At 41.5% G+C, this 71,721-nt stretch overlaps 6 protein-coding genes and 2 long non-coding RNA genes across 9 annotated transcripts in view; 3 read left to right on the forward strand and 5 right to left on the reverse strand.

Moving 5' to 3' along the window:
* The first annotated feature begins 1,436 nt into the window (after window positions 1-1,436).
* Window positions 1,437-4,391, forward strand: LOC124290684. Its single transcript, XM_046727483.1, has 3 exons — window positions 1,437-2,044; window positions 2,486-2,801; window positions 3,199-4,391. Exons 1-3 carry the CDS (start codon window positions 1,559-1,561, stop codon window positions 3,417-3,419), a joined length of 1,023 nt encoding a protein of 340 aa, XP_046583439.1. The 5' UTR covers window positions 1,437-1,558; the 3' UTR covers window positions 3,420-4,391.
* A 181-nt stretch (window positions 4,392-4,572) lies between these two features.
* On the forward strand, window positions 4,573-6,949 carry LOC124290689 (ankyrin repeat, PH and SEC7 domain containing protein secG-like). The gene has a single exon (XM_046727489.1). The coding sequence runs from the start codon at window positions 4,631-4,633 to the stop codon at window positions 5,315-5,317; it is 687 nt and encodes a 228-aa protein (XP_046583445.1). The 5' UTR covers window positions 4,573-4,630; the 3' UTR covers window positions 5,318-6,949.
* Window positions 6,950-8,050: 1,101 nt separating this feature from the next.
* On the forward strand, window positions 8,051-8,566 carry LOC124290692. Its single transcript, XR_006902003.1, has 2 exons — window positions 8,051-8,450; window positions 8,507-8,566. It is a non-coding gene; the product is annotated as an uncharacterized LOC124290692 (long non-coding RNA).
* A 4,718-nt stretch (window positions 8,567-13,284) lies between these two features.
* Window positions 13,285-15,389, reverse strand: LOC124290693. The gene is made up of 2 exons (XR_006902004.1): window positions 14,952-15,389; window positions 13,285-14,032 (listed from the first exon to the last, which is right to left on the reverse strand). It is a non-coding gene; the product is annotated as an uncharacterized LOC124290693 (long non-coding RNA).
* Window positions 15,390-15,501: 112 nt separating this feature from the next.
* On the reverse strand, window positions 15,502-20,872 carry LOC124290700. The gene is made up of 5 exons (XM_046727501.1): window positions 19,869-20,872; window positions 19,266-19,394; window positions 17,223-17,318; window positions 15,641-15,736; window positions 15,502-15,519 (listed from the first exon to the last, which is right to left on the reverse strand). The coding sequence occupies exons 1-5, from the start codon at window positions 20,847-20,849 to the stop codon at window positions 15,502-15,504; spliced, it is 1,320 nt and encodes a 439-aa protein (XP_046583457.1). The 5' UTR covers window positions 20,850-20,872.
* A 12,327-nt stretch (window positions 20,873-33,199) lies between these two features.
* On the reverse strand, window positions 33,200-46,642 carry LOC124290688. The gene is made up of 5 exons (XM_046727488.1): window positions 46,334-46,642; window positions 40,347-40,658; window positions 36,592-36,924; window positions 35,774-35,827; window positions 33,200-33,444 (listed from the first exon to the last, which is right to left on the reverse strand). Exons 1-5 carry the CDS (start codon window positions 46,401-46,403, stop codon window positions 33,398-33,400), a joined length of 816 nt encoding a protein of 271 aa, XP_046583444.1. The 5' UTR covers window positions 46,404-46,642; the 3' UTR covers window positions 33,200-33,397.
* Window positions 46,643-49,862: 3,220 nt separating this feature from the next.
* LOC124290686 lies at window positions 49,863-57,695 on the reverse strand. The gene is made up of 5 exons (XM_046727484.1): window positions 57,325-57,695; window positions 55,779-56,072; window positions 53,566-53,952; window positions 53,011-53,055; window positions 49,863-50,187 (listed from the first exon to the last, which is right to left on the reverse strand). The coding sequence occupies exons 1-5, from the start codon at window positions 57,482-57,484 to the stop codon at window positions 50,066-50,068; spliced, it is 1,008 nt and encodes a 335-aa protein (XP_046583440.1). The 5' UTR covers window positions 57,485-57,695; the 3' UTR covers window positions 49,863-50,065.
* Window positions 57,696-62,020: 4,325 nt separating this feature from the next.
* The window catches only part of LOC124290687, a 9,757-nt gene continuing 56 nt past the window's right edge, over window positions 62,021-71,721 (reverse strand). The window contains exons 1-8 of one of the 2 annotated variants that reach the window (XM_046727485.1): window positions 71,659-71,721; window positions 68,124-68,435; window positions 66,812-67,165; window positions 66,056-66,147; window positions 65,294-65,608; window positions 63,638-63,991; window positions 62,645-62,743; window positions 62,021-62,475 (exon numbers count right to left, since the gene is read on the reverse strand). The exon at window positions 71,659-71,721 is cut by the window's right edge and continues 56 nt beyond it. In XM_046727485.1, coding sequence (XP_046583441.1) covers window positions 62,300-62,475; window positions 62,645-62,743; window positions 63,638-63,991; window positions 65,294-65,564 — 900 coding nt within the window. In that variant the 5' untranslated portion in view covers window positions 65,565-65,608; window positions 66,056-66,147; window positions 66,812-67,165; window positions 68,124-68,435; window positions 71,659-71,721 and the 3' untranslated portion in view covers window positions 62,021-62,299. Of the gene's footprint in view, window positions 62,476-62,644; window positions 62,744-63,637; window positions 63,992-65,293; window positions 65,609-66,055; window positions 66,148-66,811; window positions 67,166-68,123; window positions 68,436-71,357; window positions 71,376-71,658 lie in introns of those variants that run through there. The other variant, XM_046727486.1, reaches the window with a different exon arrangement.

Raw genomic sequence — 71,721 nt, forward strand, 5'->3', positions numbered from 1 at the left:
GTGTGGCGAGGTGTTCACAAACAGGGAAGTAGATCGCCTACCGAAACCAAGCTCTCAAATTAAACTGCCTAGCAATGATACAACCAACGGGTAACAGAAGAAAGAAAGGAATTTAATCATGAACATTACTTCTTGTGTGTAGGTCAGCAATTGGAGAATGCGGCATATATCACTTTCAACTACAGATTCAGGTCAAGATGCCTTGGCACAGAAAAACCTATTACGCTTGTGTCACGGATGGGATACACTACATGACACCTACGATGTCTATTTATATCTTTACAAATGGCGTCTGATCCACCTGAGCCTTACCTTACAGGAGAACATCAGTCCTTAAAAGTGGATGAGATTGTAAAGATTCTGAGGATTCCAGATGAGAGCAAGGCCATCCAGACAGCGCCCGCCACACCCCAGGGAGGGGAGGTATACCTCTACAAGATAACCTCGCGTATTAGAGAGGATGAGGCAGTTTTGTTCAGACTCAATGTTAAAATGAGGTAGGGATCGATGCATAGACACAACTTTAACTAGTCGACAGAAGGTGATATGACTTCTCATACCATCTGATATCAAGGCTCGTTAAACAGATATCATGAATATCCTTACACACAACACACATATGCACCAACATGCCATCAGGGGTCACCCTGACCTGGTTTCTATGTATTGATAAACCACTGTATTCATGACTAAAGACGCTATAGCACGGATTTAGGGCATTACCTGAAGTAAGGTTTCTTCGCTCTATATAAGGAGACATGATTGTTATTTGAAGTAGGGATATAATTCACAAGCTAATATAGTACAATTAGTATTTACACCTCTTTTGAAACGGTACATTAGTTCTTTTCACTGGCGCAGTCCCTTCAATGTACGCCATTGCCCATAACAGGAAAGCAATTGTTGGATTGAAATATAACCTAAACAAAAATGTACTTTTGTTTATCATCTCGAGGAAGGAGAAAGGGCAGTGAAGGGGTTTGAAATCGAATACCTAGGACATTATAGTCATTATAACAACCATCCATGCAAAATAAAAATGCTTGATACAAAATAGAATACCATCAAATAATTTTGACTTCTGTGAACTTCAGTTATGCCGAACAAAGCTGAGTTTTCATTGAGGTTTTTTGATTCTGAAGTCAGGTTGCAGTTTCTTAATATTCACATCCCTTTAGTTGAAACTAACACGCATAACGAACTATCCATCTTAAGGATGGCAACAATGCTTACTGTCTTTCATGTTATGTTGTCCTATTCTATTTTAGATATCTGGAAGGACGACAGATATCACTTCAGGAGTGATGGAACCCGGAAGCAGGCTGCCTCAAGTCCACTCATAGTGAAGCAGTACCACAAGGCTTACACCAAGGACAAGATGACAACAAGGGCTTTTTGTAAGGAAGCATCCTATCTGTACGACCAGCCCAGAAACACGTCCTTGTGCAGTACATCGGGGACCACACACAGGCACAAGCTGCTCCTCAACGTAAGGGGCGTGGTCGACAACCACGTCATTCCCATGGTTCCCGTAAATATATGAAAGCTGAGTCAACTAATGGAACTATGCAGTCGGATGTTTCGGGAAACACCGATGCCACCCTGGAGCTTGAAGGGCATTCACTACCAAAGGAACTTGAGGAAAAAAGGAAATTTAAATACGGTTTCAAGTGCTATATTGAATGATGCTAAGCCCAGAATACGAGCTGTGTCGCTGACATCTGTCCATGAAACAAGAAAGGATCATGACACAAACCAGAAACGCTGCAGGACTATAGATAACATAAGTGATGATGATGACATTGACTATTTGGGTTCAACATCAGGCTCCTTTGTTAAGAAACCACGTTTACAGTCTCGAGCAGGAAGTGATAACACAGTTGTAAGTTGTGACACTACCGTTGAATATACTTATCTGTACAGATTTCTGGAAAGAATAGAAAAGAAATCTACATCCGGGAAAATGAGCAAACCGTGGATGAAGAAACAGTACCTAGTGATAGACCAGGCTGATGGACACAATTGTGGGATCTTCGTCTTCATGGTAGGTTGGTTTGGAGATACATATGTAGGCCATGCGCTACCTAGTTCGACTGTGGGAATACAGAATCACTTGTACTATGGCTGCGGTCATGCCACAGATGCTCGATTTCCCATCAACCATCATCAATTCATGACCATCAGTTGAAACGGTAATACCAACATTGGCTGTATGTGCCCTATTTCAAATGACTGCCTAATGGCTGACCCACCTAAAGTGTCACTGCTCCAGACACTATTGACAAGGTAGCAGATGTCTCATATCAGGTTTGTGGGAGAGTTCATGGAAATCATCTTTGACACACTGTTCATTCATGTTGAGATCTCGCCAACAAAATGTGATCTTATGAAATCCTTATAGCATCTTGATGTGAAAACCTACGGATGTGTTTAATTACTACGTATATAAATAGCCTTTTACATTCTATAACCTTCATATCATCAGGCTGCTGATACCCTTTTGGCGGAGACGTTTCCAGGAATCATGAGGAACTACCACGCAGAGAAGTACAGGCTGTATGTACTACAGAGGATACTACAGTATGCCAAGGAGGATATACCGAGAGGGGGAAATCACACCTTGGCAGTGGATGGACACGGCGATATCACAGACAATACCCAACATTCGGAAACTCTGACGGAAGGAGATATAATGGAAAGAAGCTATACAAAGGCAACAAAAGAGGGTCAAGTCATTCATACAGTTGCACAAAATCATGACACTTTTGTCGAAACTGACGGTGCTATAGCCACCGATAAAGGTAGGTATAGTGAAGTTCTTGCGACCATCAGTAGGTATAAAATTGTAGACCCGTGAAAATCCGGGTTAGAATATTGGCCTTCAGTAACCCATGCTTGTCGTAAGAGGCGTCTGACGGGATCGGGAGGTCAGGCTCGCTGACTTGGTTGACATATCATCTGTTCCCATTTGCACAGATCGATGTTCATGCTGTTGATCACTGGATTGTCTGAACCAGACACGATTATTTACAGACCGCCGCCACTTAGCTGGAATAATGCTGAACGCGGCGTAAAACTAACTCACTGACTCTCTATAAAATTGTAGATAGCGATTCAATGTGATATTCTATTCTAAATATGTCTATGTATGCAGTATTGTATACACTCATCTCATACAACAGTAATGTATATTTTCAGATGCAGATGAATACCCATGTCTCCATGAACACCTGTCACAGAAGCAGTTAATGGCATGTTTGTTAATTGTTGCTTTGGCGGGGAATAACCTGAAGAAGAGGTTGCTATGGGCAGTTTCTGACACAGGAACTAGAGCGGAAAGAGAAACCTACAAGCGATATATTGCTTGGGTGTTCACGATTTTCGACATCAATGGAGAGAAACATACACAAAGAAGATGATACAAAATGATTTAGGAACAATTGTCAGGATGCTGTCTAGGGTCAGGAGACTGGATCATACAAACTAAGAAACCAAAAACGTACCAATAAGGCTGAGACATACTGCCCAGCGATCTGAGACAATTGATTGCAAAGATGGACCTGGAGTTAATATTTCGTTATGTGAGTTCAAGAGCTGAATCCACTGAGGTGGAAGAAGTAGATATCCCCTTCGAACTTGAATTGAAGCAAGTTGATGTACCTGTTGTAGCTCAACGTTTTGTGGCAGCCATTCAGGGCAAAGAGTTTGCTTTTGTGTGTATGCATTCCCTCTTTCAGGAACAGACATTTGTCGATATGGTCTTTGAGAATCTGGTGCAAAATCTGAACAAGGACAATTCTACTCTCTTGAAATTATTGTCCAGTTATAACACTGTGCATGGACAGTCCTTTCTGTTTTTGGACGAGCATTACAGACAACTCAAAGAATTTGTTAAGGAGAGGCATTGACCAGTAGTTCAGTACTTCGATTACTTGCTTTGAATGTAATTGTAAGCTGGATACGTTGTGTATGACATTGCGCAATCTTCCAAGACCTCTAATCATCAAACTGGAATTGGAAGTTGTAGATGATCTAGGGGTGAAGTTTGACAATAGTTCCTTGCTTGACATTGCCTGTATGAGTGGATTGTCTGCAGTGGCTTCCAGACTCTTGCAAGTAACGAAGGCAATAAGCAGGAATAGGCCAAGAAAGGCAACACATGTACATTATGCATCTATGTGCCAAAGGAGCAGTAATATTATCAATACAATTATAAAGATGGGACATTCTAACATAAAGATCATAGGACCGGGAGGATCAACACCTTTACATTACGCATGTGCAGTAGGAAATGTTGGGATTGTAAGCATTTTGTTGCAGGAAGCAGTGGATACTGGAAAGCGAAACATGAGGGGTGAAACTGGGTTTCATTTGGCATGTTTATATGGGAATATATAAGTTGTTAAACTGTTATTACAGAACAAGGGAAGAACAACTGAGACAGATAACAATGGCCTCACACCTCTACATGATGCAGTTTGACAGGGACATACAGAGGTTTTTAGATGTGTTATTGAAGAACAAGGCAAATGTGGATGAGAAACGCGATGATGGCCGCACACCTCTACATGTTACAGTTTGGCAGGGCCATACAGACATTGTAGAAGTGTTATTGAAAAACAAGGCAAATATGGACAAGAAACGTCTTAATGGCAGCAAACCTCTACATGATGCAACCTGGCAGGGACACACAGAGGTTGTAGAAGTGTTATTGAAGAACAAGGCAAATGTGGATGAAAAACGTCATGATGGCGACACACCTCTACATAGAGTATCCTGGAAGGGACATACAGATGTTGTAGAAATGTTATTGAAGAACAAGGCAATTGTGGATGAGAAACGTTCTGATGGCCTCACACCTCTACATGATGCAGCTTGGCAGGGACATACAGAGGTTGTAGAAGTGTTATTGAAAAACAAGGCAAATGTGGATGAGAAACGCGATGATGGTCGCACACCTCTACATAGAGCAGCCTATCAGGGACACACAAAGGTTGTAGAAGTGTTATTGAAGAACAAGGCAAATGTGGATGAGAAAAGTGATGATTGCGAAACACCTCTACATGATGCAGTCTGGCAGGGACACACAGAGGTTGTAGAGGTGTTATTGAAGAACAAGGCAAATGTGGACGAGAAACGAGATAATGGGTGCACACCTCTGCATGTTGCAGCTTTGCAGGGACACCGGGCTGTTGCTAATGTGCTGTTGAAGAACGGGGCTAATGTTCATGAGAAGGATATTAAAGAAGAAACTGCTTTACAGAAAGCAAAGGCCCATCATTGGACTTTAACCGAGGCAGCAAATAACATGACCTAACACCGAACCTTGGTTCAGTTCCACACGGAAGCTATACTTCCAGTGGTCTTCTTATACCGGCACAACCATCACCACACTGTCCTGTAAATCGCACACAAGTTGAGCTGCGGGGGTCTTAAGATCCGAGTCAAGACGGAAAAATATTTACCAAAGATTTGCAAAGTGGTTCGTACAAGAGAGGCATTACCCTGTAGTCAAGGCAACTCCATCCTGAAAACGCGAATCCTAACAGCCCACATCCAGAGGCTGCACAGCTAGACATATGTTCCTTCAGTCAAACACCAGGAACCATACAAGGAAACCCCAATCATGATCCGACCAGGAGTCATGTATTGATCCACTGTCGGGTTCAAATACCACCAGTGTTTCTGATTGTACCATCACTTACTACACAGAGAGTGGGGAGGACATACTGCTGCAACCGCTCTTAAGTAGGGACACAAACAGCTTTTATAGTAGCCAGCTTTACATGGCTATCCAACCTCACTCTTTCGAAGTAGACATGCAGAAAGCAGGGAGATTATGTGTGATATGTGTAGATTTAGCTTCAGTGTTTTGATAAGTATATCAGTTTCAGAAACAAACCTTGCACTATACGAATGCTGTTGCAATAGTATATTTGATGCTATTTATAGTTCATGGCACGCGGCATCTGGTCATCCACCGGATGGGTTGGTTCCTTTGAGTGCACTGTGAATGTACTGTATACTAGAGGTTGTTACAACACTGGTAACACTGAAATCACATTTAAACATTGTTGGTCTATAGGCTGATGAACAATCCGGTTTCTAGCGGGATACGATCTCAGCATATGTTAGCCTGGTTACTATAGAAAAATGATCATTTCATACGCTAGTGTTAATTGGTCCGTGACTTTATATCTTGTTATTACTTACATAACAAACTCTGCAATTGGAAACAATATTGCTCTCCTATCTTGTACATAGCTTTGAAATGTGTATGAAACTTTATTTAAGCAAGTACCTTTACTTTATCTGATCGTTAACAAGTGTAAATAGAAACCTTCACATTTGAATACTAAATAGCATGTTAATTACATGATGTCGTAAATTACGGTAAAGGGTTGTTTTGCTTAACAATGAAGTTGGACATATGTTTATTTTATACTTTAGATGGTCTTCTAGACTGTGTTGAAGGAATTGGAAGATGAATTTTGTAGTGTTTTGTAAAAGTAGAGCAAAACATGTCCAAACATTTTGTATTGAGTTGAATGACCACAACAGCAACACCACAGAAAAAAGTAATGCTTTTGCTGCTGGGAAAATGACTTTGTGTCAATGTATCATGTTATTACTTACATTGGATATCGTGTATATTCGTTTATACGTTCAGAAAACGTGTTTCGTGTTTTCTCAGGTGTTAGCTTTACACCAAACGGAAATTGTTTCTGCAGGTATTCAAGACTGGGCACTGACGTTCTATATTCTGAAAATTAATCAGTTTACCAAAGTGTTGATTTCAAAGAATTCGAAAAGACGTTCAAGATTTTACAAGAATTTAAGAATGGATCACGTTCCTCGTCCAGGACATTCAAGTGTGACAAATTTACACATTAATTTTATAGGGACTGTGAATGTAACCTCTGGGTTTCAATAAAATGCGTAAAAAATTCATTGAAATTAGTTCCTAATTTCACAGTTTAGTTTTAACTTATTTCTGGGTTAACATTCGCATTTCAATGCTGAAATCACCTCTTTTCTGTGCCGCTGTCAGATTCGTACTATATTTTCTACTATTTTTACGCGATTGCGTACAAATCTCGGTTGTCTTGTGAACAATGTATAACACGTATCGAACGCTGAATAGTAATTGCATCATGAGGGATAACAGGTTCAGAAATATGCTTATATTTCATCACATACATGTTGTTTACATCATATACTTAAATCAAACATCATATCGTTTATATTGTGCTATAAAACTATTATAATTGATATATAACTCCCAGCAAAACGTCGCCTGTGAGGTGTAGTGGATAGACCCTTTGCCTGGAGACCTTGTTGCCTTGAATAGCCATGCTTGCCTATTTCCGTTCTCAAATTAAGGTTTAATTTCAATTCCATGTAATCGAAAGTCATACTGAAGCATTACACAATCTGCCTGGGCATTACCGTGAATGAATGACTTTATTGCAGTAGAGGGGCCACAGGCCCATTATACAGTGCATTGTACAGTAGGTATACATGTTGATGTAGCGCCGCACAGTTGACAGGTGGTATAATAATAGTCATGGTTGAGTTGGTGACACAAACGATTTACGTTTTTCATGGCAAGGAATACGTACTTTCCTAGACATTCAATGGTCCATACATTATCTGATGTTAAAAGTAAATATAGCTTCTGTTCTTATGGAAATTTCCAATAATATCTTGGTAATAATGATTGTCTTATTTCGTTATAAAATAGGCACTGTAGAACAATATGTAATTCTCTTTCTACAGCTGGAACAATACATAGCGGACATAGGCGTTCCTCCCTTTTTAACCCCAGTGTCAGCCCCATTTCAATCATTCAGCAGTGATAAGAACATCTGAGGAAACAAAGTGCAGAGCGATAGATTTTCATTGACATACTAGATAGATTACTCTCAAAAACCACAGCAGTTTTAACTGACCGATATAAAGATAATTTAGAGCACTGATTTAAACCTTAGAACCACCGCTGGTTATTAATATCAACACACCTTTGCTTGAACGATTGAATAAAGGAAGGAATGCTGTTAACCCGTTGATCGGTCTACACCGACCCAAATCCATATTTAAAGAGGAGAGTTTTAACTCGAAAAGCCCACAATCAATACCTTTGTTCGCTATGTATTTTTCATACTGACAGACATTATGTAGTATAACATTATTTTCTTGATCGAGTAATGTAACCCAATACTTGATAATCTTGAAATAGTGATTGACAAATAATATCCTATTTTATGTCAAGGGTACCTCTAGACAAGAGACGATTTCGAATAACGCATGCGTCGCTTACGACAGCTGGTCAAAGGGAGGCAACTCTGTTGTCAGATACTTATTTCAGCCAACCAAAGGTTTACAAGTAATCATCACTTTGGTTAAAACTTGCAGCATAGATGCATAACCTGTACCCTTGCGAACGTGTGGTTACAATGACTAAGTTAAGCTGATCAATTATTGAGCGGGCTTTAAACGACTTTAGTGTATAATGTTGGCAAACCTTAGACTGGCCACTCAAACAAAAATAATAGACAGTAGTACCGATGTTTGAAAATATGTTTTATATAATTATTTGTTTTGCTTACCCTGCATTTATTAGAATTGAGATGGTAATTCCTGAAACGTTGATAGTTTGACGTGGTCAGCTCGAACCACCACCGCACATTGCAATTGCATCCGTACCGTGATTGTTGGAGAAAAGGAGAACTATTCACGGGCAAGGATAACTTTTCTACCGACATAAACAGGGCGACGTTTTGAAATAATGTATCATATGATGGATATTTACCACCGTATTTACAGCGGAAGATAATGTCTTAATTTATAAGTAACAAAATGCTAAGAACATTGAATTTCGTATCAATTTCTTAGCATGACTCATAACTCACGACATGAGTTACTGTTAACTCGTTGGTAAACAGTGAAAGCATAGCGGACAGGAGGAGATGGAAGACATTTGGGACCTCTGCCAGTTGGCATGTTTTATTGAAGTGAGTGAGTGAGTTAAAATTTAACGTCACCCCGGCAATATTTCAGCCATATAGTGACGAGAAGTGTAGATACACTTTAAATACAAGTAAGTAAATAACCAGTCATCGACGGACTGTAAAATAACTAAAGTATCACAAAAAGACTTAAAACTAGCTGGTATTATTTTTAAAAGTAGAACACTTTTTAGACATTACAATGTAAAAATGGGCTATAGATCGCTAACAACTGAAGGTAGATCACCATACTAAGGACCATGGGGACTTACAGTGCCTTTGCTACTTGCATGGAACCTAGCTCGAATTACATCATCCCTTCAGCCGCTGGCGTGTAGATATAATGTTAGAACATCTCTTGATCATCATCCGGGACAGATGGAACTACGACAGATGGACCTTAAATAAATACACAGAGACTAACATAGACATATCATACCCACGTTCAATGATGAAATAAACGAGAAAGGTTTAGTTGAAGCAATATTTATTCTTGAAACATAGGTAAGCATCAGACATGAATGCAATAATGAACATGATCACAGCAATTGAGCTATGAGACCACAGTGTTGCACTAGCCCAACTACATGTGACACACTAAGGCCATGGTGAGTGTAGAGTGTTTAGTATGCCCTCTATTTCAAACGTACATCACCTGTCCACTTAGTAAGCATGTAGAAGGTCCACATATAAAGTGAATGTGGGTGTGAATTTTTGTCTTTTTCGATCACCATGACATTGAGTCCAAGTTCGATTCCAGCCGACTCAAGCCAATCCCGACATGATTTGGCACCTGACTGCGATGTTTCTTTGACACTCTCCCAAACCACCGGTTGTATTATCGATTACTGGGTGCTGATCGTTGACTGATACACACCACATACGACTAAACAATTTCATACGCCTCACACACCAAAATGCAACACACATCACACACCAAAATAGAATAACATGCATGCAATCTAGCACAATACAATGGAATAACAAAATACAGCTACACAAAACAATGCATAACATGTAACACGAAAAATACAACAACACAGTAAGGACAGAATCGTAGCATAGGCTCAGTATAAATTCCAGAGACATGTGAAACATACATTTTATACTGAATGCATGCACGTACTTTATATGGGTTGAGCACTGAGTCCTGGTACAAATACGTGAGCATCACCAAGAGCACAAGCATTGAAAGCAGTGTTTAATTAAGTCGTGATTCCACGTTTGGGCATCATGTCCAGGAATGTGAGTAATTTTAAAGGGGATAGTTTCCTCTGAAAAAGATACCAAGTTGCTTGGCTACGAAGAATTAGACGTCTATTACTGAAGAATGTTGAGAATGTCCTCCCACTCTATCGTACATCTGCCATTGCATCTCCACAGTACTCTGACGAGGACCAGGCCAGTGGCGGATCTGCCGGTCTTCTCCTTCCATTTGGTCAGCATGTGAGTGAGTGAGTTTAGTTTTACGCCGCACTCAGCAATATCCCAGCTATATGACGGCGGTCTGTAAATAATCGAGTCAGGACCAGACAATCCAGTGATCAACAGCATGAGCATCGATCTGCGCAATTTGGAACCGATGATATGTGTCAACCAAGTCAGTGAAACTGACCACCCGATCCCGGTAGTCGCCTTTTACGACAAGCATAGTCGCCTTTTATGGCAAGCAGATGGGTTGCTGAAGACCTATTCTACCCCGGATCTTCACGGGTCTGGTCAGCATGTGTCCAACCTGCATATACAGTGAACATTGTGAACATAAAGTGCTTGAAGATCAGACTGTCGAAGAGAATACGATGGTGGAATGTATATAGAACACAATGTGAAAACAATATTCAGTGTCACACGTACTGCAACAGCCTGAAGAGGGGTATTCAGAGAAATGGGACTATGAATAACACCCTGTCGCACCAGAACAGAAGCTTGCAGGTGAAAAGCAATGATAGGAGTCGTACTGTCTTAAATCTAATGTGTCAGTTGTTTTGAGAAAAGTTTCTTGTAGAACAAAATGCTGATGGTTTGTAATTCTGGACTAATAGTCATTATAATTATTCCGAAGTCCTCTGCAATTTCATTGTAATAAACTGGCAGAGTAACTTATGTAGGTTGAATTGGGGAATGCGAACGAGGGGAGGGTTCTCTGCACTGCAATGTCAGCGATGGAGAGTCTCCCATATCCAGAGGTTCAAAGCTGTTATGAACCTCTAAAGGATTTGGTAAAGACACCTCAATATCCTTGAGGGCCTTTTTGCTTTTTCTTTTCTTTTCTTTCTGTTTTAGAAAGAACATCTCTTTTAGGTATAGTTTTTTCCAAGTGGTTATTTCTGGCAAAGATTCTGGTGTAGGGTCATCTTCAGACTGACAGATCAGTGTGTGTTTCTGTTGTTGGCAAAGTCATCTCGGAGAGAGGGTACAAAATAGTTTGCTGGTCCTTGACCCAACTAATTGCAGTCTGACATTCACTATCCACCTTTTGGATAGAAGAAGAGACAACGACAGAGTATGATTTGGGTAGAGTTTTTGCGACTGATCCACAACCAATACATGTTTTGGCACCTGACTGCGATGTTTCTTTGACACTCTCTCAAACTCTGCGTTGTATTATCGATTACTGGCTGCTGATCGTTGACTGGTACATACCACATACAACTAAAAAATCTCATACGCCTCTCACAGCAAAATGCAACAAATACCAACACACCAAAATACAATAATATGCATGAAATTCAGCACAATACAATGGAATACAAAATTAGAGCTACACAAAACAATGCATAACATGTAACACGAAAAATACAAGAAGACAGTAAGGACAGAATCGTAGATTAGGTTCAATATATATTCTAGTGACATGTGAAACATGCATTTTATACAGAATGCATACACTTACTTTACATGGGTTGAGCACTTAGTCACTGGTACAACTACGTGAGCGCCCCCAAAGGCAGAAGTAATGAAAACAGTGTTTAGTTAAGTCGTGATTCCACTTTTGGGCATCATGTCCAGTAATCTGAGTAAATTTCAAAGTGGATAGCTTCCTCTGGAAAAGATACCAAGTTGCTTGGCTACGAAGAATTAGACGTCTATTACTGAAGAATGTTGAGAATGTCCTCCCCACTCTATCGTACATCTGCCATTGCATCTCCACAGTACTCTGACGAGGACCAGGCCAGTGGCGGATCTGCCGGTCTCTCCTTCCATTTGGTCAGCATGTGAGTGAGTGAGTTTATTTTACGCCGCACTCAGCAATATCCCAGCTATATGACGGCGGTCTGTAAATAATCGAGTCAGGACCAGACAATCAAGTGATCAACAGCATGAGCATCGATCTGCGCAATTTGGAACCGATGATATGTGTCAACCAAGTCAGTGAAACTGACCACCCGATCCCGGTAGTCGCCTTTTACGACAAGCATAGTCGCCTTTTATGGCAAGCAGATGGGTTGCTGAAGACCTATTCTACCCCGGATCTTCACGGGTCTGGTCAGCATGTGTCCAACCTGCATATACAGTGAACATTGTGAACATAAAGTGCTTGAAGATCAGACTGTCGAAGAGAATACGATGGTGGAATGTATATAGAACACAATGTGAAAACAATATTCAATGTCACACGTACTGTAACAGCCTGATGAGGGGTATTCAGAGAAATGGGACTATGAATAACACCCTGTCGCACCAGAACAGAAGCTTGCAGGTGAAAAGCAATGATAGGAGTCGTACTGTCTTAAATCTAATGTGTCAGTTGTTTTGAGAAAAGTTTCTTGTAGAACAAAATGCTGATGGTTTGTAATTCTGGACTAATAGTCATTATAATTATTCCGAAGTCCTCTGCAATTTCATTGTAATAAACTGGCAGAGTAACTTATGTAGGTTGAATTGGGGAATGCGAACGAGGGGAGGGTTCTCTGCACTGCAATGTCAGCGATGGAGAGTCTCCCATATCCAGAGGTTCAAAGCTGTTATGAACCTCTAAAGGATTTGGTAAAGACACCTCAATATCCTTGAGGGCCTTTGCTTCTTTTCTTTTCTGTTTTCTTTCTGTTTTAGAAAGAACATCTCTTTTAGGTATAGTTTTTTCCAAGTGGTTATTTCTGGCAAAGATTCTGGTGTAGGGTCATCTTCAGACTGACAGATCAGTCTGTGTTTCTGTTGTTGGCAAAGTCATCTCGGAGAGAGGGTACAAAATAGTTTGCTGGTCCTTGACCCAACTAATTGCAGTCTGACATTCACTATCCACCTTTTGGATAGAAGAAGAGACAACGACAGAGTATGATTTGGGTAGAGTTTTTTGCGACTGATCCACAACCAATTTCTTGGCATCTGAGAAAGAAATATTGTTTGTATATTTGATTTTAGTAATTTTAGATTCTTTCTCATATACTGGACATGACCTGGAGTAAGACATATGCTCGCTATGGCAGTTTGCACATTTGATGGCATTTGTGCATTCAGTGTTCTCATGTTTGCCACTACAGCGAGAGCAAATTGGTGAGTTATTACAGGACTTAGCAACATGTCCAAAATGTTGACATCTAAAACAACGGAGGGATTAGGAATATATGTATCCACACGGATGTTAAAATATCCAGCTTTGATGGATGTCGGCAGTTTTGAAAGAGCAAAAGTAATAAGATAAGTACTGGTATTGATAACTCGGTCATTATCTTTTCTGGTGAATCGTTCCACGGAAGTCACCCCCTGAGATTTCAGTTCCATCGCAATCTCCTCTTCTGACATGTCAGAAAGGCATTTCGATCGATCTCGAACAATGCCTCTGCATGAATTAAGGGATTTGTGTGCTGATACAACTACCTCAGTATCAGCAAAATGGTGTGCGTTGAGCAGATTTTGAGATTGCTGTCTCTTGGCACATTCTATGAGGAGAGCCAGATCGAAGACGAGTGATATTGTTCACAGTGCCACATATTCCTTCCACAACTTTCGACACTAACGGAAAGGGTTGATCTTGAGTGGGAGACCGTCATCACTTTCAACAACCAGAAATCGTGGCCATGAATCTACAATTGAAACAAAACTTTCGTCATCAGAGGATGAAACAGTATCTGCATCAATATGCCGTCTTTTATTTTTGTAACGAGAACCAGTGGTTTTATGGGGAAGCCATGATGAAAGAAAACATATTCGACATCCCTGCTCCCAAACCACCATCGAGTGTCAACAAGGACAGTGTTACAGTGGAAACCGACTGCAGACACTAGGGCTACAGAGATGTTATACTCAAGCAACATCAACACAGGTAGCAAATGAGGACAAACGAAAGAAAGGTCATGTTGGTTCTGCCCTGTACAGTTATTTGATGACAATTTGAACCTGGGGGTCAATAATGCCAGATTGGCCAATGAGCCACTGCCTTCTGGCATAGGACTCTAGGCAGGATGAGTTCCAACATAATACATTCTCTCAGAACAGTTCATGGTGAAAAACAAGTCACAAGCAATGGTTGGAAGTAATATCAAAATAATTGCAGTAGTAATATTTTCCATGCGCAGGGCACGGCGTGACCAGCCGATTGATAGAACCGGGCCAGTTCTACCACCCGTCTAGGTAAAGTAAGGGGCAAAGTGGTGTGTTGGGCAAAAGGAACACGGTTCAAGGCCCCCAGTGCCCCCAAGCACCAGACTCCCGTCCTCCAGGAACACAGGGTGCAGCCCACGGCAACGGGTTGGTGGACCAAATATACCTCCGTGTCCACAACGGGGGGTCCACCGAGCCCTTAGCGTTACCCAACCCCCACCACGAGGAGGTGGCTCTTCACGGGCGCCAAAAGAAAAGTAGAGCAGGTAAGTAATATACTGGAATGTACAAAAAAAACATTTTGGAGTACACATAGAACGATTAGACCCGATAAAACATAAAAAAAACCACTAACAATCCGTTTTTTAATTTATTAGAAACCATTAATATGATTGAACTTACCCCTATGTGACAACTGGTGCTCACAGTGGGAGGCAATGTGGTTGAAAAGTTTCTGGAACCAAAACGTACACAATGAAATGTATTCCTTTGGGCATGGATAATCCAAATACAGGAGGTTAAAGAAAAGCTGTCACTTTGTTGGGCAATGTTGGGACACACACAAACACACCTGACCTACCTGATATTGGGTTCTTGACCAGCAAAAGAGTATATTACCCATGATGTTTTTGTGCTTGTCGAGGTGGAATGCACGTGTATCGTCCAGTCATCTAATGCAATGTGACACACTCGACTTTGCTTATATAGCTGAGTAAGGGGATTCCCCTCCTTTCGAGTCAAAATTTCAAAATTCAAAATTTCAAACTTTTGGAATTATTTTCTTCTAAGTGCAAGTGTATATGTATTTTTTATGTTGTCGATGTCGATACTGCGGAACCGCGTTTCGATATATGGGACAAAAGAAGCGCCGCTTGGTCGTGGTTTTTTTTGTCGCTGTCGCGGGTCGGTGTTTTTTTGTCGCTGTCGCTGGGTCGGTTTTTTGTCGCTGTCGCTATCGCGGTTTTTGTCGCTGTCGGTGGTCGGTTTTTGTCGCCGGGTGGTCGTGGTTTTGTCGCTTTCGTGGTCGTGGTTTTTTTGTCGCCATGGTCGTGGATGTTTTTTGTCGCTGTCGCTATCGTGTTTTTTGTCGCTGTCGCTATCGTGTTTTTTTTGTCGCCGCTGGTCGTGGTTTTTTTAAACGCCGTTGGTCGTGTTTTTTTGTCGCTTTTGCTGGTCGTGTTTTCCGGCTGGAATGCAAAAATCATGATTTTAGCAGCACAAAAGATGTCCGCCAGAATGCAAAAATAATGATTTTTAGCAGCACAAAAGATTTCAACCGAATGCCGGAGAAAAAAAATTCCGGATTTGCAGCAACACAAAAGATTTCCGTCCGAATGAATAAAAAAAATATTTCCGGATTTGCAGCAACACAAAAGATTTCCGGCCGGAATGCAAAAAAAATCATGATTTTTAGCAGCACAAAAGATGTCCGGCCAGAATGCAAAAAAATAATGATTTTTAGCAGCACAAAAGATTTCCGTCCGGAATGCCGAGAAAAAAAAAAAAATCCGGATTTGCAGCAACACAAAAGATTTCCGTCCGGAATGCCGAAAAAAAAAAATATTTCCGGATTTGCAGCAACACAAAAGATTTCCGGGCCGGAATGCCGAAAAAACAAAATATTTCCTGATTTGCAGTAACACAAAAGATTTCCGTCCGGAATGCCGGAAAAAAAAAATATTTCCGGATTTGCAGCAACACAAAAGATTTCCGGGCGGAATGCCCCCGAAAAAAACATATTTCCGGATTTGCAGCAACACAAAAGATTTCCGGGCCGGAATGCCGTAAGAAAAAAATATTTCCGGATTTGCAGCAACACAAAAGATTTCCGGGCTGGAATGTCCCCCCCAAAAAATATTTCAGGATTTGCAGCAACACAAAAGATTTCCGGGCCGGAATGCCGAAAAAAAAAAATAATTCAGGATTTGCAGCCACACAAAAGATTTCCGGGCCGGAATGCCGAAAAAAAAATATTTCAGGATTTGCAGCAACACAAAAGATTTCCGGGCCGGAATGCCGAAAAAAAAAAAAAATTCAGGATTTGCAGCAACACAAAAGATTTCCGGGCCGGAATGCACCCCCAAAAAAATATTTCAGGATTTGCAGCAACACAAAAGATTTCCGGGCCGGAATGCCGAAAAAAAAAATATTTCAGGATTTGCAGCAACACAAAAGATTTTCCGGCCGGAATGCCAAAAAAAATATTTCTGACTGACTGACTGAGTTTCCTTGCTAATTACTTGTTTAATGGATAGCTTGGTGAAATCACATGTTAGGTGTTCGTTATGATTCTTTGTCGCATGGATAAATGCACAAGAGTTAGTAAGTTGTGTAAGGCACTCACTGTGCTCTAAAGCCAAAAACTTTGACCACCCACCAAACCACCATGACTGACTTCTTTATTCATCATTAAGTATAATTAAAAATTGTATCATTTGCTATTATATAGTGAATATTTTATATTAAGAGACGTTGCTATAAACATACATTTCACTGTGGTTGTTTAATTTTGTCTGTGTATAGTATAAATTTTTCTTAAAAACTCCTAAACGACATATCACTAATCCGACATTTTCTACCGGCCCCGAGCGATGTCGGTTTAGAGGGAGTACACTGTATAGCAGAAATATTTAGATGCACACATAGAAATTGGGAATTATGGTGAGCTCGTACCTTTGATTGTAAATGAGATTGGGCGTACCTCTGTCTGTCTTGGTCATTGTCTAGGATCATATCAACACACATGATAAAAAATATCCCTTGGGGCCTCTGAAATCAAAATGTTGTAAACTTTCAGTTTTTAAAACAGAAACAACAGCTGTCACTACGCAACAGGTAGGGAAATCGTACATGTATACATAAATGCACAATGAAATCACAATGCGCTGAGATTCTAAGAGACGACACACTGGGCGAATATGAACATCCCTGCTGTCGGAATCTTGACTAACACGAACAATATTAGCCATGCTGTCTGGGTTTACCGATAAAGTGAGACGGTGGAACACACGTGAGGATCCCTGTCCGTTGTGACAGTCTGAGACAGTAGTATAGTCGCCACTACCTGTGGATATCGATAGGCATAGAATTCCAACAGTTCTTGCTGCTACGCAGCTAGTCCATGTAATGCATGGATATGTTCAGCTTTACAATGCAATAATAAACCTTTATGTCCTCCACAAACCAAATAGCCAGTTTTCATGTCCTACATGGCTCTGATGCAGTTGCAAATTTATTCTTACAAACCGTACGTACAGGCCCCGTGGACAAGTACCGTGCGCGTTAAACCGATCACGATAAGGGGACGTGTGTATTCAGAAAGCTCATTGAACTAATTATCCGGACAAGATCTAGTAACTTTACAGTACAAAGTTCGTGATTGTGGCTCTAGTCTGTCAACACCATTTCCATAGATACCACCACATGACTACGATACTCCTTGATATGATTAAAATACTTTTCAAAGCTTGTTATACAACTGTAAGACTGAACATCAATAACATGTTTTCCAAAGTGAAAAAGCTTGCGTCGTCATAACGTGATGTGGGGATTTCCCCAATGCGGAAGTGTTTGACTATATCTTGACACAGAAGATAGGATTGTATACCTTTTAGTCACGTGGTCGTGTATCGTCATGCTGTAAGTGCTACCCGTATACTGTGAGTATGCTAGTAAAAAAATATATATATATATATGTATATGTGTGTGGAATATGTTGTATGTATGTATACGTGTGTGTGTGTGTGTGTGTGAGAGAGATAGTCATGTGGTCGTGTATCGTTATGCTGTCTGTGCTACTGTGAGCATGTTAGTTAAAGGAATATGTTGTCTGTCTGTATGTGTGTCTGTCTGTAAGTATGTACGTACGTATGTCTGTGTGTGTGTGTGTCAGTGTGCGTGCGTGACTATGTGAGTGCGTGTGCGTGTGCGTGCCAGCCGAATGGTTACTACAGGGGTTCAGCATGCATGAAAAAGCAATCTTTCAGGAAGCGGTATTTCACCTGATATACATTGTATAAATACACCACACCACTAAGGTACAGAGTTGGTCTTGAGCAACTTCTTGTAAGAGGGAGCTAGAGGGATCAAGGTGGTCACGATCAGGCACGCTGACTTGTCATAGAATCCCATTTGATCAATGATCATGCTGTTTATCACTGGATTGTCTGGTTCAGACGCTTTAATTTATGGATCGCCGCCTTATAGCTGGAATATTGCTGAGCGCCACAAACACTTGTTTCACAGAATATTCCTCATATACAGATTACTCTGCACATAAGGGAACTGGTTATTGCCTCGTGTCTCACAAAGCATCTCATGTCATCAGAAGATGATCACATCTGGCCAAGCCCTAGCGCATGTGTGATTAGTGTGACTGAGAGGCGAAAACTACCATCATTGCCTGTTTTGTTATAATCGTCGATATTTTAGTAACTTGCCTCTGAATATGTACTTCTACACAAGATTGTCCTGCTATAGTTAAACCTTTGTATTGCTATGTGAACTGTCACATTTAGAATACAATTGTTAACCGTAGCAGATTTCTTTGGTGTTTGTTGGTGTCACACCTGGTTCTCTAAGGTGTGAATTCCGGTTAACTTTTAAGTTTCAACTCGAGAATCAACACATAACATCCTCTTTAGAGACAACAATGCGAGCAGATTCCTCACCCGTTCATACAAAGTGAGTATTATTATGTTCTCTGTTTGTACATACCTTACATGGATGCACACCATACTCTTCTTTTTCCCACCGATTGACCATGAACGAATCGATGACTGTACAGTGACGTATGTGTATTCTGTTCCATGAAGTCTTCAAAACCAGCATGTAGGCATTCATGACCTAAAATGAAGGCAAAAAGCTAATTACTTGACAGGACGCTTTCTTCACATACTATAATCAACCCATTACTGCATTATTGCATTATACATCCTGTTTCAAATGTTTTGTCAGCAGTTGAACACGTAATATGCTACTTTGGAAGAGATACAATTATCATTTTCGGGCTTTAGGGTGTTCGGTAGCATAGTGGTTAAATCATTCGCTCGTCACGCCGAAGACGCGGGTTCGATTCCCCTCATGGGCACAAAGCCCATTGCTGGTGTTCCCGGAAGTGATATTGCTGGAATATTGCTAAGAGCGACTCACTCACTCATTTTCGTCTTTAAATATGTGATTGGTAATGTGATAATTTGACATGACCTACCGACCTGAGAAAGATATGCTGGAGTCATTGTAAATAATGCCAGTTGTATTGTCATTATTTATTGATCTACGTCATTGAAAGCGACATAGACGAGAAACAGTACACATTACCTCATCGCCAAGCCATGCTGTGTGGTCAAGGAGATGCTTGCTCCGTATGTTGTGAGGCCCAACACTGCACATCTGAGGATCTGCCGGACCATTGTCCTCCGTCTCTGTGCAGTCAACCGTCACATGTGGTGGGTACAAATGAAGGGTCTCAACAAAATGGACAATGTCCGAGTTCATGTGATATGCACCTACTATGACAGCTGATACAAGTCTGCGATAGGTCTCCTTGCACTGGTCATTGCCAAGAGCCCCCGGACTAAGTCTTGACCACATCAATCGGTCACTGACTTCGTCCAGGTCATTTTTCCATTTATGGTCTATGTCAGCTATCAGTGATAAACACGGACTCTCTAATGCAGAAAGTCGCGTGTCTTTCCTCCAGTATTTTGTCAGTTTCAACACACACCTTGCGATGAGAATATGTGTACGTTTCTTAAACACATCTTCAGTAAATGATCTAAGACCGGTCGGTCTTTCATCATGCTGATAACGAACACATTCAGCGGGGATGTTGTCCGGCAATGTGCTTTCGATGACTCGTCCTTCGCCCACTGAACGTCTAGGACTTTTCACATGCACATTCTCCATAACATCAGGTTCGTGTGTCCTTTTCCTGGAACTAACTTCATCCAGGGAAGAAAAGACAAAAGGAGAGTTTGGTTGATCATGATCAAATTCCATATCGCATGTCTTTAATTCTCCACTCTCTTGTTGATCTCCAAAACTGGCTGTTCTGACGTCACTGTTCATCGTCTGAAAGCCATATGGGACCGGAGTATTCAAATGTTTCTCGTATTTAGGATCTGATGATGCTACCGTATGTTTTCCTATGTAGTGAACGAAGATATATTTCACGTCTCCCTCCAGCAAGTTGTATGCCTGTCGCTTAAAAGCCTTGGTTGTGGTGCCATCGCTTTTAAAAGCAACAAAGTACTGCTTTAAGAACCTTTGGCGCTGGTCCCAGTTGTTCCTGGGCACCATTATGCTTAAAGTGGTAGTTATCATTTTTCCATGAGTCTGTATAAGAGAAACAAATCAATTAGAACATGGCATTAATGTAATGATTGCACGATTTTAGTCAGTTAGCTCTACATCTCTAGGTATGTGAATTAGCTTTGTCCTGATTTTATTTGGGATCCACCGCAATGAAACATTTATCAAGCAAGCCTGCAGACGGTCCATCAGCAGATTTATCAATTACGAAATATGACCTGGATGACCTCATCACGATGGTAGAGGTATGATCTATTCTGGATGGTGTGAACGGGTTTAATCCAGTCTAAGTTGTGATCACATCAATCGGTCAGTGACTTCTTCCAGGTCATTTTTCCATTTACGGTCGATATCAGCTATCAGTGATAAACACGGACTCTCTAATGCAGAAATCCGTGTGTCTTTCTTTCAGTGTTTTGTCAGTTTCAACACACCTTGCGATGAGGATATGTGGACGTTTCTTAAGCACATCTTCAGTGAATGATCTCCAGAACTGCAAAGACAACATTTTATATATACAACCATACAGGTAAAGTCATATCTAGCTTCGAAATATTTTTCAAACAAACAATCTTTTAATGTGTTTCATGTCTTACAACATGTTTGTTTACCACACGTCATAAATCGACAATTGATATGGCACCATTTTCCCTATTATTCTTTAGTTTAAATATATTGTGATATTTGATAAAATAGCATCTGTAATGCCATGTGCTTTATATATCTGGTGTATGTTCAAAAACTCACTGTTCCGGGGCGGTGGGGGTAGCCTAGTGGTTAAAGCGTTGGTCGTCACGCAGAAGAGCCGGGTTCGATTCTCCACATGGGTACAATGTGTGAAGCCCATTTCTGGTGTCCCCTGTCATGATGTTGCTGAAATATTGCTAAAAGCGGCGTTATTCACTTACTCACTGTTGCGTCAGGTCATGCTAACAAAAGGGGCGGTGGGGTAGCATAGTGGTTAAAGAGTTCGCACGTCACGCCGAGGACCCACCTGGGCACTCATATAATATCCTCTATGTAATTCATATTCAGCATTACGACTACGTTTTATCAAAAATATTTCTACACTAGTCCATAATGAGTTTAGGTTTACGCTGCTTTAATGTTTGTATGTTTATTTCAGTATTTAATGAGGCCACAGGCCTATAGAACATTACCATACAAAATATACAATCAGACATAGTATAAAAATATATATCGAATTGTAAAAAGCTCAACCAGCTAGATTGCAGACTCATGTTGCATTGTATTTACTGACCGTCCGAATTCTAAAAACATAAGAGTGAGCTTTTGGTGGGGAGGGAGGAGAGAGAGATATTACCTTCAAGTCGAACAAAGGCCATTTTATGATTTTACAGGCACGAGGTTCATATAAAAAGTTGAAGTGGTAAAGAAATGAAATAAGCCTAAACTGGTATTTGACATGTCATGACAAAATTTGGTGTTACCACTATCAATCACAAGATAAAAACATTTCATATGAAATATCAATATATCAAATATTGCACAAAATATTACGAATTACAAATATATATCCTATCATATGTACATTTCAATTCTGACATAGTTAAGTAATTACTTTATCAATATCACTACATATTACACATGTTACATTATTTAAGCAAGCATCATTCCATGAGAGACCCTATCTAAGCAATACAACATATCAATGTTGCCAACCGCAAGTTTGTTTCAGGGTGGAGAGTTTTCTCTGGGGGGTCTTGATATTTCTTTGGGAGCAGTCTCTGGCCTGCGCTGTAGTGAAGCATTTTCAGTTAATTGAATTTTCGCTCCTCCAACAAGAATTTCAGCATTTCGAAAAGGTTGGGATGGGCCTTTCCAACAATCTTCTTTAACCTTCCATGCCAACCCTCCAAGCTGTTTTTTGTCCTGGGCCCGTCAGTGTCATTGTGGTTCCATTGTTGGATGTCAGCCTCAACCCAGTTTGCTGTCATGTAATCTGCGACTTGCAGACATCTGTTGTCCTGAGGCAAGTCTGCTAGAATTTCGAGCCAGACTTCTTCCACAGAAAATGAAAAAAAAAAAACATAAAATTTAGAAAATGTAAACTGGTTTCTAGGGTATGATATAATATTATATATAACATACGACTAAATACTTTTTTTATGAAACAGTAAATATACTTACATCTGCATTGGAAACTAAAGGCAGGCCAGAACAGCATCGTATGAACTGGGTGGCATCCTCGTTCTTGTAATCTGTCTGAGGCCGACGTTGTTTTCCTCCACACACACTGGGCAAAAATAAAGTAACATCCTTTCCAGGCGGCATCGGGAAACACAGACAAAGCTGCAGTCTGTGCTGCCGATTCAAAGTCCATCTGCAATGAAATGTATATAATAATAATAATAATAATGTACGATAACAGTTTTAAATATGTACATTATAACATTTTGCAATTGGATAATTAATTATGTATGATATCTATAAGTACCTGGATAGAATGTGGTGACAACTGTAAGCCATGGTCTGCTGCAGCGTCTTTAAGCCGACTGAAGGCACCCTGGTCTTGTTCGGCAATCTTCACATGGATGGTGTACACTTGCAAGAAGAGTGAGTGAGTGAGACATAGAAAGTACCATCTCCGTATATAACCTCGGCAGTGCAGAGATGCTCCAGATTGGTTCTGGTGGTGAAACCCAGTATCTTGTCCCTGCCTCCATCATCGATCACCAGGAACTGTTCTCCCGAGTCTGTCCTCCGATACACATCTGGGATGGTGATGCCCTCCCTCCATTTGGGAATAGTGGGGAAGATGGATCGTCTGGCCTTGTATATTTGGTTCTTCACCATGTGAAAAGTAGGCATGTATGCCAATGCCTGTATGTTTCTGCCGATAGATGCATCTGTGTATGTGTGTGTGTTTGGGGTAGTTTGAGCTTATATGGGTTTGGGTGAGGTTTGTTTTGGTGTGAATGCGTGTTTTAGGGAGATTTTGGCGTGTGCATGCAAGGGTGGTGTATGTGGTGAGCGGGGGTTTGTCGTGAATGTAGCTTGTTATGGGAGGTGTGTGCTGGGTGTTGTGTATGTAGCAGACTTGTGAGGTGAGTGAGTAAAAGGGCTTTGGTGGGGTTGTTTTAAAGTTTTAATGGGGATTTTGGGTGTTTGTGTATTTGGTTGTGATTAATTTGTAGATTGGGTTGTGTTGGGCCCCAGCCCAGTAATCGAGTGCAGTTTGGTTTATTCGTGTTTTGATTGAAGGGATGCCTGCGAGTAGGAGAAGAGTGTTGTGGGAGGTGCCAGTACTAGGGCTTGTTTAAGGGCGTTATATTGTATAGAGTTGAGTTTTTGTAGATTACATGGGGACAGGGAGTGGAGGGCCGGAGCAGCGGAGTCCAGTTTCGACTGTACGAGGGATTTATATATGTTAATAAGTCGTCGCCTGAAAACCAGAGTGTACTAAGTCACAAAAACCTATTTTCGAGAAATTTGATCTTGAAGTTTAGGACAACAATATCTTCTAAACTTTTCAATCATATTCTTTCAAATTTTGCGCATGCATGTGACATGTAAAACAGTATCAGAAAATATCAAATTATACGCTCAATCTATTGAAATAAATAAGAAATTCACTAAAAACGATTGGAGATAGAACACTCGACCTAAGAAAATCGTGATTTTTCTCAAAACCAAAGTGTTCTAAATGTAAAAAAACACAACTAAAACTCAGCTTTATTATATTTATATCGATATTTAATTGTTATTTATTTTTGCCCAGGTTGTATTTTTGTCGCTTTAACCTGTCTTACTTTCATAAGGACTATATTTAATTAAATAATGCAGAAATAAGAACAGTTAAAATGTTCCACTTCCATGATGACAATCACTTCAAAATTGGTAAATCTCAATGTCACGTGATCAAACCGTGCTTGCCCATTGGTCAGTTGACAACTTAGAACACTCGAAAATTAACAACTGATTTTTCATGGCGATAGAACAAAGTTTGTGTTTGAAAAAACACTTTCAAGGCTAGATAGCACTGTAAACAGTTGCTAGAGTAATAAATTATGCTCTAAAACCTACCCTGAGCATACTAACTCTAATTTTGTCAAAAGTTGACTTAGAACGCTCTGGTTTTCAGGCGACGAAGTGTTTGCTTGTTGGCACCCCAGTTAGTACCACTGATAGCTCTCATCAGGTTAAGATCGTTTTGACCGGAGTTGACCAAGTGTTTAATATTGGGTGTCCATGTCATGTGGTGGTGAAAGTACACCTTGGCATTTTGCTTCCTTTTCGAACTTGATTTCTTGGTGATTAGGGCGTAGTTTGGGTGTATAATTTTGCATTCTTTGATTTTTGAATAAAATGCCCAGGGGTCTTTCTTACATTAATATGGAACCCCCATTTAGGGCCCAGTTTTAGATATAATTTAGCAGTCTTTGGGATTTGATTGTGGTCGAGGATGTCAAAAATGAAATATCGTCAACAAATGTAGCAGTAGAAATTTCTAGCCACTTGTCCGGAAATATGTCATTTATCATAAAGTTGAATAATGTTTGGGATAATATGCTCCCTGGGTGTGCGTGTGCGTGTGTTCCATTTTCTAGGGGATAAGGGTCCGAGGCGGTGTGGGGAGATGATTTGATGATTATTTGTCCGTTAAGGAAAGCATGAATGAAATTTAGAATGCTTCCGTGAATGGCATTTTTCTGGAGTTTCGGGATGAGGCCATTGTGCCAAACCATATCGAAAGCTTTACTAAAGTCAATGAAAATAGCCAGCGTGTACTGCTTTTGTTGTGTGCCTGCGCTACCTTTATATCTTGCTCCAAATGTAAAATATGGTCTAATGTTTGTCGACTGGGAGTGAAGCCGCTCTGGTCCTGCTTGATTAGGTTATGGGTTAAAATTTGGTGTTTTAGCCTATTGTTTACTATAGACTCTAGGGTTTTACATAGGTGGGAGGTTAGGGAAATTGGCCGAAATGAATTAGGGGAGATTATGGGTTTCCCTAGCTTTAGGTTTGGCACCACCTTGGCTGTTCTCCAAGAAGAGGGCATGTTACCTGTGATTTACAGAATTGATTGAATAATTTGAATCAAAAGGTTAAACGAGGCTTACCTGTAAGGTAAGTTTGACCAGGATTCTGTCAGTCAATCACAGGTCGAAGGGATTAAGTGCCCTACCCTAAAGTCCCTCCCTATGCTTGACTATATACTATGTCTTTCACTCATGAACAATTACAAAGACTGACTGACGCGTGCGTACTGCAATCTTACATAATCACGAGTCACGGGGGGGTGTTAGTAGTGTTGGGGTTGTTTTGTGGTCGAGGTCCACGTATTGTAGGTATGGTGATTTTGATGGGTAGTAGTTACTGCCCCAGGTGTCTGGACCTCCAATATACAAGATTTAGTTAGTGTGGGTGTGGTGATTGATAAGTCGATCGCTGTCGGTAATTGGAAGTGAGAGAGGATATCGGGTGGGCTGGTTATCATTTAATGTGATTAGGTTGTCTAGACAGTTGGATAGAAGAATGCCGTTATTATAAGTGTACGGTTTGGTGCCCCATAATGGGTTATGGAGTTAAGATCCGAGGATAAAGGTGTTGGGCATGACAAATTTTGATAGGTTGTTCAAACCTTGAAAAATTAATTTGATGGATCGCCGCCTGTAGGCGTTAATAAAAGTTAGTTCATCATTGTTTTAATAGCCAGGACTTCTAAATTGGTAGTTGGAATGTCGATTTCTGAAAAGCTGAGTTAATCTAACATGTATATTCCAGGGCCCCCGGCAGGGGGTCCTCAGATATTTACTGGCAGAGATATGTCTTTCCAAATGTAATGGTAGCCTGGGATTTTGAAGGCGGATTTAAGGGATAATTTGGTTTCCTGTAGAAATATTAGCTGGGGAGAAATTGTTTTGGGCGATGAGAACCTTGAGCTCATGCCCGTTTGCTCGGAGGCATTTACAGTTCAATTGTATCAGAGCCATGACTGCAGCAATTTGGAAAGGTTTGTAAAAAGTCATGGGTGGGGCGGACATTTTGAATGAATGCATTTTGAGTTGAATGCTAGAGTAGCTTAGTGGTAGGTTGCTTTATGAGAGGGATTTGGTTGCAATGAGGAGGCTTGCTAGACTTTTGTGATATATTGTGTTTGTGTGTGCAATGTTGTGTAGTTTTTTGGCTGTGGGATTTTGCATGAGAACTGCTGCCAAGATGAATTCTATGATTAAGTTGAGATTGTGGTTGAATTTTTTGTGGAGTGAGAGTGGGATTGATTTGAGGCGGGTGTGGTGGGTTTTTTGGTTTAAAGTGAGCGAGGTTTGAGGGATGCAGAGAAGGAGGGGTGTGGGAGGATGTAGGGAGGGGTAGTTGTTTGGTGGGTTGGGACTTGGAATTGTTTGATTTAGGCCGGATTGGGGGAGGGCTTGGGTGTTTTGGGGTAGGAAGAGATGGAGGTGTTTGGGGTGGAGGATACGAGAGAGAGAGAGGGAGGCAGACAGAGACGAGACAGATTGCTGATGAGGTTCTATGCTGGTTTCGGTAAGTCGGTTTGAGGTGCTTGTTGAGTTTAAGTATTTGTGTCTGTTTGAAGGGGCATTTGTTTTGATTTGCTGAGTGTCCATGTAATTCACAGTGTATGCAGTGTGCAGTGTAGGTGCATTCTGTTATGTCGTGCATGTCCGGCCCACATTTGGGGCATAGTGGTAGTGTCACAAACAGAACAAACAGGTTTAGTTACAAAAATATATTAACCCAAACCCCCAGCTTTACATGACAAAAACACGCTATCAGACACACATTCATTCTATACAAAACATTGACATATGCAGTACTACTTGTGTCTCACATGTAACTTACACGCAGTGACCCCAGCTTTGCCTTCCTCATCTCAGTATACTCAAACCATGATGCACACTTTACTAACCTGCACACAGTCCCTCCATCACTAATCGAAACACCTTCACATCGGCAGTCATACGATCATAACTGATATCGGGTACAATCTATAGTGATACAACTGCAGGTTACTATGGCAACAAGTTAACAAGTAATTCGTGGTTAATATGGCAACAGAATAACTGTGTCCGTGTTTGGCGTCAATCCCTGACCCCTGTCAGTATTAACCCACAGTTCATATACACCATCCCAGGTCACTGGCGTTGTTAGCCGTCCTCAGTAGTTCCACTGTTCGACTCGTTAGCCTACAATAGCCAACTCCAACCTTGTCAATTTTTCCTGGTGATCTTCACGCCTGCCCTCTGGTCACAGCACATCACCGTCTTAGAGTATATCAAGTTCAACAGTCCGTCGTTGACAAAACCATAGGTCTTCATGACAGGCGCTCAGTAACACCACATCCTGGATACTTACATACAAACCACTTGTATTTACAAATATGTACTAGGTTTATATATTAATGCCATTTCAACACTTATTTTTACCTCTTACAATTTAATACCTGTACAACTATCCGCCAAATAATCAATTGTATAACACAACACCCGTCAAAATATCACCCGATAATACATTTCTTATTCAAATAGTGAACTCACATTTTCACAAAATGTCATTCGAAGTACAATACGAAAACAGTCAATATTCAAATAATTCACACACTTCCAAAAAAATAATATTCAAATTACAATACAAAAATACACTCACGCATTTCTGCCACCAACACCACTGAAATACTCGTCTGAAGCTTTCACCACGACATTCGCTGGGTATTTCCCTCTCATCCCAGACCGTCACGCTTTTTCACTCCCTGATCGTGCATGAAAGTCATGCACTCCTTCGCACAGCCGGTTGCGTTTCCGCGCCCCGTTCTCCCGCCGTAAACTCACAAAGGACCAGATTGTGGCAGGTAGGTTTTTGCAGGCGTCTGTAGTGTGGCTGAATGCGAAGCAGTTGTTTTTGCGCATGGGGTGTACTTTGTAGTTTAGAGCTCCGAATGTTATGTAATTGGGTAGTGTGGTGGATGTAAACGTGAGAAAGGTGATCTGAGTGTTTGGGTTGTTGGTGGTTGGCTGCTTGGTGTTGATTGTTTTGAAGTCTATAATTTTGGGTTGTGTGGAGATAGTGTTTGCAATGTGAATGTTCTCTTGTATGTCTGTTTGTCTTTCTCTACTGTCGATGTGTATAACTCCTTGTGCTTGTGTCTGCCACCTTGGTACTTCCCATCTGATTGTGTTTCCGTCAATGAGTGTGTGTTTGAGGGTGTTTTAGTAAGGTTTGGTCGGGGAATATTACCTTAAACCCCTCTCACAGAAGTTAATGTAGGGGTAGATAAAAGTGATGTTGAGAGTAATTGGGAGCACATATTAAGGGGTGGGCATGTAGGCTTTGAGTTTGGGGAGCAATGGGCTGGGGAGGGTTTGACTTTGGGGAGCGATGGGGTGGGAAGCATACAATAAATACAATGAGAAACAATATGTACATATAATGAGGAATGATGGTACATGGAATATTTACCAAAAATTGATGGTGAATGATTGGTATTTACAATTTGGCGATTTGATGGATGATGAAGTATATACAAGGGGACTTGGCCCGGGAAGCCGGGGGCTAGGTGCACTGGTCGGCAAGCGAGAAAAGTCTTTGATTGAGGTTGAGGTAGGAGGAGGTAAAATGGCGACGCCAGGGCCGGGTGTTGGTTTCCGTGGACGCAGCAAACGATTTATACTACCAGCTCCAAGGAAAGCCGATCAACGGATGTGAATGCCGCCACGTACATAAGGTAGTATACTGCCACAACTACATTCGAAGTGTTCCTCTTTTGCCAGTCGGGCACGTTGTTTATTTAAGGAGTAAGAGGATCACCAGACCATGTAAGTTAGCAAGTCAATGGTCGGGAGGAGATGACCAAGCCAGGAAAGTGGACAATCATTTGCATATCTAGGGGATACTACCATTTAGATAGTTCTGCGTAAATATACTGAGTCAAAAAAGAAACTTCACAAAATGTAATTTGAGAAATAATGAATAATTTTTCTCTGATGATACATCTATGTATCCAAAATCGGATCCCTATCTTTCGACTCTAGAAAAACGTTAGCAAAACCCACTCAAATCCATCCATTCGTCGTGCATATGACGTTAGTGCGAAATCAGGTTTTGCACGTGCAGTCGATCATGTGATCTTCGCATCGAAGTTTTCTTGATATGCACGTGTTTGCATTGGCCTCAAGTTCTAACGACACTTGAAATGCCACGATTGTCAAATGTGCAACGTGAACGTGCCTTTGGCATGTTGCAAGCGGGAAGATCGGTTATTGACGTCGCAAGAGCAATGGGATGCAGCCGTCGTACTGTGTATGACTTGCGAGGTCGTCAAACTGGCACCACCTCTGATCGCCCAATGTCGGGTCGTCCACGTGTGACATCACGAGCAGAAGACCGTCAAATCGTCCTACGTCACCTACGTGACAGATTTCGGCCGGCTACACGAACCAGGGCTGAGATGTTTAGTATATAGGGGTCGACTGTTCTCACAGACCATTCGAAATAGGTTGCAGGCTGCCAATCTCCATTCTCGACGTCCATATCGTGGGCCAATATTGACGTCGTCTCCAGACTCTATGCCTGCCGTCCGCGAATCTGAGGATAAACCTGGATTCATCGCTAAAGACGACTCGATTCCAGTCTCTCAGGGTCCATCGGACGTGATGTTGACGTTGCAGATTTGACAATCGTGGCATTTCAAGTACCGTTAGAACTGTGGTTTAAAAGTGTTTTTTTCAATTCTTGAGGCCAATGCAAACACGTGCATATCAAGAAAACTTCGATGCGAAGATCACGTAACTGACTGTACGTGCAAAACCTAACGTCACTAACGTCATTTGCACGGCGAATGGATGGGTTTGAGTGAGTTTTGCTAACGTTTTTCTAGAGTCGAAAGATAGGGATCCCATTTCGGATACATAGATGTATCATCAGAGAAAAAATTTTCATTATATTTCAAATTACATCTTGTGAAGTTTCTTTTTTGACTCAGTATATAAACAACACCAAATATTTTCAGAGTCTCTTTCGTGTCTTCAGGCTATTAAAAATCTTTCTTGTAAACATCCACTTTTATTAGAAATTACTGAATTATTGTATAATGAGCTTGCTACTGGCCAATGCGACATCATCGTCTTTTGTTGGTTACCCAGCCACGTTGGCATTTCTGGGAATACGATGGCTGATATTGCTGCTAAGGCTGCACTCAACAAATCTGTGACACCACTTCTGCTCCCCCATACTCTGATTACAAAGCTTGCATTAGATCTTACATCCGTGATCTGATGCAAAGAAGTGGGACACCAAAGTAGGTATCAATAAATTACATGCAATAAAACCCTATATCGGTTACACTTACTTGGGTTGTTCAGTCCAGATTTGAAGAGGTCATTATGCGGACGATGTCGCATTGGCCATACAAGATATGCCCATGAATATTTGCTTAAAGGTGAAGATCCTCCGTTTTGCATCCCTTGTGATGAAAGAATCACTGCTGGTTTTACATGCATTGTCAATTAGGTGTACATCTTGCTTGACTGCATTATTAATATTCCATCATCGAAGGGACTATTTCAAAGTAAAGACTATGAAGGATCTTTTAATAATGTTAGTTCTCATTTAATTATTGCATTTTAAGAGAATTAGATTTGTTAACTGATTTGTACATAGATACATATATTATTATTGGTAGTTTAGATTAGTAACTGAGATTGTTAGTGGCTGTACCCTCAAAGGGGGTTGAAGTAGCGTAAAATTATTGTCCCCCTGAGAGGGTACGTAAGTCCCAAAACTTTCAAAGTTAATTTTTTGCTTGCCCGATTAGTAAACGTAGTATATTTGTTCCTTTAAATTTTGGCTAAAGTTGTCCTACAATCGCCAGCGGCTGAAAGGATGGTGTAAATCCAACTAGGGTCCATGCAGGTAGCAAAGGCATTGTAAGTCCCCATGGTCCCTAGTATGGTGATCTACCTTCAGTTGTTGACGATCTATAGCCCAATTTTACATTGTATTGTCCAGAAATAATTTTCTACTTTTAAAGATATATGCTAGCTAGTTTTAACTCAATCTGTGATAATCTAGTGGTTTTACTGTCCTTCGTTGACAGGGTTTTATATATTATATGTATGTGTTATAAATTTAGAACTAGTTTTAGTCACGATATTGCCGATGTGACTTTAAATCTTAACTCACTCAATCACTCACTCACTTGATGAGACAATTGCGCAGATCGATGCTCATGCTGTTGATCACTGGATTGTCTGGTCCAGACTCGATTATTTACAGACCGCGGCCATCTAGCTGGAATATTGCTGAGTGCCGCGTAAAACTAAACTCACTCACTCACTCACTCACTTGATGAGATCACACGTCTCAAGCGAGTACAGCACGGTGCAGCTCGTCTTGTGATGAAGAGACGGAAGTACAATCATGTGACTCCCATGCTGCAGCATCTACATTGGCTGCCTATCATGCTTCGGTGCAAATACAAGATTGCAACACTTGTGTTTCGAATTTTGTGAATTTGAAGGTTCACTACTGCCATCCCTGTCCAGAGAGCTCTCTACTTACAAGGCTCCCCGCTCTTCCAGTGAGAAACTGTTAAAAATCCAAAAGTACAACTTAAGTCAGCAGGACAGCGCTCTTTCAAATACAGTGCGCCCTAAGTTTGGAATGCTCTCCAAAATTAACTCCTCAATTCTCTTTTTCTAAGTTCATTCAATACCGGTTTAAAAACATTCTTATTTAAACAAGCTTTCCTTTAATATGTCCATTCCGTCCCATTTTTGTGAAAGAAATGCCCAAAGAGTCCTTTCGGAGATTAGCGCTTTATAAATGCTATCCAATGTTACTAGTATTATATTTTACAGATTAAAAATGAAAATGCAGCAGAGAGGGTTCGGCTGATCCTGGCACAGTCAGGCTGCTAAGGCTCATCATCAGCTTGGGGCCCTCGCCCCCTCTACACGCAGCCCAGACAGCGAATGGGACTTCTGCCTATAGTTTGGCATGAAATGCATGTGGACCCGTTTTTTGGTAAATATCTCTTCATCCAGTGACCCAATCGATCTCAAACTGTGCAAGTGGATGTTTTTTCAGACAACCTAATCACATTGTAAATCACCGATTTTATGCATTTGTATTAAAGAATCTGTCTATGTAACTGTCAACAAAATAAACAGTAGAACGCAGAATGCTTTCAGAGGGAGGGAGCCAATGACCTGTAACAGCGGCAGTGTTACCGACATATAACTGTACTATTTCTGATTGTGGAAAAAAAACACAAGTACATTCTACTAAGCCCAATCCAAGAAGCATTGCAAGGCAAATCCTACATTTTTTCTTAAAAAAGAAACCACTAAAGTACATTTACATTCCGGGGTTTTATATTTATTATTTATCTACAATTTCACCTGGAGTACCCATAACAAACAATGATTACATACATGAAATTTTTCAAGGTCAAGGGACGCGGTGACGACAATCTTGCCACTGGAGAGAGTTCCTGCCGTTCCTGTTCTGTGAAGCACGTTAGTATAACAACGTCATTCCGTCTAGATCCAAGGTCACCCCCGTGACTGCGCCTTCACAGTTCCGGACAAACATTTGACACCTGGAATGGAGTTATGTAAACGTACACCGAGTAAAGGAAATGGCGCAAAATATGCAGCAGAGCAAATAACTAGCGTTCAGGTTAGTCAAGGTAGTAATGGACAACGATAGCCTTGACGGTTACAAGCAATACGATACTCTGAACCTGGAGAAACTGTGGCCAGAACTCGTCCAGTGACATACTGGATGGGATGGGAGAGGGATGAGGTTGGACCGCCTGAAGATCCGGATTAGAATTGGTCTTCAGACACCCATGCTTATGGAAAGGGGGCGACGAACGGGATCAGGTGGTCAGGTTCGCTGACTTGGTTGACACATGTCATCGTATCCCAACTACTCATGATGTTGGTCACTGGAATGTCTGGTCCAGAGTCGATATGGCTGGAATACTGCTGAGTGCGGCGTTAATACACAAACAGACAAACAATAAAATAGGGTCGATTTACCGTTACTTACAGGAGTCCAGTCAAGATACAGGTTAGAATTGGTCATATGAATCCCATGAATTTTGTTCCTCACTCACATTTGAGTAATTTAGAGCAGTAAATGACATTTATCTGCAGCGGCCACATCACGCAATCTGCCAAATTACATGTATTCGTATTTCACTGTTGATTCTGTGTGATAGGTTTAAAGGTCTAAGTCTATCGATATATGTACGTTAACTTCTCCAGGTTGAATTCAGTCCTTTGCTTCGCTTTCACTTTGACATTGATAATTTTCAGCTTGTTTACAAAAGAAGTAGATGTAAGCACAATATTTAAGGATAAAAGGTGTTGCAGCAAGATTGGACCAGAAGCGGCCATAAAATCATTACTACACCTACCCGCGCCATACTGACAGACACGCCGTATAAGTACCACATAGTGGTTGGTGGGTTTTGTTGTTTAACGTCACACTCAGCAATATTCAAGCTATCTGGCAACGGTCTGTATAATTGAATCTGGAACAGACAATCCAGTGATCAACATCATGAGCAGTTGGGATACGATGCACATAGTGACTGTCACTCCACTATTTCTTTTGTCTCCATTTCTTAACAGGCAGCAGTACAAGGTATTTTTCACCAATCGCATTATCTAAAGACCCTAGTAGCTAAGTTTGGATATTAGCCAATGTTTATATAGTCATTTGCACAATTAGCTTCAAACTAATAAAAATGAAAATGATCATCTCAAAAAGTATTGGAAGTTCGATTATTACACAAACTGTCTTGTGTTTCAAGAACTGAAATACATATGCTACATACCAGGATCGACCAGCACCTGACTATTTAATCCATCACTGAGATGGGGAAACGCGTTTGTGATAAACACCCTGAAATAACAATGCCACCGTGATACTGCTGGAACATTGCTAAAAGCAGCGTAAAACTAAACTCACTCACTGAATCAACTGTGTCCATCCTGGGAGTCTGTGTTAATTCTTTCTTTCTTTTTGAGACTGTGAGTAATAATTATATTCCACTGGCATTTAATATTTTCTGTGAATATTAAAATACCGCTTGTACTCTTGAGGAGAAAAACTAATAGAAGCCATTCTGATGACAGCACCAAATTTTGTAGGGGCATTTTGTGACATGTGTATTTGTCTCAGAATGCTGTTTAAATCTAAGGCATCGCTTATTGGTTGGCATATTTCAAATTCAAGAACATGTCTTGTGTCTGGGGTTGCCAAAGGTTTAGGAAAACATCAAGAACTACACTCTGTTGTTATACTAAGGGCATTTTACTGGCCGTTGACACAGGGTCATTTTAACGGTGTTTTTTTAAATCATGCGGATCCTGTTGAAACACATGATCGTATCATGCCTATTTCTTTCATGATGACCATCATTTGATCACTTCAGGGGCGTGGGGTAGCCTCGTGGTTAAAGTGGTGAAGTGTAGATAAGCAATTCTGGACTGGATGATCCTACAATTGATATTAGGAGCAACTATCTACACCGTCGGGGCAATTGATAAATCAGTGTTAAATTCGAACCCGACCAGATGCAGCGGGGTGGCCGAGTGGTTAAAGCGTTCGCTCGTCACGCCGAAGACTCGGGTTCGATTCCCACATGGGTACAATGTGTGAAACACATTTTTCTGGTGTCGTGATATTGCTGGAATATTGCTAAAAGCGGCGTAAAACCGAACTCACTCACTCATAATCACGTGATCAGTTCATGGCTACCCTTATGAACGCAGAAACAAAGTCTCAGTTCAACACGAACCAAATCACTGTCTGTGGCCATGGTTACACGATTGTGGAGATTAGTTCCCTCCTTGACGACAGCTACGCTACAGAGGAGACACAAACACTATATAATTTTATCAATATTTGTTCACCTCTCACAAGGTCACAAGCATGGCGGCGCGCGTCCGGGAAACTGTTTTTCAACCCTGAAGATACACAAAGCATTATGAACATATGCAAAGGTCACCTGCAATAGAATTCAGATAAACATATCATACAGGTAATATTAAGGCGTAGTGTCTGGAGTGAGTGAGTTAGTAAAGACTGACAGTCACATCGGCACTTTTTCAGCCATATCGTAACTAAGATTGATCCTTGATCTCCTAATGTTAAACTAAAGTTGAAAGAAAGAAAAATCATGACTTTCATTGATGTTAAGACAATACGTTCTTCGTACACAAACCTTTCTTTCTTCCTCAACCAACAAAACCAGATCTATTATTCCTTTAGGATACTTCCTCTCATGTAATACCTGAGTGCACCTTGTTTGGAGGTCAGCGTCGGTGGGGTAGCCTAGTGGTTAAAGCGTTCGATCGGGTTCGATTCCCAGCAATAGTACTATGTGTAAAGGCCATTTTAGGTGTCCCCCACTGTGATATTGCTGACATATTGCTAAACGCGGCGTAAAGCTAAACTCACTCACTCACCTACTGGATGTCACATCAGGTGAACTCTTTAACCAGTCATTCACTGTAGAAGCTTAACTCACTCACTCAGTCGGATGTAATCAATGATCACTTCACATAATTTCGACCACCATTTGGCCTTTCACGCTCGGTGGATAATCGAGACTGGTTATTTTCTGGCGTTTACGTAAACTATTGTACCTTTTAGTTGTCGTTTTGCCACTCACTCACACACTCACCCAACTCACTCACTCACTCACACACTCACCGACCTGCGTACTTACATACAAAACAAAGAAGAAAGCCCTTCCCAAGTCTTGACGTGGAGCCAACGCTAAACACTAACGTCACGTCGCCGCTCGGGAACTCGAAATTGTTGTTAATGTCGCTGCCGGTCACGTTGACCTGTGACGTTCCATTCATGAAAAATATTATGTCCGATGTAGTGTCAACTTCAGCAGCTAGAAAAGTGATCCGAAGCTTTTTACGTGGCTTTGCAATAAAGACCGTTTGTTGGTATGACTGTGTGGATGGGTAATCCCATGGGAAATTCTGATGCGATCTGATGACCCCATCCTTCTTCGTCAGTCTGCTCTGAGGAGATTGCAAGATTTTATCTGCAAAAGATCAAGTTAAAACGACTACGGCATCATTTTGTATCTGATCATGGGTCGGTTGGTCGACAAATCAAATAATAATAATAATAAAGACAAAAGTATCTGAATAATTTTCTTGAGTCTCATTTTTTGTAATTTTTATTACAATTTCTTGGACTTGTGGCAGTGACTGATTTTAAGATAAATATTTTATATGTTAAGGCCGTACGTTTTAGGCTGCAGTCGGCGGTGTTGGAATGAAAAAAAAGTTATTTTTTGTTGTGGGGTGGGGTGGTGGTGGGGGTGGTTCGGCAATTAAAATGAGAAGGGTCGGGCGATGAGAAACACAGAAAATAAACATGCTGCCTCTATTTGTGCTTTTTTTTAATTGTTTAGGATGCTACCTGACCATCACTGTGTCACAACCTTAGGCTAATTACTGAAAAGCCATGTTACAAAGAATGTTTAATTCAAGAGCTTCATTGTTCCGCCGGATATAGAACACTGCGAAGGATGTCTTGAATATTCCTGTTCTACTGCTGAAGGTGTTGTTTCACCTGCTACCTTTGTGTTTGTTATTGTAGCAACTACTACTGCTTCGTTCACGCCATCTACATCACATTCCACGGGCGCTGTTCACAGTGCAGACTTAGTGGAACCTGTTGTCGTTTGTGCGAATCGCGGTCCGATTATATCTATGTTCTACTACTTCACCAGACGCCAGTCATACTACTACTACTACTACTACTACTACTACTACTACTACTACTACTAGCTACTACTACTGTCCGTTCCCAATTGTGCTACTACTACTACTACTACTGTTTTCACTGGATTTACCACTGGTCCAGCCTCGATTACTACTAGACCGCCGTTACTACCACTACTACTACTACTACTACTACTACTACTACTACTACCACTACTGTGCTACTACTACTACTACTGTTACTACTACTACTACTACTACTACTACTACTACTACTACTACTACTACTGCTACTACTGTTACTACTACTGTTACTACTACTACTACTACTACTATTGCTACTACTACTACTATTGCTACTACTACCACTACTACTATTGCTACTACTACTACCACTACTGTTACTACTACTACTACTACTGCTACTACTACTGCTACTACTACTACTACTACTACTACTACTACTACTACTACTACTACTACTACTACTACTACTACTGTTACTACTACTACTGCTACTACTACCACTACTGTTACTACTACTACTACTACTACTACCACTACTACTACTACTACTACTACTACTACTACTACTACCACTGCTACTACTACCACTACTGGTACTACTACAATTACTACTACTACTACTACTACTACTACTGCTATTACTACTATTACTATTTATCATCCAAAACTGTGTGTTCCACAGGAGATATCGTTACTGTGAGATCAAACGATATCTCCTAGGAGATATCGCTGTTACTGACAGTAGATTTTGTACAATGCCCTGACTAATGCTATGACGTCATGTACTTGATGACGTCACAATGCCATGACATACCACTGCACTGCTACGTACTGTTGGCAGTACCATGTTCAGAGATGTACATTTTCATTGAAAATTAATGAAGAGTGATTTTGATGATAATAGACTGTTACTCTTCGTGTCTTCTGATATCAATATATCAACACTCGTTGATAAAGTAAAATATCCTCGGCAAGCTTCGGATATTTGTAACTTTATCAACTCGTGTTGATATAATTGATATCAGAACTACTACTGTTAAGTGAGATTCTCTATTTATCCATAAACAATCGGGCTATAACCGGTCTTCAGCAAGAGACGACCAACTTGATGGGGCCGCTGATTTGGTTGATGCATGTCATCGTATCCTATTTGAATAAATCGATGGTCCAGACCCGACCACTTACAGACCACCACAATATAGCTCTACATTCGCCGAGGGAGGCGTTAATCAAACTGCTACTACCTATACTGGTAGTATGTGGCCTGGTGCCTACAGCCGAAGTCACAAATCAATTGAAGTTAAGCAAAGTTGGTCACAAAGAGTCCTTGGATGGGTGACCGTGTTTGACAGCTTGACTCCTGAGAGCTCTAGGACTTCAGACCTGTGCCAAAATGACACCTGTTGACTCACATTAGGCAGGTGAGTTTGTTCACAATTGCTTCTCTTCACCCAGTTGAAAATGGGTACCCGGTGGAATAAGTCATTTGACTGTTAACTTTCAAGCGGCTCACGGGCAGCTTGGGTACTCCGGGATAATTATGTCCATTATCTTCCATGTGTTTAGCGCATTCCCTTCCAGCGTGGAGCTTAGCGCTTCATAAGTGGTCTTATTATTATACTGCTCCGACTTTAACAAATATCCGATGCTAAGGAACCAACTGCTCTGGTTAGATGGCGAGCACGCACGCACACAAAAACTGCGACATACACACGATTAATGTTTCCGCATCAAAGAGTTTCCGGAGATATAAATATTCATGTGAGGAACTGTCGACCAAAGTCGACTACAGAACAACGTACATTGACGTGACCACAGACATGTATATTACCGAAGGGTTACATGCAGGGGGGTCCCCCAAGGAACTTCTGTCACAGTGGTAACAAGGCTTACGGAGTTGTCTCCCTTATACAGTTAAAAGTAAAGTCTTAGTGAGAAAAATATACTTCCTTTTAAAAGTTCAGACTCACTAGTGTAAATATAGCCACTTACTTCAGGCAACGGTTCTAAACTATATTTTGCAAAACATTCCAAACTCTTTGAAGGCACTGTTTACACATGAACTGGTGTATTGTGAAACAAATTCATAACGTTCAACAAATGATAAGAAATCAGTGGCGAATTCCTAACAAAACTTTACATACAACGCAGCTGTTCACATGAACGATATTTGCACATACTTTTCAGCAATTTGATGCATGATTCTCGTGCAATGCATCTTCAAAAGGTTTGCAGTTGGTTGTCCCGAGTTAACGGAAAAATCAATCTTTGATGTAACCATACACACACACACACACACACACACATATATATATATATATATATATATATCCATAACATATAGTGAGTGTTTCAAGTGAGTCTAAACTTTTGAAAGAAAGTATACATAACCTATTACACAAGCTCAACCCTCATGATGACATGACAACCTGTATCGCTGTTCCCTAGCTCATGTATGCCAAAATATTATTGAAGAAATACTTTGAGTAGCAACCACCGCCGCCGCGAGGTGGCGCGACACACCCCTTTTCGCGAGAAACAAATTTCCTGACCTGGCACACGGTACCAACTTTATACGCTCTCCTGTGGAAAATCCCAATAACCTTCACCTTTAACTTATGCAAATTTCGGAGGTCAGGTCATTTGTGTTGTCTTTGAACCTCAAAGTTTGAGGTTCAACAAAATTTCAATATTCCTTGCAACTTACTTCTTCGCACACACAAGGCCCTGGCGTGGAGCACACGTGGTCGGACGTTTACACAGTTTCCATTGATGTTGAGTATATTTGGCTGATCCTTGTTGAGGGGGAACTTGCACTTAGGATTCCAGTAACACGATTCAGCTACTGCTCTCAGAACTTCCGGTTGCAGACCGGAGCACGTGACCACACCACCACAGTTTCCATTGGTCGTGTTTGAGCTCCTTACATCGACGTAAAACATAGAAGTCCTCCTCCTACACTTGAACTCGAATTGTTTCTCGTTGTTAGGATACTGACTGCAACGCCTCTCACAAAATGCTGAAACATATAGCGACAGATAATCAAAATTTGTATCAAAATCTGCGTATCTGTAAGGAAAATGGTGTATGTCAAGCATGAGTGTATCAGTCTGTTTCGTATATATGCTCTCAAAACAATAGATGAACCTGAACTTTCAGCTTGGATAGGAAGTTTAAGCGTTAATAAACTCTTACAAACTTATGAACGCACCACTATTACAAAAACTGCGATATACACACGATTAATGTTTCCGCATCAAAGGACCCGTGAAGATCCGGGATAGAATAGGTCTTCAGCAAACTCATGTGCTTGCCATAAAAGGCGACTATGCTTGTCGTAAGAGGCAACTAACGAAATCTGGTGTCCTAGTTGACACATGTCATCGTATCCCAACTGCGTAGATTGATGCTCATGCTGTTGATCACTGGATTGTCTGGTCCAGACTCGATTATTTACATAGGCCGTCATATAGCTGGACCTTTGCTGAGCGGGGTAAAACTAATTCACTTACTCACTGCAAAGTGAGAGAATACTGTTCAACGAATACTAAATCAAGGCAGATCAAGGCAAATCTGTGGTTAATAGAATGAGCAACGATACACTGATTCAGCCTATTCACGCTAAAGATTTTAACCATCCTGTCCACATTACCTTCAAGAAATGGACCGTATCCCAGAAGAGTGAGTTCCATTTGGAACCAATATGTAAAAGTGAGTGAGTGAGTTTAGATTTACGCCGCACTCAGCAATATTCCAGCTATATGGCGGTGGTTTGTAAATAATCGAGTCTGGACCAGACAATCCACTGATCAACAGCATGACCATCGATCTGCGCAATTGGGAACCAAGCCAGCGAGCCTGACCACCCGATCCCGTTAGTCGCCTCTTACGACAAGCATGGTTTACTAATGGTTCATTCTAACCTGGACCTTCACGCCAAACGAAACGTTACCCTCCTACCTTTATGAATTACTAAAAAACTATGAAAGATCTGTTAGAAGGTATTAATGAACAAGAATGCCTAAGAACACAGCTTTATGCAAATCACGAAAAAATAATTTTCAAATACATTCATATTTAGGTGAAATGCATCTTTTTCAGAAGAGTTAAATTGTCCTATTTTCGCCCAAGACGAAATAAACCAATAACAGTGTTGTAGGTGTCCAAAAGATAGGTTGAAATAAAATTCTGCTTTGAGACAAAGAAAAACCATTTAAAGTCATCATTTTTCAACTATTGAAACAAGAAACAACTGTTGTAGAGTGTGTAAAATTGTAAAGAAATCATTTCTGCTGATTTGCATTAGTGAAAGCAAGTACAACGTGTCTTTGATATTGTGAAAAAGTGTTTAGGAACATCTAAAATGTTCCTTGTTAACATTTTTGTTTGCAAAATAACATTTTTCCATTTTCTGTTTACACATAGCAATATCAATCGCCAAAACGCAGCAATATTCAAGCAGTATTCGCCTCCATTTCATGTGTAGAATGATTTTATAGGGTATAAAGAGCGCCTAGAATGCATGATATGACAAAAAGTACGAGAAATATGCCACGATTAACAGCTGAAGAGAGAGAAAGAGACACTGCGATGGTGCAGATGGGGGTCTACATACAATTATGTTGCCAACACCCTCGGATGCCACCGTATCACAATCATAAGACTTATTCAGCATTACAGACAGACTGGAGTCACCGTAGGCAGACCAGGAAGTGGACGTCCATGCATCACAACGCCATCTGAAGATAGGTACCTCCGTCATTAAGGAAGGAGGGTAACGTTTCTTTTCGCGTTTAGTGTATTACAGATCACGAGGGTAGAGTGTGAGATTAAATAAATAATTACTGAGAAAGACTTTGTTAATAATAAATGGTTTTATGTATAATGTCCCTGTCAGTCGGATACTTGATGCCTTTTTCAGACGTAAGAAATTATTGATATATCTTAGAGGACGCTCCATACCGATGAACGATCCTTTAGGACATCGTATTCATCAAATGTATGCCTGAAACCAGTGGTCTCGGTTCGAATCCCAGATTCTCCAGTTATCGTGTTGTCAGCACCATCCCCATCTATTCTGACTTCATCAATGTCATGAACCAGTTCAGTTTGTGTTCAGATCGCAAATTTAAATTCCGTTGTCCCGGAATTACTCGTCACTTCACGAAGGAGCCTACGAGAAGTGGGCTCAGGGGAGGCAACTCGTACAGCCGTGATTGTCGACTGACTGAGATTGAAGACTTGTCTGTTAACGTTAGGTTCTTATTATAATTCTTTTATAATGCAACAGGATTCATCGATATGTATGTATGTATGTATGTATGTATGTATGTATGTATGTATGTATGTATGTATGTGGGGGTATACATACATACAGTATACACACGCACGCACGCACGCACGCACGCACACATACATACATTTACGCGAAACACAAATTCTGTCTGCACAAGGAGAGAATACAATCACTTTGCTGCACTAAAGCACGCTCTGGCTAAACTGGGTGCTTGTCTCATATGCGTTGCGTCACTTTGCATATATATTGAGTGGCAAACGAATGTCAGTCCAAGGACTGACTCGAAACCTGAACGGTTGCAGTGGTATTGTCACGCACAATAACAGTTTATTTCATGAAAACATTTACTTGTGGTGGCTATGCGATTAATTCTTTTCAATTTCGGGATGCCGTTGTTCTCCTGACACATTTTGGGCTACTCTAATGCGGTTTTCTGACATGTCATAATTTTGTTCATTACTACTGAATGTCACCCTTTTTTTCATAATATACTCAGGAACTTTATTATTGTTCATCAATACAAATTTCAAGAATATGTGTAGCAAAAGGTGCGAGTATACATTTTGAATTCCATAATGCCATTTTAGAAAAAAGGATACTTTGTGATTATTGTTCCTATCCGGGATTCGAACCCGCACCCTCAGAGACAGGCACCTAATCGCCAGCACAAAGTCAGACGCCTAGACCGCTCAGCCACCGCGGTTCAGGCTCTCAGCATTGGTCGGGTAGGGAGTATATGACGGCGGGGTATGACGGCGTCTGACTTTGTGTGCTAGCGATTAGGTGCCTGACTCTGAGGGTGCGGGTTCAAATCCCGGATGGGACTCAACCCAAAATGCTTTACTAAGAAAGTGTAATCCCAAAATATGACATATGTTGTATACATTGCTGATAAATAAAATATATGTATACCATGCACATCGAATTTCAGCGGTTAACAATGGTCATTCTGGATCAATGGGAATAGAGGAAACAAGTTTTTGAGAATTTATCAAAAACATTATTTCTTTTGGATATAAATTTTTCAACCATGAATATGTCTTTTAAAATCTTTATAAAGTTTTCTAAGCTAGGAATTCAGGGTGCAAATATAGATGTGTCTTTCAGCAGAAAGTATTGTATGACAAAGTAGTGGGTTAGTACTTAGAGTACCAAACCAAACGTGAAATTTTGTCAATTGCAATTCCTGTATGTTTTGATCAATCCAAATTTACAGAACATTCGTAAAAAGGAACTTAACACTTTAAGAAATAGATTAGATTGAATAGGTGGGACGAGGTAGTTAATATGTGAGAATACCATAATGACCAGGTCTTTTCTGACACATCCCCCCATTCCCACTGTGGTGCACAACGCGGGGAACATGCAGCAAGCTGTATTGGGAAAATTCACCAACACGTGTGCAGAATTTGCTAGTGAAAAGCACATTAATTATTAAGAGATAAATAATTCTTACGCTATGCCTCACAAATGTGCCCCCGCCGTGATGTTGCACGGGTTATTGCTACAAGCGGCGTAAAACCACACTCACTCACTACAAACATGCAATTGGCATGCTCCAGGCTGGTCAGTCTACTGTGGCTGTTGCACGTGTCATAGGATGCTGACAATTCACAACCTGAGAACAATCAAATTTGTCCTGCAAACTGACCGACCGAGGTTCGGACGGACATGTGTGACGTCACCCGTGAAGGTCCGGGTTAGAATATTGATCTTCAGTAACCCATGCTTGTCGTAAGAGGCGACTAAAGGGATCGGGTGGTCAGGCTCGCTGACTTGGTTGACAAATGTCATCGTACCCCAATTGCGTAGATCGATGCTCACGCGGTTAATCACTGGATTGTCTGGCCAAGACTCGATTATTTACAGATCGCCGCCATAAAGCTGGAATATGGCTGAGTGCGGCGTAAAACTAAACTCACTCACTCACGTACCGAAGACAATCAAATTCGGCTATTTGCGTAATCATTTCACGACCGCAACGTCAACAAGTAACACACTGTTTAGGGGTCAAGTAACTGCCCAGACCATACGGGACCGCTTGCGGGCAGCCCATCTTTGTGCCCGACGTCCTATGTTGGGCCGATTCTGACACAGGTAAAGCAATTCGAACTTGCCAATGGGACACCACACACAACTGTGTGACACGAAATGTCCTGCAAAATGTGGGTATTGACGACATGGAGTGGCCATCGAGATCACATGACCTCACTCACATCGAACCTTGAGACGCCAACCCCAGTATGTTCAAGAGCCGGGCGCAATTCGGTACAGCAATGGCGCAGGTTGCCTAATACCTTGTTCACGGAAGTTAGGCAGTCAATGAGACAACGTTGCCTTGCTGTTGTGAATGCGAGAGGGGACCACACGTGGTACTGTACAAGCTCCAATACAGATGGCTCGGCCCTTTGAGTGAGTGAGTGAGTTTGGTTTTACGCCGCTTTTAGCAATATTCCAGCAATATCACGGCGGGGGACACTAGAAATGGGCTTCACACATTGTACCCATGTGGGGAATCGAACCCGGGTCTTCGGCGTGACGAGCGAACGCTTTAACCACTAGGCTACCCCACCGCCCCCTCGGCCCTTTGAAATGAATGGCGAATCCTGTTTTAGTGTACCTTCATTACGTCCATAAACCAGATTGATCTACCGGAAACTTTGTTCTAAAAACACCTGAGTAAAACACCTGAAGTTTCTTTTTATTGGTTAGTGTACATGTGATTTTCTAGCGAGAATAGCTGCAATATGGCTGATGCGGCTTAAGCACTTTTTTACTCACTCACTCAACACTGACATAACTGAAACCTTGTAGAAGTTAGTGAGTTTAGTTTTACGCTGCACTCAGCAATATTCCAGCTATATGGCGGCAGTCTGTAAATAATCGAGTCTGGACCAGACAACCCATTGATCAACAGCATGCGCATCGATCTACGCAATTGGGATACGATGACATATGTCAACCAAGTCAGCGGGCTTGACCACCTGATCCCGTTAGTCGTCTCTTACGACAATCATGGATTACTAATGGTTCATTCTAACCTGGACCTGGTAGGAACACAATTCACTTAGTTGTAGGACTGACTTTCAGAATAGATTGTTCAAACAGATATCACAGCACAATTGTACAACAATATTTTATCTTTTCTAAATTTTACGTTTGAAAAATACATCGATATCAGTTAAATTATCTCGTAAATAATCTATCCATCCATTCATATTATTTTGAAAAATACAAACTGTTATCGTCACACTTCGATGCCGGGGTGCACAAATATTTTCCTCTACAATCAAAGTAAATCATATCTTCCCTTGAACCCGGAAACTTGGGTGAGGAAGTTGACACCATTTATCCTCATACAAGTCACGATGAAGGATGGAATATTGAGGGCCACATACCTGTGATTAAGCAGAGATTGCAGCTCAATGTCAAAACCCATATAAGGGCATGTGTCTCCTCGCATCTCATGGTTTTCCTGTAGGTGCGAACGAGGCTGTACAACAAGTTTCCTCACTCCACATTTGTAAATAAATACTGCTTGTTTCCGCGTTTCGTTCGCTCACACCACATAAATGTAACCAAATACTTCTCACAAGACGTCACTGAGGTCATTAATGTCAGTCGTATCTTTGTACGTATATCGGGGATCCTGTTAAATCCCTTCCAATACATTTTTGTGCATGGCATTTTGTCAAATTTGTTTAAATATATTCTGCATATCTCATTGCCGGAGAGAAATGCGCTATATTGCTTAATGCATGCTGTTCGTGGTTGATATGAAGGTGTTTACTTTCCTTATCTCATCTCCGCTCTGGAATCCGTCTTGTCTGGATGGGCGGTATAGCCTAGTGGTTAAAGCGTTCGCTTGTCACGCCGAAAACCCGGTTCAGTTTCCTACAAGGGAACAACGTGTAAATCCCATATCTGATGTATCTGGACCTATTATTGCTGGAATAGTGATAAAAGCGTCGTAAATCCACACTCACTCACTCACTCACTCTTGTCAGGGTGATGTCCAGAAATTGAAACATTCTTTTGGTGCATGGTAAGATTGAGTAAACAAGCATTTGTGTTCCTTACAAAATGATTTTGTGTTGTTGTTATTGTTGTTGTTGTTGGCCAGTTTGCATGCGATCGAATCATACTCGCTTAAAATACCCAACACACTCTACTAAAATACATTACCCAAAGGGCCAGTCATACGAAACATATATTATTTCAGTCACAAGACATATTCCAATATTAAAAACAAAATGATTAAATTTAACATTACACGAGAATATTTAAAAAGATGCACAAATATTTGATTCAAATTAACACTTAACCTTTCATGTGTTGCCAAGGTAAAGAAAGGCACACGGTTAAGACAGTAGAGAATCAAAGACAGAAACGTTGCTTACCTGAGAGAAAATGCAGTTCGTATATTAGTCAATCACCGAGTGATGTGTGGCTAACTGCCCAGTAACTGGCGCCTCTTATTTAAACTAGTATACTACACCGATAATAGTATTGTCTGATTAAAAAGGCGATAATGTTGTTATTGTGAAATTTAGTGACGCTATCTCGGCAAATTACATAATTTAATATAACCACGGTATCGACGATAGAGGGGTTGATGTTATGGTGTGACCTCCATGCATAGTAATTCGGTGTTGTTAAATATAATGCATATGCATACCAAACACGTGTGACAGCTGTACAGTAATATCGTTTTAAAGTAACACTTGAACACATGTGAGCAACTAGTCAGATGGATGCTAGGCGCTATATAAATGAATTATTATTATTATGTTTTACAGATTAAAGATTGTATGCAGCAGAGAGGGTTCGGGTGATCCTGGCACAGTCAGGCTGGTAAGGCTCATCATCAGCTCAGGGCCCTTGCCCCCTCTACACGCAGCCCAGACAGCGAATGGGACTTCTCCCAGGAAACGCTGCCTAGTCGAACCCACCAAGAACCTTCCGGAGAATATGAAGGCTCCCCAACACTGCAATGCATTACCCAGAGTGTAGGGCTGTATTGGAGAATTATGCTCCTGATCTGTGCCAAAGATCAGGAGGTACCAAACCATTCCAGAACAATGGGGAGCCTGACGACAGTGTACCTGGGATGCAAGCGAGACATTTCAAAGGCGAGGTCCGCATATTTATCATGCTTTTCCTGAATCTTGCCAATCACATTGGTGTCAAAAGGGACAGAAAATTCAATGATATAAATAAATTATTAATATTATTATTATTATTATGCTTGTTAAATGTCGTTAAAAACATTCCAGGATAAAGCGCCCCTCGCATAAATCGTCCCATCTCGCCCCTATCCGTATCTAAAGAGTGTGTCATCCGGTATGAAACGAAATGTCCCGAATGTACACACACTCAATTATTCTCCAGTAGTAGCTAGTCTGTCTCACAGTCCCTGAACCATATTATTTTCCCCACAGCCTAGCCCTCCCTGCAGTGCTAAAGCCCTAAATGAAGCAAGTCTAGATTTCCCAAGGTTTCTGAATCTCCGGTCTCCCTTGGGCTCCTTTTCAATTTAAATGGGTTTATTTGTTACAGTCAAAATTCTATATTCAGAGACTAAGCGTTAGTCTACAACAGTAGCGTATGACGACTGAAGAGGAAGTAGGTCGACTCAGCGAAATAGACGTAAGTGACAACCTGACACAGCGCGTTTTTCAAGTTTTGATTGACTGCAAGACGAGGATCTAACGCCTACCGCTATCGTCACCCCCTTCCTTCACAGGGAAGTCGTTCTTATTGACGCTGTAATAGTACAATCCAGGAGGTTCCTTCCTCTCATGGACACGTGTCAGATACAAGGCTTCCGCCTAGCGTTCTGACCTGTTAATGTTGCATCTAGCTTAGACTAACATTTAGTCCCTGAAATGAACATATTTTAAAGAACAGTTCCTAAATTATAATAATTAAATATAATGAAAAGGAGCCCAGAGACTAACTTCATTTTCACTTAATGATAATCTGGACTTGCCACATATTCTAGACTTGCATGGGATTCTTGGATATATTTGTTTCAGGGTCTGTATGACAGACTTAATCTAGCTGACAGTCTCTGTTTCAGTCCTTTATCCGTATCATTTTCCCGTCCCTTCATTGTATCTCTATGGCTCTAAATGAAGCGAGTCTTTCACGGGTGTTTTTTCGGTGTATTTGTAGTTGCGTTTTTCTATTAAAATCATATTTCATAAGGCTAAGCGCATGCGTGCGTGCGTGTGCATGTGTGTGTGGTAACAGCCAACCGTGTTGCTCCAGTTGAGCACCTTTCCCAGACAACTGAGAAAAGTCCTTTGTGTAGGTGGTTCCTTGTATTAAATGGCTATGCTTCACGGAACTCCAGAAAAAAGTTCTATTGTCCTGTTTGGGGACTTCGGGTGTGTCTGGGCTGTGTACACAAGCTTAAACTTGTATACTTTCCTCAAGAAGGGCACTGCTAATACCCACAGTGTTTGTGCTAGTCCGGACGTACGTGAGTTTCATAGTGTAAGCCCTCTGGGATACCACGCTGAATATGAATATCCCATTCAAACACAATATAATACCAAGACGGAAGTGTAGGACTAAGCATCATGTTATCATATCTCGTTATATGGCCATTTGCTTGCTTGCTTGTTTGTTGATTAACAGAACGCTCAGCGGTATTGCGGCGGTCTGTAAACGACGAGTCTAGACCATACAATCCAGTGATCAACATCATGAGCATTGATCTACGCAGTTAGGATACGATGACATGTGTCAATCAAGTCAGCGAGCGTCACCACCCGATCCCCTTTGTTGCCCCTTTCGACAATCATGGGTTACTGAAGATCAATTCTAACCTGGATCTTCACGGGTCAACTCGACGTTTAACCCATTTTGAACAGTCAACTGTAGATAAAGTGTCTTAAATACAAAGTCTTGAACAAAGAGTCTGTTTAATCACTTTATTTGTCTTCATGTTGTTTTGGCATGCTATGCTAGGCGCTATTATTTGTAAAGGGAACAGATTATCACAAACAATTACAAATATACGACATCTCCATCCTCTTTCCTCTTATGCGACGTTGATACTATTGTAATTTCTCCTTCAATGTGTAGTTCCGAGTGGCGAGTCGAGAACTACCCAACAACGTTCACAGCGTCTTTCTCTCCCTCTTCTCCCTCTTCTTCCCCTTCTTTCTTCTTCCTCTCCCACGATTCTTCTTAGGTTGGTTCGTGCGTCCAGGTTTGGATGGCCTTTTCTTTTTCTTCAATTCTGTAAACAGAGATATCATCATTTGAGTGGCTGGGCGGTGAAACTGGTTTTCATATATTTCATGACCCTCCTTCCACCTACTCCTCCCTATAATACATTACCAGTCTGTATTTAGTAAACAATAAACATAATCATGTCATCCGTCATCCTCTCTTCTACATATTGGGGGGATACGTTTTGGCGACCCCACCTTCAATGTCATTGATAATGATGAGGGTACTTATACCGCGCAATACTCCACAACACAAGGGCATGAATCAGTATGGTAGAAGATAGTCGTAAATATGAGCTTGGAAAGAGTTACTTTTTGTATTGGCTGAAAAGGTGTGTTTTGAGGTTACATTTGAAGAGCTGTACGCAGTTTAAGTGGAAGTGAGTTCCATAGTGCAGTTGCAACTGAAGCAAAAGAGCGGGCACCAAATGTCTTGAGGTTGAATGATGGGGGATCCAGTAGGTGTTGGTTAGTGGATCTATTTATAAACGAATTTATAAGGTGAGTTTTCGCTGTCATGGGTGATCCATGATTTTGGCTTGGAATTGCGGAGGTAGCTGTTTTCTGTGAGTCGTGGCGTATAACTTTTGAAATAATGATCCGATTATGACCATTTATAGCCCATCTTGTAGGAAAATTATCTCGCCTTCGATCCGTAGGCCTCAATGGGGCCTTAAAAATAGTTTACGTGGTGAAATCTAACTTATATTGAGGAGGGGGTGGTTCCGTCGTTACATCCCTTTCCATTTATATAGTTCTAGAATAGGGTCTATATACCTATATGTCTTTCTAACGCTGTTTCTAAGCGTGACACGCCCCTGTGATTATAGGCACTTTATCTGGGTTTTGGAGGCACGTGTTAGCAGAATGTTGCAAAAGTCCCATGATGACAGAATGAGTGAGCGAACAAGCAGAGCGGTCTTCACCCCTTAATCATATGTGAGTGAGTGAGTGAGGTTAGTTTTACGCCACACTCAGCAATATTCCAGCAATATGGCGGAGGTCTGTAAATAATCGAGTCTGGACCAGACAATCCAGGGATCAACAGTATGAACATCGACCTACGCAATTGGGATACGATGACGTGTGTCAACCCAGTCAGCGAGCCTGACCTCCCGATCCCGTTAGTCGCCTCTCAGGACAAGCATGGGTTACTGAAGATCAATTCTAACCCGGACCGTCACGGGTATAATGATAAGTAATACTAATCGGGACCAATTTCTGAATACTACACACGCATATATTCCAGGACAAACGTGACCCTAACCTGTCATCACATGGCAATCAAACTACATGATTCGCCGTTACAGGGATACAGAATCTACAATATTGTCCAACAATTTCCAACGTGTCGGACTTATATGATCAATACGTACAGAACACTTGGGCGTTGGTCTGCTATATAATCTCTTTGTACATTGCAGTTGTTGTGTGAATTGATATCAATATTCGATCTAAAGCAGCATGATAAATAGGGAGGGAGTCTTACCTGAATATGTGTTAAATGAACCTAGATCTATTAATATACACGGAATAGTAAACTTCGTTCAGCATTGCTTGATAAAACGCATTGTATCAGGAAATGAATAGGGATTTTGGCCATTTTTCCCCTCCAAAGTCAAGTTTCCTTAGGTCCTGGTAAGTTTTCTCACGGGCTATCACGGTATCCGTGATGGGCCGTTGGGATAAACGGGATGCTGAGTCATGGAAGCTCAAAGGCACACTACGGTTCGGCCCGCAGTCCTCTACGGATGTCATTACGTTTCCCCTGGCCTGTCGCGTTCTGATGGGTTCTGTCACGTTTCTCACGTTTTGATCAAGGTTTTGACACGTTCTGCGCGTTCTGTCAAGACTTTCTACGGATGAAACGTGGACGCCGGCCAGCTTTGGACCACATTTGTGCCCACGGTATAAAAATAAGGTCTCCCAAGCAATCGCAGCCATTGTATCCTGAGACACAAGAGGAGCTAGAACCTCAAAGATAAAGAAGATTTTTTGCTTGTATGTTTGCTGGGGGCATACATCCAGTCCTTGCGTCAGCAAATGGCGAGCATCAGCTGCAGAGAGGGAATGTTAGAGAACGCAACGTGCCGTATCTAGCCTGCCCTGTAAACCGTCACACGCCTGGTTGCATTGTGATAGAACGGAACGAATCGGATACCATACAATCAAACTTGCCATGAGACTCGGGACAAAACGGGCATCAAGGGTGAATAACCTTGACAAAATGCTAAACAAACGTGACCGAACGTGACAAATACACATGCCTCCCGTCCCACTGCGGACCCACTAGGGACCGTCTACAAGTTTTGTTACTACCTATTAACTGCTGTCACGTTTTGCTGCGTTCCCCCCGTTTCACTAAGGCCTACTAGGTTTCTCATTAGTACCGTGACTGTCGTGGCAAATCTTTGAACAATTTAAAAATCTGGCACGGCATCCACGGCAATCACGGACTGTCACGTTTGCTCATTCAATCTCCCAACATTGTCTCACGTCCATCCCGTTTTGTCCCCGTTTCGGCGAAACGGGGCTGTCGTGGCCGCCGGAAATATAGTGTAACCCTAGCATAAGCGTCGAGATATGTTGAACTGTTTTATGCTCTAACCACCACGGCCATATCATGGGTTTGCTGAAGTTCAAAGTACAGTCATAACTACGGTATCTACATTGAACTACGCTTAAATATGTCAAACTACGTTTAACTTAGGTCCAATACGGGTCTACTACTGGTCAACTACGTTCATGTCCGGAAGATGTGACCACCGATTCAGGGTGGATATACCGGACGGCGTTATATTCTTCTAAAGCACTGCGTTACTGATACTCACTGCTGCAAATATCTTCCTGCGAGAGGTCTTGTTCTGGCTCCGTCCCTGGAACAACAAATTAGACAGCAAATTGTTCGCCAGAACAACAACTTAATGTTCCCTATAGTAAAAAAATGATAGCAAATTGTCCTCAGGAAGAACACACTTTGTCGCAGAACATTCTCACATTTCTTCTTCTTTCATACTTTATTTCTTTCTTCTCCCTTTCGACACCAACCATCCCTGACTGTTTCTATCTTCCCCACCCCTCCCCCAAATCCTGAAACTTACAATAGTGAGAGAGTGAATGACTCTAGTTTTACGTCGCACTATTCCAGCTATATGGCGGAGGTATGTAAATAATCAAGTCTGGACCAGACAATCCAGTGATCAACAGCATGAACATAGATCTACGCAATTGGGATACGATGACAAGTGTCAACCAAATCAGCGAGCCTGACTACCCGATCCCGTTAGTCGCCTCTTACGACAAGCATGTGTTACCGAAGACCTAAATTATTTTTAGCATGGGTTACTGGAGAACTGTTTCTAACCCGGATCTCCACGGGTACTTACAATAGTAACACACGATGAAACCCTGAGCTGTTGCAGAGGCATTGTTTGTGAAGAACTTGATTGTTGTCACAGCGTGATCCTTATCTATTTTCCCCGTGATCACTGCTGACTTGCCCATGCCTGTGGCGTTGATGTTGACGTTCTCTCCGTTGTCGTTGTAGGTGTAGTCGGTGATATTGGCGATGTCGTCCGGCTCGTCAATATCCATGGTGGGTACGGTTACAAAAAGCTTGTTCTTCGTAGTGGAGGTTGATCTCAGAGTGAGAGTTATGATCAGATCGCCCCGATAGTGCCATGGATAGTCGCTGTGACTTACAAGCATACCTTTCTCGGATGTATGCTCTTTCGTTTGTCGTGTGCCGTTGTCATGGAGAATAAAAATAAGATCTGTAACAGACAAAATAGGTGCATGAGACATGTTTCTGGAAGGCTGAATTTCTGTAAAATTCGACCATGGCCGTTAAGAAAGGCATTGGTCAGAAACAGTGCCATGTTCATAGGCAAAAATGTACAATGATTCTTTATGCCTGAAAGAATATATAAAACGTGTAGAAAAAATACCAATGAATAATATATATCTTGAGATATAAACATAAAACCCTAAGCTATGTTTTCTTTTTGATACATGTGTCATATTTTATTGCTAAAGGAGAAATTCTTCTATTATATCCTCATATTGCTTCATTCGCAAACATGTAAAATCTCGATGGAACTTTTTCTGTATCATTCAAAAATTTAAAGATATATTACACGTGAAACCCCCAATAAGGAGCTCTTCGCCGAAGTCATGAAGGCACAGTTTGAACAAGGCCATGGACTCTGGGGCAATGAAGTGTCATTCGTGTCATTGAAATGGTACTAATGAAAGCGTGATTCCTAGTTTGCGCACTGTTCGCGTCCTGTTTACGCATAAGTTACGCACTTGGCACGCAATGCGTAGCCGAAAATGGCGCTCATTGGCGCGCATTGGCACGCTATTGCACGACTAGATCAAGTACTGTTGGCGCATTGTTTACGTCTAGTGTACGGGATGGTACGCACGACGCGCATAGTTCCAACATAGGCATGCGTTGCCACAACCACTTCGCGCATTCGTGAAGCAGTCGTGGTATTATTTAGTCCCGCTTTTTCCCGCTTGACACCAAGCTATATTAAAAGCAGGCATCACACCAAGCTTCATCCATTGCGGTGGACCTACAAGATGATGAACACTAGAGAACAAGCTCTTACTGCAGAATAGAAAAGGGCTCTATATCTCGTAGGTGCACAACTATTACTTCTTGAAGACCAACAAATTCAGCCAGAGGAGGCCAAAGAAGAAGACGTAACCCCAGCTAGAAAAAAAAGCAAGGACAGTGTGGGTGAGGAAATGGCTGACTAGAAGACATCACTTCGGACATTATGATCCACAAGGAAATCCAAGAGGCTATAGAAATTATCTGAATTTCCCCGGACTTGTTCAAAGACATAGTAGAGAAGTTAAGCCCTCATCTTGAGAAAAAGACCACATCCATGAGAGAACTTGCTGAAAATCGAGCTGGCAACCACTTTTCGCTTCCCAGCCACTGGGTGGGGTAGCCTAATGGTTAAAGCGTTGGCTCGTCAAAAGACCCGGGTTCGAAGCTGGCAAACCATTTCTGCTTCCCAGCCGTGATGTTGCTGGAATATTGCTAAAAGCGGCGTAAAACCAAACTCAGTCAGTCAGTCAGTCCCAGCCACTGGTAATTCCTATGCAAATCTACAGTACAGATTCAGAGTTGAAGCAACTATAATCGGCAAGTTCTTACCACAGGTTTGCCAAGCCATCATTGAGGTTTACAAGGACGAAGTACTCAGGTGCCCGAAACTGTACGGGAGTGGAAGGAGGTTGCTGAAGGTATTAGTTCTGTGGGCTGTGGACGGCAAGCACATGCACGTTGCTATGAGGAAGCCACCAAAAGCTGGATCATTCTACTACAATTAAAATTATTTAACAGACAGTGATACGGTGCCGTACTTACAACCCTTGGTGCAACTGAAATGAACAGACAGCGATACGGTGCCGTACTTAATACCCTTGGTGCAACCGTAATGAACAGACAGCGATACGGTGCCGTACTTACCATCCTTGATACACCTGTATTGAACAGACAGCGATATGGGGTGCCTGGGCTAGCAACATTTGATACGTGGTGCTTACTATGACTTTCTGTTGTATATATGCATACACGTACCTTCCTTGATACAACTGTATTGAATGAACAGTGACATCGGGAATTTCCCTATACAGTTATGGTTGGAGGTCTTGACAATTGGGGCACGTCGGTTGTAGGCGATGAAGCAGCTTCTCTTCCAGTAGCAGGAGTTGGAGTCGGTGATGACCTTTGGCTGCAGGCCGGAACAACTGTTGTCGGTGGTGTTCGTGCAGCTGTCGACGCTGCTGGTGACGTTGATGAAATAGATAGAGTTTTTCTTTTTGCATCGTAATCTGCCAATGGACTCATTTTCAGTCACTTCCTCACATTTACCTGAAATAAACACAGGTATGTGACAAAACTCACTGGTACGTGTTATCTTCTAAATCTATAGATAATTACGAATATACATTGCTTTCTAGAAAGTGGTAAGATGTGACGAATGATATATTTGGGATTACAATACACAATTTCTAGTCCGTCTTTAGGTTGAGTGACTTTCAGGATTCGACCCCAAACTTTCACTGATTTAACCCAATTAGCCACTAAGGCTTTCACAAATGAATAAAAGGTCAACTTGTGTACCCCTCTGATAAGTAAAATTGGATAAAAGTTGTAATCCCAAATATAATATTAGTTCATTTCGCCACTTTCTGGAATGCATTGTGTAGTTACATATTTCCCCTATAAGAGCCGTTCCAATTTATAACTGCTAGATGAATTTTCCATGTTTATTAATGTGCACGTAAACTGTCTTTAAGCATCTTATGTTACATGCAACTGTTTAGTACACAATCCCTAGTATACAGTACACAACCCTGTGCACTTAAAAGAAGTAAATGACCAGATGTTGGCCACATGAATATGTGCAAACACCTAGTTGCGGGTACAGAAACGCGCTGTAAACATGGACAAAGTACTGTGACTATGTGACTATGTGTCCCAGTCCACCCAGCAGCGAATGGGTACCTCGAAAGGATGGGAAAGCCACATTAACTTGGTGCGCCTAGTTGCTGCTCGAGTTGTATGTTCCCCATGGAGCTGAGATTGAAAAAATACGATGTGCCTTTGAGATTGGCATTAATGATCGAGGGAAAAACAATTCCCTTTGAACATGCATGTACATGGGATGGACTATAGCGCTATGTAAATAGCCATACAATAAAACAGTAATAATGACTGTTTGCTTCAGAATGCCACCCATTAATCAACTCAAAGAGAAATGGGAGTAGAGTGGCGCTTGAAGATATCATTATGTGTACAGTGACAGGCTATATGGCGGCGATCTGTAAATAATCAAGTCTGGACCAGACAATCCAGTGATCAACAGCATGAGCATCGATCTACGCAATTTGAATGAGGTGTCAACTAATTCAGCAAGCATGACCACCCGATCCCGTTAGTCGCCTCTTACGACAAGCATGGGTTACTGAAGACCAATTCTAACCCGGATCTTCACGTGCCAAAATGATACGTAAGCGCGGAATTGTGTTGGCCCTAAGGTTTTCCATATTTCCGTTGCATGTCCTGTATTTGAGATTAGTAAGTGTTAGAGATCTGATATGCCGAGACTGTGACTACTTACGCTTGTCAGGTTTTATCTTCTTGGGTCTACTTTTACCTTGCCTCTCAGGTCTTACCCTCTTTCCTTTACTTTTACCTTCAACGTTACATTCCAAAGAAAGGCACAGAAGCAGAATGAGAACAATTCCGAAGAATGCGGGAGTAAATTTTGGAACACACATCCTCCTTATGTCTCTGGCGTTACATTGCGGTAATGTGCCAGCACTGCTTAGCGATGCTAGATCCTGTTTCTTCTAGGATCTAACACCGCGGTTTGCGTAAGCTTGATAAGAAGAGCACTGTTGGCATTCCCAGGCAGAGGTTCCACGGTTCCTGCTGTTTATCCTAAATACCGGAGGTTGCAATTAAAGCTGCACTTGCTGCTTGTCTATGTTGTGCACATTTAAATGTCAAACTGTCCCGTAAATATAAACTTGAGATCATATGTTAGAAAAGAGTCTCTCGTAATGAGCCATTTCAGTTTACTGGGGTATTTTTAACTGGGATGTAGGACATATCCGATTAATGAGTGTCAGTATATATGTTAGAGATGAATGGGCATAAATTTACCTTTACAGTAATAATATTCAGAACCTTGATAAAATGAAATAATTACATATTTTGATGTAAGCTTGGGCATAAATGTTTCTTAGATGGGGTCTTAGAGACCTAAATCTGAAAGTTTCAAACGATTTATATCTGGACGATCTCACTGTTTCTGAAGAGGGGTGATTTCAGGTTTCCTGTCGTTAACGTTCACTTCCTGTCGAGCAACATACCACCAGCTGATTACAGCAGGCTCGGCAAAGGGCAGAAACACTGACGTTTCTATGGAAACTATTTGAGTAACGGTACAACATGAGATGCGTCAATTTCGTGAACACCTGTTGGAAGTGTATGAATTGGTTCACTGAAAATCCGGGAATGTTCACATGAACATGTTTATGGTTAAATGTCTAAAGCCATGTCAGATTGAGTTAATATACAACATGAACACCGCCATGTTGCGTTATACGATTCCACCCATATTGTGTATTATATATTACCGTTGAATGCATCATGTGTTGTACTCAGTTTAGTGTTGAATGGAAAGGAACGGATGGTCGTCAAGTATACTTGATATATGAAACATAAATGTTAATACCAAATGTAAAAAACAAATATAAGATAGGTTAATATAAGAGTGAGTGAGTGAGTCTGATTTTACGCCGCTTTTAGCAATATTCCAGCAATATCACCGCGGGGGACAGCAGAAATGGGCCTCACATATTGTACCCATGTAGGGAATCGGCGTAGAGAGCGAACGGCTTAACCACTAGGCTACCCTACCTCCCCGGTTGATATGAGAGTAAACTTTACACTAATAGAAACGCCACAGTTTGCACATGCAGCACCCAGTAGTGCCGCACAACGGTGTAGGTTGTCATTCCCGATTTCAACACTTCCTAGGAGGGTCTATGTAGGCCAGTATTGCTCTCAGTCCTACTGATTGCGTCCGTCATATACTTGTGGTTTGGTGAGCGGTGGGGTAGCCTAGTGGTTAAAGCGTTCGCTCGTCACGCCGAAGAACTGGATTATATTCCCCACATGGGTACAATGTGTGAAGCCCATTTCTGGTGTCCCCCGCCGTGATGTTGCTGGAATATTGCTAAAAGCGGCGTAAACTAAACTCACTCACTCACTCACTTGTGGGATGGTTTGTTTCATCCGTTGTTTGTGTACAAACTTCGGTTGCGGCGTTTGCAAAGCACCTAGAGTCTAGGCGCTATTGACAAGCTGGAAACTGTCAGAAAACCGCGTACCGAGGTCACGGCATTCGATGTTTCAGTCTGCGATTTGCAGACAAGCCAAACATGGTGATGATCGACCCGCTCAGGGCGTCCAAGGACAAGAGTACAGGACTGAACCGAAACCAAGCTTTGAGAATTCGAGTGGATCAAACTGCTTCAGACTTAGATCATGATAGTGAAGGATGATTAGAATCGTCCACAAGCAGCTCATCTTCATAATCAACAGACAAATTTTGCAACGTAATAGTTATAGTAATAGTAATAGTCCGCTTATATGGCGCGCATATCCAGGCGCATTGCCTGCTCACGGCGCTACGTACATTACTATCCCCGGTCATAGGACACTTTCGTACTTTCGGATACTCTTTCAACTCCCTTGGGAACATCCCTTGTTAGGCACAATGAATTAAATACTCACATTGCCCGCACATCCTCCCGGGTACCCATTTTACAGGTACAAGGATATGGACGGTATTGTCGCGACAACACGACAATGCGATATATTCATTATGTCGCATTGTCGCGTTGCCGTGTATTTTAAGGGGGTCACTTACTCACTCACTCACTCACTTCTTAAAGTGAACTCCTTTCAAGGCTGATGGTTCGTATCCTAACGTGGCATGGCAATATTTATGGAATATGTACATGTCTGAAATAATTACTCAACAGCATTAACCATTGCGGACAATAATACCACAAATAGTAGTAAAGTATATTCCTCGGCCATTAGTATTCCTTCTACAGAAGTGAATTTTTCTGTATTTGTTGCCAAAAAAGTCAGTTATGAGGAAGTCCTAGTACGATCACAAGAGAGAGAAGTTTTTATTTTTGTTCAAACCAGGAAAATATTCAGGCAAACTAAATTTTCCGGTTGAACATGAAGATACCTGCCACCGTAAACCTTCCGTGTTAACCTCGTACAGAAATTGATTGTACTTTCGGTGTGACTTTTGTTGTGCAGTTTTCCTGACGAATATAGCCAGGTCGTGTAAACCATGCTTGTATTACATCAAAGTGATACATTCGTTTCAACAAAACGTAACAGTTTGGATGATTGAAACTGTTCCACTATTAGGCTCATTAGCTGAGAAAAAGTTTCCTCTTTGGATTGTCTGTTATTACCCAGTGTATCTTTTGCATGACACAAGGCCCACTTTGAATTTAGAAACTGCATCCCGTCGTGCCTCTGGTCGGATATGTAACACTGGCACGAGGATCAGATTCAGATCTTGGATACAAAAATTAGATGCTCTCCTTGAATATGAGATCAGATCCAGATCTTTGATACATAAATTACACGTTGCCCTTGAATATGAGATCAGATCCAGATCTTGGATACATAAATTACATGCTGTCCTTGAATATGAGATCAGATCCAGATCTTGGATACATAGATTACAGGCTGTCCTTGAATATGAGATCAGATCCAGATCTTGGATACAAAAATTAGATGCTGCCCTTGAATATGAGATCAGATCCAGATCTCGGATACATAAATTACATGCTGTCCTTGAATATGAGATCAGATCAGATCTTGGATACAAAAATTAGATGCTGTCCTTGAATATGAGATGAGATCCAAATCTTGGATACATGAATTAGAAGCTTTCCTTGAATATGAGATCAGATCCAGATCTTGTATACATAAATTACATGCTGTCCTTGAATATGAGATCAGATCCAGATCTTGGATACATAAATTACATGCTGTCCTTGAATATGAGATGAGATCCAGATCTTGGATACATGAATTAGAAGCTGTCCTTGAATATGAGATGAGATCCAGATCTTGGATACATAAATTACATGCTGTCCTTGAATAAGAGATCAGATCCAGATCTTGGATACATAAATTACATGCTGTCCTTGAAGGGTTTACACCCGTTCCTTGTAGTTACGGTAGTTATATCCCTTGATTTGAAGCAGGGATTTGATACGGACACAGTTATCGTGTCTGGAAAATGGAATTAGGTCCGCTTATCTGCAACATGTATTAGGCCTGGTAAACTTGGGCTAATACAAAACTGATGAGCTGCACGCGGTGGAATTAGGGAGGATATCCTCCTTTCAAACCTAATGTATGTTTGCTGTTTCTGTACGGACGCTGTCTGTTAGAATGTTGCGGATGAGATGAACATGGAACTACAGCAATTCAAATATGTTTGCTTTACCTTCAGTGTCATTTTAATGATATGACTTAACAATCGTTGGCTGTTGAAACTTTTATTGCAAGAATAACAATTTTAAGACAACAACGACAAAAGTGTTTCACACTGAACAAAACAAGGCAGTGTATATTCATGGTAGAACGTCAGCACTAGATGTAATGGGTGATAGTGTGTGATAACAAGAATGTAGCATATCTACTGTCTAATCCGGCACCCTGTCTAAGCCGGCATTTTATGTCGGTTTAGACAGGTTTCACTGTATTTGTAAACTTGAAGCAGGAAATAACACGAGTATTGAATTGATGGGCAGTATGACAAGGATGCGCTTGTTCTCGGTGACATAGGTCGAGCTTTCAAAAGTGAACACGTCTACATGAGGCAAAGGAAGATTACACAAGTGTTACACTCGTATGACAAAGTACAACTGTGATCTCACCAAATGATGGAATGGTCTTGTATCTGACACATGGCAATATTCCAGCCCTCTAATAATTAGGGACCGGCACAGGCTTCTGTCATTTGCTTGTGTGTGAAACGACCATTGCCTGCAAGCACTATCGTTGCGATGCAGCACCACACGGTGGAAAACACAGAAACGGGTAACGTCATACAACAAATGGAAACCCACCATCCTCTTTATAAACCGACCTCTCTAAAACGGAATGTATTGACGTACTTAAGAGAACCGATATACACACAACGATAACTGGGCAACTCAAATACACACACCGATAACTAGGGAACTGTATCGCTGGTAATGCTTCCTGGTGTTCAGGAAACGGCTCGACAAGAAATGAAAAGCAGACACATATAGCACCGGAAGTACAGAACGAAGTACACGGTGAAGACGCCATTACTTTGACGACGTGGGCGCCACTGCCTCTTTAGCTCTACCAAGTGACAACTTCAAAACCATTCAATGGTAACTTTGAGCAGAGTTATGAGAATCTTCTCTTGTCTGCAATGGCAGGGTGTTAGCGTCATCCAACTTTAGAAAAACATGTCTAATTTTGGATGTCATGATAACGATACTGTTCGGTCAAGGACGCCGTCTTCGGTGACTATCACGCGGACGTCGAAGTCGAAGTGATCTGTTTGATAATGATTGTTTCCTTTTCCGTGACAGACTTCCTCTCACATGTTTCGAGCTTCTGTTCCTGACACATCCAGTTCGCGAGGCAACTATCTTCCCACTTACTTCGTACAAAATGGTTCCTGAAAATATGAAATGATAATGAAATACCTAGTGATGAATATGAAAACCCAACACATCTGTCGTGTATATAGTGAAGAATCCAAATTATGTTTACAAAATTTGAAGAAAAATACATAAAATATTTGAATAATGTGTGAATAACTTAGTGAAGGGTAGTATGGGTCATACTTATGTCTTTGTTCTTGCATCTTGGTTTGATCTCAACATTAGGCACCTCGTTGGTCATAGCGTCCTCCTCGTTTACGTCAATGTGTGGCTGGACAATGCCTGCAGCAAATAGACTTGAAAGTATTCGTCATTGCAGTTGTTTGTTGGTTTGTTTGTTTAACGTCGCACTATATTCCAGTTATAAAGCGGCGGTCTGTTCATAATCGAGCCTGGACCAGACAATCCAGTGATTAAGGCCATACTTTGCAATGACCCACATTTGCAATTGATTCAGGACCAGACAAACCAGTGATTAAAATTATGATCAACGATACACTTCGTCTTGTTACGAGACCTATAATCAACCACGCCACGTAGCTTGACCATCATTAAGTGCCAAATGGACATAATCGATGGACCAATTAACCAACTGACCAGAAATAATCAATTCTAACCTAATTTCCCTAGTGAGTGAGTTTGGTTTTACGCCGCTTTTAGCAATATTCCAGCAAAATCACGACGGGGACACCAGAAATCAGCTTCACCCTGTGGGGAATCGAACTCGGGTCTTCGGCGTGACGAGCTGTAACCACTAGGCTACCCCACCGCCAGTGTACGAAATAGTTTCCAGATTTTGCTAGCAAGTCGGATTAGCCTTGCCTGAAAGCTACTAGCCCACAAAATAATTCACTAGCCCGAAATGTGAATGTAGAAACTGAGCAAAATATAACAAAAAGGTAAAATATCATCATTTATCCGGCTATAACCTTGCATGATTTAAAAATGTATTAAAACGTATTTATATATATTTATATAAACGAACCCATGAAAATTCACTAGACAGTCGGACCAGTGATTGTGGAGATTTACTGGCCCTACTGGACTTTTACTAGCCACGGGCTAGCGGACCAGTGGCTATTTCGCACACTGCTCACCGCCCCTAGAATCCCCAAAGAAATCAAGATTTGAATAGAGATCTATTTGTTTTGTCTGCATATTGCTTTAGCTACTTACCCTTAAATCGCAAAATGAATCCCTTTCCACCTTTTGACCGCCTGGACACTCTGAACTGGACTACAACAATTCCTGACGAAATGTGGAGATTGACTCTTCGTCCCCCGACGTATTTTTTGGAATATTTCGTCTTTGGCCGAGAAAGAAATATTTTGAGGTTATCTCCCCTTGTTGACGGGTCAAGGTCCATTTCGTCTGTGTAAAGATGAAGGCCATATTTCGGGTTGATGCGGATTTTCTTCCGGCATACTATTGGCCGTGCTGTGTAGTGCCAGGGGAAGTTGGAGTGACTCTTGATCAGACCTTCTGTTGTGGTGATGACCGACGTTTTGTCACACATGTCGAATACCTTAGCTGTAAAGAGGCAAATTATGTGACCTGTACAGAACACAGTTTTCAACTTTTTATTAATTTTGGGTTATAATCTTATTTTGTTTTATTGATAGCTCAGTCCACTCTAATACTCACAACACGTGAAGATCCGGATTAGAATTGATCTTCGGCACCCATGCTTGTCTGAAGAGGCGACTAACGGGATCGAGTGGTCAGGTGGTCAGGTGGTCAGGTCGGATTTGGTTGACACATGTCATCGTATCCCAATTGCGCAGATCGATGCTCATGCTGTTGATCCCAGGATTGTCTGGTCCAGACTCGATTATTAACAGACCGCTGCCATATAGCTGGAATATTGCTGAGTGCGGCATAAAACTTAACTCACTCACTCACTCATTCACTTATACTCACATTTTATATCATATTATTTGTAAATGTGTTTAAGAGTGTTTAATCAGTTTAACCCTGGCTGATCATATTTCTGATGTATCGTGTCACAGATAAAGCTGTGATACAAGCCGAGTCTTAACGAAACCCTAGAGCCTTATGGTGAAGATGATAAAGATGTATCCTGGATTCGAAACCCATGGGTATCTTATCCTGGCATGATCAAGCTCCGCAACTATGCACAGCGACAGGGAAATATTTGAAGGCAAATGTCTGATTGTCCCCACAAACAGCCTTATTGGAACTCAGAGATAACTATTGTGATTGAACTGCCAAATGTTTCTGTGGTATTCCTCTCCGTGTATCGTCTTTCTTCACACACCCTTCATTAGGGGGGCGGTTGGGTAGCCCAGTGGTTAAAGCGTTCGCTCGTCAAGCTGAAGGCCTGGGTTCCATTCCCCACATGGGTACAATGTGTGAAGCTCATCTCTGGTGTCCCCCGCCGTGATATTGCTAAAAGTAACGTAAAACTAAACTCACTCACTCACTCACTGTAATCCAGCATTTTACCCGATTGTGTTCGAGGTTTATCAACTCTGTAACCCATGTGTTTCACCATAGCGGTAATTGTCTGAGAAATGCATCACATCGTGTTGTCCTCCCACATTGGGCAAGCACGACTCAGTGTTCTGTAATGCTGCTCATTGGCTAAATCCCACTAACTCTCTATATGAGGGTGGCCTTTCAATAGAAAGGATTCCAACAGTACAGTGCTTGATATTATGGAGAACGCCTTCGGGTTTTGATCCATATAACCATTCGATCCAGAAAGGCTTTCCTCCCGGTCCTTTAAGTCAACTCATGATGTAAGGGACCCATTCTAGCCCAGAACCCCAACGGAATAAAAACCACAGATCTCTAAGTACACAAGCATACCTTTGTCAAGACACTGATAACCCTTTGAAGACAAGTAGTCAGGCATCAGCGCAAGGCACCGCAGCTCATATGTTCTTGTCAAGGGCATGCTGGATCGTCTGCCAATCTCACACTGCTCCTTCCAATAGCATCTGTTGGTCTCTGTGATTAACCCCGTGTACTGCCCATGGCAATCCCTGGAAGTCGACATGACGCGTCCTTTGAAGGTGTTGACCCCGGCCATGACGACGGGCTTGTAGAGGACGTGGAAGGGGGGACATTGGAAGGTCATCGGGGAGTTGGACCTGATTATCCGTTCATCCACTGAAGCAACATCTGTAACCAGAGGTCATCTCCGTCATTATCTCCTTCTCAAACGTTTAGAACATTTACCTGATTATACCCTGAATTCTGTAAATAATCAAGCATATGACACTGTGTTATTGCCATTAAATTAACATTACATTTCGAAAAGGTGTGTAATATAATGTCAGTTGACTTCTGTTACTTATCCTCGTATCGCTTCTAAATACAATGTGAACGCTTCATTGAGTGACTGTATCTATGTTTTGTATATTGCAGATGAAAAACGATTGTTTTAGACTATACTGGAGAAAAATGTTTGGCAGTAGATTTAAGGACAAAATTATGGTTGCCTTTACATGATTCGTGTTCTTAAAATCAGATGTATGAGAAGGTAATTTAAGCAGTGATGACTCAGTTGATTGACAGGATACTAAACGATCATCACGATGTACAATTAAGTTGGAAGCATTGACTTACATTTTAATCTGGGTTTTCGTAGTCCTTTGGTTATGACTTCATTTGACAGAATAAACCGTCTTGAACTTGGCAAATGTAAAGTCCCTTTATATCTGCAAGAGTGACAATAATGTTTGATCCATTAGCTCGGACGGTACCATTCCAAGCTGAGCTGTTCGGATTAACAAACTTCCGGATTACCATACAACTGGAATATCAACGTCTATGTATGTAGACGGTATGTAGGTATTGTCTACGCGATGGATTGGAGTCTTCTACATCACAGGAAGACACATCAGAAATGCATTTGCCTTAACATAGTAAACCCTTACAGAGACTTGAACCTGTACTTATGATGAAACGAGGTGAGGTGAGGTGAAATTGGGTTTAACGTCGTACTTGAATATTTCGCTCATATGACGACGCGCACGCGTGTGTATGTCTGGCTGCTTTTACTAGCCCATACTTAAGCTCGTTTTATAGTGCCAGCTCACTGAGATACCATGCCGCAGTTGAGCATGAATACCCCACTCAGACACATTAACTGACTCTCGGGTTACAATGTATGAAGCCCATGTCTGGTGTCCTCCTCTGTGATGTTGCTGGAATATTGCTAAAAGCGGCGTAAAGCCACACTCACGCACGCACTCAGCATCACTCACTCACTCACTCACTGACTCACTCGAGCCTGACCACCGGATCAAATAACTCGCCTTTTACGACAGGCATATTTGGCTGGAGACCTACGCTATATGAACAATCAACGTTTTAACTCACATTCAAATCTGATGATGAAGCCAACCTCTTCAGTCAGCCCTTTGGTTGACGCTTCCAGCGTTATATCCAGATCTCCCTCAACATCAAGCTGTTTGTTCATGAGACTGTGCGAGTTTATCAGTTCCAGTTTCTTGGTGCCTCTGTAGTGACGGACGGTCAATCGGTCCTCCACGTCCAACTGGAGATGGACCACTGACAGGTGTAGCCGGTGTCCATCCTTTGCTTTCAAAATTTGGGTGCAGGTGGTGTTGCTCATTCGAGGAAACCTACGCGGGAACAGGTCATGGCTCCTGATGACGCCTTCGTTGACTTGGGAGAGATGGCCACTTTTGTCGCAAATACTGAACACGTTAGCTGGAAACAGACAAGAAGATGGACAGATTAGCATTCACTATAATGTCACTCTGCATTTATTTAAAAATGTATATTTGATTTATTTTTTTATTATGGAAATAACATCAAGATGGAGTATTGGGAAATCAATATACTGAACCAGCTGAAGCACAAAAGAGAAAGTCAGTTCCCCTGCGTGGGCGACCGAGTCGTCTAAGGCATCCCATTTCCCTATACATTGGTGCACCCCTTAGGCGTGAGAGAAACCTGTGATCGTTGGTTCGATTCCTGGATGGATCCTGAGTCAGAGCCTGTCAGCAACATAGCCGGGAAAATGCAAGGTGTATGTCTATGACCATCATCACTTCTAGATGGTCTTTCAGTGCCTCCCTGAACAGCACGGTGTGTTGACGTGACGCTACAGCCTTGATCGAAATAGCCACTGGCCCGCTAGCCCGTGGCTAGTAAAAATCCGGTCGGGCCATTAAATCTCCACAGTCACTGGCAGGACTAGCCAGTGAATTTTCAGGGGGGCATTTTGTAAATATATTACTCTCTCCGATTTGTTAAGCTATAACACTTTTAAATCATGCAAGATTATGGCCAGATAAAACTGTTCATCATATTAACAGCCTGATGGTGAAACCCGTGTTTTCATTCAAATTTCTGACTAGTGAATTATTTTGTGGGGTAGTAACTTTCAGGCATAGCTATCCCGACTGGCTCGCAAAATATGGAAACTATTTCGCACACTGCACCACAGACAACTACAATATCTGCGTCAGCTGATACACTAACCAAATCTCAGCTACTCGGGTAGCATCACAACTGTAAAAGCTACTTTTAAAATTTGAACCTTTTGTTAATGTAATTCTATTAACTGAAGCAAAGCCATTATAGTTTAAAAAAATTAAAATTAGTTTGTGTCTTGTTTACAACATCCAAGTTGATGACGGACAGACACATATCAGGTACATACCTTTCAGAATACATTTAGGAGTATCATACGCGACATAGGTAGGTGTCTGGCCGTTGCATCTACCCTGGATTGAAGGCAGCGGTTGACTCGTCTTCCATTGGACGGAACAACGTCTTCTCCAGAAACACTTGCTCCGCATCATCCGGAGATCCGAACTCAGTCCAGCACAGTCATGGGTGCCAGGGACGCAGGGGTGGGCGTCATTCTTACCCAACGATACTACTGGATCGTAGATGACGTGATGTTTGCGGCACTGGAAGCTTAAACTGTCCTCCTTCTTCAGGGTACATCTGGAAATGATCCCAAATACCCCTGCAACAAAATAATATTTACTTTACTCTGAATTCATATGAATTAATATTAGTGACTTCATGACAAAACTGGGGCGATAGGGTAGCCTAATGGTTCAAGTCGTCACCTGGGTTTGGTTCCCCACGTGTGAAGCCAATTTCTGGTGTCCCCCGCCGTGATGTTGCTGGAATATTGCTAAAAGCTAAAAGCGGCGTAAAACTGAAGTCACTCATTCACAAAAATCGGTGAAAATGTGTCAGTGTAGTTCGAAACATTGGTTGTCACGAAGCACTACTCTCTATGTAATGTGGGCGGATTGTGGCTCGTGGATAAGATGTTTACGTAGTGGATGATGTTCAGTCATCAAGCCAAAGTTCCTATGTCGATTCCCCACGTTGGAAGCAGATATCCTAATACTGCTGAATACAAACTGGTCCACTCACCGTGCTTTCCATAAACGAGCGCGCTATAGCTAGTTCTACTTGCGTTTGTCGTAAGAGGCGACTAACGGGATCGGGTGGTCAGACTCTCTGACTTGGTTGACACATCGTGTCATCGTATCCCAATTGCGTAGATCGATGCTCATGCTGTCGATCACTGGATTGTCTGGTCCAGACTCGATTATTTACAGACCTCGTCATGAAGCTGGAATATTGCTGAATGCGGCATACAATTAAACTCACTCACCCTCTTGCGTTTGAACACTTAAGCTGTCTTATTTCATTTATTTTGAATAAAGCTCAGTTTCTGTATTCTTCAGCAACCTGTTCGACTTAATGATGCCCTAAAAACACTATTTTGTGATAACACGGCGGGTTAAGATAGAAATGTACTTATCAATGCATGTCATCGTTGTGTTTCCCAGGTAGAACTTCAGAGAATGTTGAATCTGAATGGCTTTAAAGGAATAGAAGTACACAACGGCGTGGGTGTATGGAAGCTGTAATTTGGCTGGTTGATAGTATATCATTCCGTTCTGACAGAACCAGCTGGGGACCTGTTTGGAATGATCTCGGCGATTCGTAGACGAGTACGCTAGGCCGGATTGTTAGGCTTTGTGTAGACTAACAACTAGTCTCTGAAATGAACATATTTTACTGAAAAAAGTTCATAGTATAAAAAAATAATAATAATGAAAAGGAGCCCTGAGACTTTCTTCATTTTCAGAAGCTGAGTAAATCTAGACTTGCCACATTTTCTAGACTTGCGTGACCTTTCTTGGATATATTTGCTTCAGGGTCTGTACGACGGACTAGGCTTTGTGATATAAGGGCCATTTCATCCGGGCGGATAGCTGTACTGTTGTTGAAGCATCGCTGTCTGAGGTGTAAACGATTTGGTTAGCTTTGGTTTGGTTGTTGTTTTACGCCGCACTCAGCAATATGCCAGCTATATCGGGGTCTCTAAATAATCGAGTCTGGGACCAGACAATCCAGTGATCAACAGCATGTGAACCGCGCATAGCGATCCTGATCACCCGATCCCGTTAGTTGCCTCTTACGACGAACATGGGTTGCTGAAGACCAATTCTAACCCGGATCTTCACGGGTGTATCATAACTGACATATTTTATAGCTTTACACGATTTTCACTGTTATCGCTAATCATCCCTCCTTGTTTCGTGTCTCGCGTCAGTCTCAATCAAGTCGCGATAAAAATGAAAATAAAGGATTTTTTTGGTCGTAGACAGGTCGCACACTATATTCGGTGTAAGCGGAAAGTCAACATTGGTCGCCCACAACTTATACCACCGTTGCGATCGATAATCGCAGTGAGATCTCGTGTGGTCTCAGACAAGTCGCGGTTCAGTGTAACCCGGGGCGGTGGGGTAGCCTAGTGGTTAAAGCGTTGGTTCGTGACGCCGAAGACCCGGGTTCGAATTCCCACATGGGTACAATGTGTGAAGCCCATTTCTGGTGTCCCCCACCGTGATGTTGCTGGAATTTTGCTAAAAGCGGCGTAAAACCAAACTCAATCAGTCAGTCGGTGTAACCCACCCATAAAGCATCACTCTTTGTTTCGTGTCTTGTTGACTGAGGTTTAAATGTTGACAGAATAAGGACGTGACACACACACCGTGTCTAACCTGAAGCCGCTTCGTCATCCAAATGAACCGTTGGGTTATGGGATTCTAGTACTCGCGATTTGCCCGTGAGATTTAAGGCTTAAACTGACGTCACGGGGATCATGGCGGAGATACATTGTATTAGTGATGTCATTTGATTGTGACGTCATGTCAGCTGATGCCTCACAACGGTCTGCTGAGCACTGTGGTGCAGTTCATTGTGTCAGTATCTCGCACTTCAGCGTCATTGCCTGATGAAGTAAGTTTTGAAGGATTATTTCTTCCTGTGTCAGGGTAGCGCACACATTCACAGATCACACGCGTTAAAGCAATGAGGATAATTCAGCAAAATGTCCTTGTCAGTGGAAATCATTTTATACCGGGATGTCAAACAGTTATCATTTCCTCAGGAAAACTATAGCCCCCTATACGGTTAACGCCGCAGTTTAGCATGAACCGGCCTTAAAAAACAAGTACAACAATGAACGATGAATTTCATAAAGCAAAGACACTTTTACGCATTTAATGAAATATTAATATAACAATCAGAAAAACACAGGCAACGTATACTACTGAATATATTATGAGTGTATATATATATATATACATATATATATATATATACATATATATACATACATACATATTATTACAAAGAATAGGTACATGAGTTCATCTTGCGTCACCTTGTGGGTTTAGTTCGACACTATTATTAAAATCCAAGCAAAAAGTAACATATAAATAGATCCTTGTCATCTGCGATCTTTTTATAGCGTTGATTGGAAAGGTAGATTAAAACATTACTGCAAACTACCGTTAGGGAGCACATGGACCAATATTCGTGATACGATGACATTCATTAGAAATAGAGAACTAACCTGACCACCGATCAAATTACAAGCATGGGATACGGTATAAATGTTGGGGATTTCCAGTCACACATGCTGGATGACGTGGTTGGTGTCATCGTACCCTGGCGTCGTTGAACAATGCGCATTGTATCAATCACTGGATTATCTAGCAAGGGTTAGAGCACTGACAGGCATCGTGAATGTGGGATTAAAACAGCAAACATATCTGCAATATTTACAGCAAACTATCGCTGTATAGAACAATGTCGAGAGCGGATAAGAGACCGGCTATCTGTTGAATGGTAGAATAAGTGAGATGGGAACTTACCAACATGTGAGGAAAGCGCGATAGGCAGGAGTATCGGTAATACCTTCATCCTTGGATTACAGG

Source organism: Haliotis rubra, unplaced genomic scaffold, assembly GCF_003918875.1.
Source record: "Haliotis rubra isolate DU_JTF1 unplaced genomic scaffold, ASM391887v1 Scf470, whole genome shotgun sequence".
NCBI lineage: Eukaryota > Metazoa > Mollusca > Gastropoda > Lepetellida > Haliotidae > Haliotis > Haliotis rubra.

Coding starts and splice junctions, on each gene's coding strand:
- LOC124290684 (XM_046727483.1), top strand. CDS start 1,559: ATGGAACTATGCAGTCGGATGTTTCGGGAAACACCGATGCCACCCTGG. Junction 2,045..2,485: donor GTGGGATCTTCGTCTTCATG/GTAGGTTGGTTT, acceptor TCATATCATCAG/GCTGCTGATACCCTTTTGGC. Junction 2,802..3,198: donor TGCTATAGCCACCGATAAAG/GTAGGTATAGTG, acceptor GTATATTTTCAG/ATGCAGATGAATACCCATGT.
- LOC124290689 (XM_046727489.1), top strand. CDS start 4,631: ATGGACAAGAAACGTCTTAATGGCAGCAAACCTCTACATGATGCAACC.
- LOC124290700 (XM_046727501.1), bottom strand. CDS start 20,849: ATGGTGCCCAGGAACAACTGGGACCAGCGCCAAAGGTTCTTAAAGCAG. Junction 19,395..19,868: donor CAGCATGGCTTGGCGATGAG/GTAATGTGTACT, acceptor CCTTCATTTTAG/GTCATGAATGCCTACATGCT. Junction 15,737..17,222: donor AATCTCATTTACAATCAAAG/GTACGAGCTCAC, acceptor TTTGCATTCCAG/CCGGAAAACACGACCAGCAA.
- LOC124290688 (XM_046727488.1), bottom strand. CDS start 46,403: ATGAGATGCGAGGAGACACATGCCCTTATATGGGTTTTGACATTGAGC. Junction 35,828..36,591: donor CTTTCTTCTTTGTTTTGTAT/GTAAGTACGCAG, acceptor GTGTATCTTCAG/GGTTGAAAAACAGTTTCCCG. Junction 33,445..35,773: donor TGCTTGTGACCTTGTGAGAG/GTGAACAAATAT, acceptor ACTCCATTCCAG/GTGTCAAATGTTTGTCCGGA.
- LOC124290686 (XM_046727484.1), bottom strand. CDS start 57,484: ATGTGTGTTCCAAAATTTACTCCCGCATTCTTCGGAATTGTTCTCATT. Junction 53,953..55,778: donor ATACAGTTGTATCAAGGAAG/GTACGTGTATGC, acceptor TGTCTGTTACAG/ATCTTATTTTTATTCTCCAT. Junction 50,188..53,010: donor GCAGGAAGATATTTGCAGCA/GTGAGTATCAGT, acceptor CTCTGTTTACAG/AATTGAAGAAAAAGAAAAGG.